This window comes from Spermophilus citellus (assembly GCF_964194105.1).
Source record: "Spermophilus citellus genome assembly, chromosome: 6".
In the NCBI taxonomy this organism is placed as follows: domain Eukaryota; kingdom Metazoa; phylum Chordata; class Mammalia; order Rodentia; family Sciuridae; genus Spermophilus; species Spermophilus citellus.
In genome coordinates, this window is record NC_138187.1 from 61455294 (window position 1) to 61527382 (window position 72089).

The 72089-nt window shown below is 41.3% G+C and overlaps 2 protein-coding genes and 1 pseudogene across 6 annotated transcripts in view; 1 reads left to right on the plus strand and 2 right to left on the minus strand.

Moving 5' to 3' along the window:
• Window positions 1–11242, minus strand: part of LOC308651241 (phytanoyl-CoA dioxygenase, peroxisomal-like) — a gene marked incomplete at its 3' end in the record, with an annotated part of 22835 nt that extends 11593 nt beyond the window's left edge. Inside the window, exons 1-5 of the mRNA XM_081298183.1 lie at window positions 11014–11242; window positions 8081–8139; window positions 5834–5944; window positions 3853–4021; window positions 995–1076 (exon numbers count right to left, since the gene is read on the minus strand). Of these exons, the coding sequence (XP_081154309.1) occupies window positions 995–1076; window positions 3853–4021; window positions 5834–5944; window positions 8081–8139; window positions 11014–11088 (496 nt within the window). The 5' untranslated portion in view covers window positions 11089–11242. The remainder of the gene's footprint in view (window positions 1–994; window positions 1077–3852; window positions 4022–5833; window positions 5945–8080; window positions 8140–11013) is intronic.
• A 26364-nt stretch (window positions 11243–37606) lies between these two features.
• LOC308651242 (small ribosomal subunit protein eS27-like) lies at window positions 37607–38577 on the plus strand (annotated as a pseudogene). Its single transcript has 2 exons — window positions 37607–37778; window positions 38508–38577. The product of its transcript is annotated as a small ribosomal subunit protein eS27-like (transcript).
• Window positions 38578–42941: 4364 nt separating this feature from the next.
• Window positions 42942–52070, minus strand: LOC308652483 (putative cartilage matrix-associated protein; the record flags this gene model as incomplete). 4 transcript variants are annotated; one of them, XM_081300326.1, is made up of 5 exons in its annotated part: window positions 42942–43039; window positions 46784–46882; window positions 51266–51361; window positions 51463–51528; window positions 51940–52070. In XM_081300326.1, 5 exons carry the CDS (start codon window positions 51995–51997, stop codon window positions 42942–42944), a joined length of 417 nt encoding a protein of 138 aa, XP_081156452.1. The 4 variants fall into 4 exon arrangements, with proteins under 4 accessions (XP_081156452.1, XP_081156454.1, XP_081156453.1 ...); XM_081300328.1 differs by lacking the exon at window positions 46784–46882; XM_081300327.1 differs by lacking the exon at window positions 51463–51528 and having other exon boundaries at window positions 51940–51997.
• Window positions 52071–72089: the final 20019 nt, after the last annotated feature.

Genomic DNA, 72089 nt, shown 5'->3' on the forward strand with positions numbered 1-72089 from the left:
AATGAGTATGGGGGATTGAACCCAGGGGTGCTTAACTACTGAGCCACATCCCCAGCCATTTTTATTTTTTATTTAGAAACAGGATCTTGCTAAGTTAGTTAGAGCCCTGCTAAGTTGCTGAAGCTGGCTTTGGAGCTGAGCTTCTCCTGCTTCAGCCTCCCAGGTGCTAGGATTACAAAGTGCAATACAGAGCCCAGCTGAGGTCCCCTTCTATGTGGCTGATGCCATAAACAGTTCCCTTAGAGGTCTTACTTGACAGAGCAATAGTCATCCTGTGTCCAGTCAAGGTCCAGTCAGAAACAATAACCACATAGCAGACCACCTCCCCTCAAAGGGAAGGACATCATGGAGGAAGACATCCTATCACTTAAACCTCTCCCAGCTGTCAGAAGGAAGAAAAAGTACACAGGGATAAAATCTTCTCATGGCTGATTTCTGCTGTGTTGTAAAAGGATCTCTTGGTGTGGTCCAAGAGCCACCTGCAGTAGAATCTCTGGAGGTGGGTATTAAAAGGCAGACACCTTGGATCTACTTGCAGAATCCGTGTCACTGTGAGAATTTAGAATCTAGGATTTGGCGAGCATAAGGCACCACCAGGACTTGAATGAGACTTATAGTCAAAGCTTTTGTCCTGTTACTAATATGATGTCTTCAGATCAGGAATGCAGAATCCAACAGGCTAAAAATGGCTGGTGAAGATTAGGGATGTTGAATAGAAGGAGTCTATGATATAAGAACAGTCACATTTCTTAAACTGTCATTTCAGAGAACCATTCATTGGAAGAGTTACAATAACCCTAAAAGCAACATCTGAAATCACTTTTACTTTAACGTTGATATAACATGAGCTATAATAAGACTTAGCAGCACTCACATTCACTCAATCCAAAGTTTGACAGTTACACATATGAATGATTCTAGAACATCACGTTTACCTGTGTTAATTAAACTATCTTTTTGTCTTCCCTCTGTTTAACAAATAAGAGCCCTTTACCCGTATCTGGAGGTTTGTTAATCAGCATTGTGTGCATAGCCATAATATTGGGTCCAGTGAAGCACTCCACATACTTCAGAATCTGGGAAAAGGAGAAGGAAAAACAAACCCATTGGAAATCAGAAATGCAGACAAGAGGCATAAAATGTCCACACAAGAAACAAAATGGCAACAATTTAAACATTAATTGGTATTTCACAACACTGTTGACAAAAAATGGAAATCTTGGAGTTAGAAATCATTCCAGGTCTCCAATACACAGCATTCAATGGGAACTTTTTGAGAAAGCTTGAAGTGTAACCTTTCTCTTTTGCCCTAAAAAAAGATAAGGGTTTCTAGGAGGTATCAACTAGGAAGCCCAGGATCAGCTCTTCTGCTAACCAAAGCGACAGAGGATGGCCCCAATAGAAGGCAGTGTCTCCCTCCTCCTGGGAGACTCTGCATAAGAAGGGTCCATCATGACTTGGGGCTGTCAGAGGACCACTTTCAAAATATGTGGCCACTCCCTCAACAATTCTTCCCTAAGGTTCATGAACCAGGCAGAGTATTGGCCAGTAGGGGGCTCAAAAGTGAACTAGAAAAGGAGGTCTCTGTCCCCATGGAGTTTGAGTCTCCGCTGAAAGAAAAATAGAACATCTGAAAGTCAAGGATGGTAGTACTTCATCCACCAAGAATTGCCTTGGCTTCAAGTTCTGTGAGCACTTGCCGACTTCATTCCCATCACAGCACTGGAGGTTGACTCACTGATGGTTGGGGATCATTTCCCCTGGGCCTTCTCTCCATGGGCTGAACAGTCCATCACAGGTGATTTACCTGTGCAGTCTGAAAGAACGATCAAGGCTTGCCTTTGGAGAAAATGCCCGGTTATTGAGGAACAGCTATGTATATTTATAGAGCCGGGGGTGATTTGACAGTTATGACAGTTTAATGGTTGAAGGGTTTGACAGTTGGCATGGGTGCTTTTTGATTGGTGGGTAAGGATCATGTGAGCCAGCAGGGCTAATCTGATTGGTGGGTAAGGATCAAGTGAGCCAGCAGGGCTCACCATTGGATGGCAGGATCATGTGAGCCACCAGGGCTCACCATTGGACAGCAGGATCTTGGGGAATGGGGAAATTAGTCTTTGGAGGCTGTGCAACTCCCAACAAAGTCTGTCTTCAGGAGTCAAACACTCTGACGGCATTTGGTGATGGTTTTTCATAAGTGCTATATAGAATGTCTCTTTCAAATCATTTTAAACAAATGGTTAGGAAACCATGGTGCTCAAAGGTGGGAGTGTATGAACAAACTTGAGGATGCAGGAGCTAATTCCTGAAGAATGTACAAAGAGCTCACAGCAAGTGAGGCTGGGTAGAGAGACTTCTTCTCATGTTGTACTCTCCTGATCTACTTGAAATACGAATTACTTAAATTCTCTTGAAATACGAATTACTCTTTTTTGTTTATGTATTTATTCTAATTAGGTACATATGACAGCAGAATGCATTTTGATTCATCATACACAAATAGAGAACAACTTTTCATTTCTCTTGTTGTACCCGATGTAGAGTTGTACCATATGTATGGTTATACATGTACCTAGGGTAATGATGTCCCTCTTATTCCACCAACTTTCCTGCCCCCATACTCCCTCCCATTTGCCCAAAGTTCCTATGTTCTTCCCATGCCTCCCCCCCCATCCATTATGGATCAGCATCCACTTATCAGAGAGAGCATACGGCCCTTGGTTTTTTGGGATTGGCTTACTTTGCTTAGCATGATATTCTCCAACTCCATCCATGAAATATGAATTACTCTCAAAGAAAAATAATTTTTAAAAATGAATTTAAGCCAGCCATAGTGATGTATGCCTGTTATCCCAGTTGCTCAAGAGGCTGAGGCAAGAAAATCATAAGTTCAAAGTCAGCCTCAACCACAGCATGACTGATATCTCAAATCAAACAATAAATAGACTGAGGGCGTAGTTCAGTAATAAAGTGCCACAGAGTTTACTCCTTAGCACTATATATAAACAAGGTAACATAAAACATAATTTAAATTTAAAAGCAAATTCATGTTCTTTATGATATGCTGATGCTGACTCACAATAGGCGGGGAGAGAAAGAGTGTAGCTTCCCTGAATTGGGACAAAGAGGAATGTGGGAAAAGAAGGTGATGGGAATAGGAAAACAATAGAATGAACTGGACAGAACTTTCCTATGTTCATATATGTATACACAACCAGTGTAACTCTACATCATATATAAACATGAGAATGGGAAATTAAACTCCATATATGTATGATATGTCAAAGTACATTCTATTGTCATATATAACTAAAAAGATTAAATAAAATAAATAAATAAAAGCAAATTCATAACTCAAATGACAAGCTTCATAAACCAATAGAAGAATGAATGAATGAATAGATTTACACTAGTTTCACACCTGTTGATATTTACTTTTAATAGAGCCCTTGCTGTTTATTTCCTGTTTTTCTTAACAAAAGATAATTAACACAATCCATAGTGGTGTTTCTCAGTCTTGGTGGTATTGGTATCTTGGTTGGGATCATTCTTGGGGAGAGAGTTCTTTTGTGCATCATAGGATCTTGGGCCCTATTGCCAGCATCTGTGGCCACTACCCACTAGAAGCCACTATTGCATACTCCCCCACTGTTGTAACTACCAGAAAATCCTGGAAATAAGGAAAGTCTTAAGACATTGACAGTATCCACTGGAAGACAAAACTCCCTCCAGCTGAGAACACCACTCTAGCACCATGTGTGGAAAAGGGTTAAATTCAGTACAATCACCAGGTCTGGGGAAGACATGCAGGCTGGCTATGAAGGAGAAACCAAAACAAGATCAGTCTCTAACCTCTGGGAGAGTGCAGTATCTGAAGAGCTCCTTATCATCATGCAAATTCTGAACCTTCACGATTGTTTTCTCACTTGAAATGCATCCTGATTTTGCAAGGGACATATCTCTCATGACCACTAGTCCTGCTGGTTTCGACTCCTTTTTGCAGATTTTTTCAAATTCAACCCTAGAAAATTAAATTACAAACAATGTCATGACCTCTGCTCCAAGCCCCTGGTTGGCCTGGACCTGTGCAAAGATTGGCAGGTACAGGAGTAGTTTCTCTCTATTTCGTCAGCCCTCAGGCCTAGTAGAATAATTTTCATGGGAGTGAAGAGAAAATGGCCAACTCAGAAATCGAGGCCTCCTAGCTGGAATCCACTACCAGGATGAAAATATTGCTTGGCTCAACACACCAGGGGGGAAATTGTTTCATAATTACATTGTAATAATATAGGCTAAGTATCCCTTATCTGAAATACTTTGAAGTATTTCAGATTTTTTCTTTTTGGATTTTGTTATATTGGCTTATACATAATGAGCTGATTGTGGTGGCTCAGGCCTCTAATCATAGAGACTCAGGACAGGAGGCTGCAGGATATAAGTGTGAAGCCAGCCTAATCAATTAAGCAAGTCTCTCTTTCAAAATATATATATATGAAAAGGTCTGGGATGGACTTCTGTGGTAAAGCTCCCCTGGGTTCAATCCCCAGGACTGAAAATAATGGTAATGAAGATGATGATGATGATGATGATGATGATAAAATAATAATGAGATACCCTAAAGATGGGACCCACGGCTCATTACAGAATTTATGTTTTCTATATGCCATATATACATAGCTTGAAGGTAACTTTATACAATAGTTTTAGTGTGAGTGTGTTGTGACCATGACCATCACATGGGGTCAAGTGCAGAATTTTCCTCTTGTGACATCATCTTGGTGCTCAATGATTTGGATATGGAATTTTCATGTTAAGGATGCTTGGCGTGTAGTAGCAAATACTCCTGTAACAACTACCTGATGCAAGGCCCTTTTCATGGTACTCTGCACATATTTTACCCTTTTTGTCCTATCAATAATGCTAGGAGATCAGTACTATTATTATGGACATTTTACAGAGGAGTACACACAGGTATGGAAAATTAAGGTGACTGTGTGGGACATGCCACCTGTGTGGAACACACCATATTAAGAGGTAGAACTGACATTAAGGACAGAAAGTCATAAGAGGTTGTAAGGGGAATGGGAAAATAAACAATTAGAGAAATGAATTACAGTAGATGGGGTAGAGAGAGAAGATGGGAGGGGAGGGGAGGGTGGATAGTAGAGGATAGGAAAGGTAGCAGAATACAACAATTACTAATAGGGCATTATGTAAAATTGTGGATGTGTAACCGATGTGATTCTGCAATCTGCATTTGGGGTAAAATTGGGAGTTCATAACCCACTTCAATCTAATGTATGAAATATGATATGTCAAGAGCCTTGTAATGTTGTGAACAACCAATAAAAAAAATAAACAAAAAAAAAAGAAGGATAGAAAGTCTGGCATGTTCCTAAACACATCCCAACAAAACACATCACTCAAAAATACATGAACTTGCAGAGGCTAATCTAACTTGTATTCCCATTACATACATATAATGCATAGTATATCAATTTTTATTCATGCATTATAATTACACCTAATAATTATATCATTGTGGTATATTCATATCTGCACATAGTATTCTTGGGTCATCTCCCCTTTCTCTCTCCTCTTCTACCTCCCACAGAACCTGTTGATGTACTCTATTGATCTCCCTTCTATTTTCATGAGACCTCTTTTTACCCCTTTCTTCTCTCTAGTTTCCACGTGAGTGAACACAATGACCCTTGACTCTGAGTCGGCCTATTGATCTTAACATGATGTTGTCCAGTTTCATCCATTTTCCTGCCAATGACATAATTGCCATAATACACATTTTGTAAAATAACCAAGAGTTTTACTTTACCTAAAGCGGTCAATATCAGCATCAGATACTAGATTTTTAATAACAAGAAATCCATTTTCTTCATAAAATTTTCTCTGTTCCAGGCTTAGCACATTATTATCCAAAGTATACCTACAGGACAAAAGGGCACTAAATAAGTCCAAACTTAATTACAACCTACCTTTATGTACCAAGAATCCAAGAAATGAGATATCCTATATCCAATACTTCTAATTGTAGGTCTTTAAGAACATGATCTTAAAATGTTTGAAAAACTTCAGGTCCAAAACATTCACAGTGGTCACCAAATGTACAGTCATGGGAAAAATATTAATTCATCACATTATATCCACTCAGTGGAAAATGACTCAGGCATTAAAACTGAAGGAAATGAATGTGTGGAAAATGGTCATTATAATAAAATATGATTACAATGATGTAAATATGACACTACTTCTGCAAAGGAGACTGCTGAGAAATACACCAAAAAGATTTTTAACAGTGATTGCCTTTCAATAATGCAATTATGGGTGATTTTTTGAATTCCCTCCTTTTCTGATTTTTAAATTTGTTCTGGGTGCATGTACATAGTTTTCAGTTGGAAAATTAATTCAAGAAATTTCATGGTTTCAATTCAATCAATACGTTCTCAGAAATAATCAAAATAACAAAATCCAAATAAATATACAACATATCAGCAAATGAGGTGGAACTGTAAATAGGTGCAACTACTATGGAAAACAGTATGGAGATTCCTCAGAAAACGTGGAATGAAACCATCATTTGACCTAGTCAACCCAATCCTAGGTTTATACCCAAAGCACTTAAAATCAGCATACTACAGTGATGCAGCCACATCAATGTTTACAGCAGCCGGATTCACAATACCTAAACTATGGAACCAACCTTCCCTTCAACAGATGAATAGATAAAGAAACTGTGGTATATACACACAACGGAATATTACGCAACCTAAAAGAAGAACGAAATTATGGAATTTTCCAGTAAAAGGATGGAACTGAAGATTACTATGCTAAGCAAAATAATCCAATCCCAAAGAACCAAAGAATAAATGTTTTCTCTGATATGTGGATGCTAATTCACAATAAGGGAGAGGGGGAAGATAGAGGTATTTTAGGCTAGACAGAGGGGGGTGCAGGGAGGGGAAGAGGCATGAGGGTAGGAATGATGGAAAAATGAATCAGACATTATTACCCTATGTGTAATATGATTACATGACCTGTGTAACTCTACAACACGTGCAACCACATGAATGAGAAGTTATACTCCATTTATGTATGATCTGTCAAAATGCATTTTACTGTCATGTATAACTAATTAGAACAACAACAACAAAGAGAAATCACAATATTAAAAAAGATATCAGCAAATAAAATCACCCAACACCTCTCATAAGACTGAAATTGTGGCTGTAACAATATTTATGTAGGTCAAGGTTTTCCCCTAAGGTGACATCAGAATAAAACTTGCCTGACACAGTAGTAAACACTTATAATCCCAGGGACGCAGGAGGCTGAGGCAGAGTTGCGTGTTCCAGGTTAACCTCAGCAACTTAGTGAGGCCCTAAGGAACTTAGCCAGATCCTGTCTCAAGATTAAAAAAAAAAAAAAAAGTACTGGGAATGCAATGTTGAACGGGTTTGGGTTCAATCCCCATCAGTAAAAAAAAAAAAAAAAAAAAAAACTAATAAACCTATGTTTGTAATTTCAGCAACTCAAGAAGCTGAAACAGAAACATTGCTAAAGCCAAGGAGTTCAATACCAATTTAGTGAAATCCAAAAAAAAAAAAAAAGACAAAGAGAAAAAAATATAATGAAAACAAAAAATTCTAGCTAATATATTAATTTAACCAAAGGATAAGCTAATTTAGTTGTAATAAAACATACTTTTGTGTGTGTGTGTGTGTGTGTGTGTGCTGGGGATTGAACCCGGGGCCTTGTGCATGCGAGGCAAGCACTCTACCAACTGGGCTATATACCCAGCCCCCATGCTAGTACTTTCAAAACTCAGATTATATATTTTCTGGTATTTTTCCTTTTTTCTGAAGTTTAGAAAAAATATAGAAAAATTAAAGACAAGATCTTCAAAAGCATCCACAGTTCTAATTAATTAGAACAAATCCTACAAACAAAGCATTTGTATAATGAATTCAAACAGGCAATACATATTTTATATCAGATCTAAATTACCACTAGAAAAGCATTTATATACATAGTAGAGTTACCACTTAAAATGACATCTACTTACTGGAATTGCCGAGGATGGAAACTGGCAGGGGCAATAGGCCCTGAAGTATGAGTAGCTACCTAGCGTGTGAATTAAGGCAAATAAAGTAAAATTTGGGAGTCAACCTTGTCTAGAAACTGCCTGCTCTGAGGTGGTTCTCTCAGGAAAGGAGTTCCCTAAACAGACACCAGATGCTCAGGTTTCCCACATCACCCTGACAAGTACACACTGCTCCTTTAAGTCCTTTCATTTATATCCCACAGTCTAGTCTAATTTTAAATATGTGGAAGAACTAAAAATTCTTTTTCTAAAAATCTCTTTTCCAAACTGTAACTAGAGATTATTGACACAGTATCTCATTATTTCTATTATTTTCTCATTGTTTCTTTAGTTAAGAGTTCTTTCAGAGTGTCACTTCTCATGAACAGGTTGTCATTTCTTAAGTGACACCTCTATCAAATGTGATGTCAGTGTCATAATCCAGGAATAATGCAAGCCAAGAGTCAGAATTATGAGCTCCTGTCTGCTCTCTCAGAGGCAGAGGGGTTAACACCCTGCCTCAGTAAATGACTCTCAGCAAATTGTCATTGCCAAGACACTCAGATCTCAGACTCTAGACCAATGGTCTTGTTGCCTCTCCTGAATTCCTGTAGCATGTTTTCTTTGTAATTTGGTTCTTGGGGAAATTTTAATGATATGGAAATGTTTATAAGCTAAGGTTAGGTGAAAACAATGCATGCACAAATATCCCTGGGTCTTAATACTATGCATAGGAAAGGAAAACACCAGCAAGTTTAAGATTTGTCAATGGTGGAATAATGACTTACATGGGTTTAATTTCCCATCTTTACTTGACTTCATGTTAAAAAAGAAAACTTGACATTTTACACTTCAAAAATGATCAGTCCTTATTCCAAAATCTACCATTCTAAGAAACAATGAAAGCTGGTGAAAAACTGTCATGAATCTTTAAGAAGTCTAAGACTAAAGGAAATATTCACTATACATCTTTTCCAGTGTTGTCCAAGATCAAAGCCACCAGGCACTTCTGGCTATTTAAGCTGAAATTAATTGAATGCCAAAACGCAGTCCCTCACCTGCACTCATCCTAATTTGACCTATTTCAACAGCTCAATAGCCAGCCACATGTGGCTGGGGCTACTATATTATACAATCCAGGTATGAAATATTTCATCACAGAAAGCCAAACTCAACAGTGCTGATATGGAAAAACCCATCAAAAAAAACTAATCTCTAAGCTCAGAAATAGCAGGGTCAGAAAATCCAATTAAAAAATATTAAGAGGGATGGGATTTAGCTTAGTGGTAGAACACTTGCCTAACATGCACCACACCTTGGATTCCATCCCCAGAATGACAGAAATGAAAAACAAAGCAATGAGAGGCTGAACCAAGAAATACCAATCATACACCTAAATATATCCAGTCCCAGTGTATCACAGCTCTCAGCATTTAGTGCCAGGTTTCTGTTCTCGTGACTCAGTCACATGTGAGGTTGGTCTCCCACAATTTAGTTCAGGGCCACACCTGTAGATTCTGATTCTGCAGTCTGAGTTGAATTGAGCCTTAGAATTTGCATTCCCCACCACTTCTGGGGTGAAAATCAGGGCCCTGCAGTATTAGGCAAGCCCTCTACCACTGAATTAAACCCACTGAGCTACACCTGTACAGCGAAGTCCTCTTCTAACAAGTTCTTCTGACAAATTCCCAGGGGACCCAGATGCCACTGGTCTATGGACCACACTATGACAAACACTGGTATAGTTAAATAGTTCCAATTTTTAATCTCTTCTATTCTCTGTTTCTCACTGTAAAATGAGCTGACATCCTCTCCTGGAGTCTCTTTACCACTTTACAGTCCTATGGACAAAGTTTAAACTGGCAATGTTCTTCCATGTTGCTGCTTGGAAACCCACTGGGAAGAGCAACACTGAAAGTCCAAGACACAGCTATTAGACTCAACCTTAGGAGAGATGTCAGGATGTTAACAAAAAGCAGAAGAGAGGCTACTGGCCTAAAGAAAAACTCCAGGCAGTTCCTACAGAGCTTCCCAAAGCACTTTCTGAATGAGAAGGCTTAAACTGAGCAGGCAAAAGCAGTTCAAGAAACCGATTTGATTTGTGGGTCCTATTCACACTACCACATTTCTGGGTTGTTCCTCCTCTACAAGCCTGGCACACACACCTTGGCTGGCATTCACTTCTGAAGACTCAAGGACAACCCAGGCACTGGATTCTAAGTCCTTTTCCAGACACCAGTGCAGACTCTGTCAGGGTCCCCAGGTCCCCAGAGGCTGCCACAGAGCACAGAGCTCCACTAGCAAGGGGAGCAACCAGAAGCACAGGCTGAGAGAGGATTTCACCTCCAGATGGTGGTCCAGAGCAGCACCAGTGTGTCCAGCTCCCACCCCCTCAGAGGACTTGTGTCCTCTCTAGAGGGGATTCTAGTGACCTGTCCTCTAAGCCCCTTCCAGTCAGCTCTATGCTTCTGTTTACAGTGTGATTGTCCTGGGGCATTTCTTGGTCTCCAGACATTTCTGCACTGTGGTGCACACACAGTGCAGAAATTGACAAGGCAGCTGACTATGGCAAGGCCTCTTTTGGGACCCACCTCCAGCCCTAGGAAGGACAAGAAAGGTGGATGGAACCAATAGCTGCCAGGGAAACCAGGATGGTCCTGTACCCAATCGCCAGGAAAGAAGCCTTTGAGGGGGTGGGAGCCACCAGAACATGGAGATCCAGCCTCCACCTCGCTCCCCGGGCGCCTGTTTGAGATATAACCTTTGCAGGGATAGCAGCGCGGAGGACCCAAAAGTGCAAGCGAAGTGTCCCTCCTGCGCCCTGGAGGCCACCACCTAGGCCCGGGCCACCCCCAAAGACTAGGCTGCTGTGCTCCATCTGGACCGAGCCCAGCCCAGCCCAGCCCAAAGGATACCACGGCACCGGCCGAAGGACAGCCGAGGTGCCCCAGAACAATCCACAGGCGAGCTGAGGCGCGCTGCTGCTCCATGACGGTGGCGAGGACACCCACCTGCGGGGCCCGCGCTCCACTTCATTTCAGGGCTGCCCCGCCTCCTGGCGAGAGGGGGATGTCGCAGCGGCCCCAGGGGACTTCCGAGGCTCCGCCTCCCGGGCTCGGGGGAGAGATTCCCAGGGCCCCCGGGTCAGCTGGGTCCGTTGGCACCTGGGCTCCTTTTTCTCCTGCGCGCTGTTTCTAATCCACAGGGACCCTCCCTGGATGACCAGAGCAACGCTCTTAACTTCATAGCTTCAGTCCATCAACAACCAACCATACTTGCGACTCTTTTCTCCACTGCTAAACCAGTAAAATCCAAAGGTTTATCCCTAAAAATCGATCCTGCAGTCCCGAAGAGATTTAATTTAGTGCGAATGAAGCCCCAAATAGTAGTTTGGCTGGTTCCCACTCTCCCACCCCCTTTTTAAAATGTATTAAATAAATGACTCCCAGGAAATTGTGATACAGTCTAGCAAAATTTGATTTTTTTTCTTTTTTTTTTTACACAACTTTTTTTTTTAAAGTTCTTTTGTAAGATCTCTTTGTAACATCTTGATGTAAGACCTGCAGATGATTGGCATTGCATCTGCTCTCTCCTTCCCCTCATTTTCTCATTGGTTCTTTAGCATGGAGTTACTTCCAGAATGTTGTTCCTTGTAAACTTGCTATCATGTCTTTAATGGAGTCTTTATGTAATTTGGTGACAGTGCCATAGTACATGGTGACCATCAGCCCATAAGGTATTATCTGTTTGTTTAGAGGGAACATAAGCCACTGGAAAATGGCCTACCCTTTGTCCTTCATCTTTGGGTTCTTTATGCCTTTCCCATGACATTCTTCAACTGTGTCCCAGAGTCTAAAGTCCTGCTCACAGAAGAAACCAGTGTTACAGGAGAGTGGTGAGCTGAAGCTCCAAACCTCAGGTCTGGAATACACATAGAAAATAATCTAAAGTCAGACAAAAAAAGGTTCACACAAAAGAAGGGAGGGAGCTGGGAATGTAGCTCAATGGGTAGGCAGCTGCCTAGCATGCTCCTGGCCCTGAGTGGAATCCCTTGCACCGGAAAATATAAAAAAAATTAAAAGTGTGTTGTGATCCCAAGCGTAAAATATATATCCCTGAGTCCTTACAAATACAAAAACAGGATTAAATGAATGAATTAAGTCAATAAATTATGTAAATAGATGAATAAATACATGGAGGAGAGGAGAAAACCACCTTTGCAGAAAAATTCTAAATATTTCCTGTAGATATTTCATCCTTAAGAAAAGGGAAAGCAAGCCGAGTACAGTGGCGCTCATCTGTAATCCCAGAGGCTCAGAGGTTGAGACAGGAGAATCGTGAGTTCAAAGCCAGCCTCAGCAATGGTGATGCACTAAGCAACTCAGTGAGACCCTGTCTCTAAATAAAACACAAAATAGGGCTGGAGATGTGGCTTAGTGGCTTAGGGCCCCCGAGTTCAGTCCCAAGCACCAAAAAAAGAAAGATGGTATTAACTTGTAGATGAAGCCCACCTAAATAGGATGGCCATCAACAACCAAAACTGGAGGTCAAAACTTGTACCGCACCATACGAAGCAAGATTTGAGCACCTGATTGGCAAAGAGTACAGAAGGTCCCCAGTTCTCCTGGTAAACATCAAATAGGAGTAAATGTGGATACAGCATTATCTTCTTTGACATTCTCTGCTCTTGAGAGTGCTCTCTGCTTAAGCCTCTCTTTCTTTTACATAGTAAAAGCCTCACTTTCACATAGTAAAGTTCCCTTGTTTCATTTTGCTGCCTGAATTTTAAGTTTTTGTTTGTTTGTTTGTTTGTTTTGTTGTTGTTGTTGGAACACAAGGACGGAGGTTTAGAGTTTTAGCTCCTGCTTTCTTGTGCAAAGGTCATCAAATACAATGATATTTGCAGAAACTATGACACTCATAGCCAGAAGGGCAGCTTGGAAGCCAAGGCCACACCTGAAGGCTATCTACCAACAGCATCTCCAGCCACTGAGAATATATACTTTTTTCCGGAAAGGAACATGGACCATGCAAATATTCTTCTGTAAATGAGGTTTTCTCCTCTCTATTCATCTATTTACCGTATGTATTCATCTATGTTACATGATTCCCTACAATCATCGTAGCATCTAGCCGATTGTTGCTGTTTCCTAGAGGAGGAAACAGGCTCAGAGAAGTTAATTGGCTAAGTGGCAGAGACAGAATGCAACATCCTTTCACTTCTCCATGGAAACACTCCCATCCAGAGCAACCACATGGAGGATCATCTGCCCTTTGGGGAGGTAAGGTGATTGTCCAAAGCTTTGTTTACAAGGCATTCCCCTTAGAGAAACAAAACCTTGTCTGCTTTGTTCCACCTGTGGCCCTTATGGCCATGGAAGGCAGATTTATAATGGATTGCCTCCCACTCATACCACCTGGTCAGTCCTAGGCCTATCCAAACCTCCAGGCTTAAATCTAACTGTGCCCCAAACAGATTCCATCACCAAGTCATTGTGAAGTCAAGGTCACCTTTCCATTGTCTGTGGAAGTCAGGGATTAGGATGTTATTTTGGTCAAATGTATCAAACCCACACCATCTCACCCAGCAAGAAGGCTAATGCTGGGCATGGCACTCCCCTGTAATCCAAGCTCCCTGGGAGGCTGAGGCAGGGGCATCACAAGTTCAAGGCTAACCTGGGCAATTTAGTAAGACCTTGTCCCAAAATTTAGAAGAATTAAAGGCGGGGAGGGTCTGCAAATGTCCCTCATAGTTAGAGATTTTATCTAGGAAGGGCTACAACTTTGGTTGAGGCCCCAATGTGGTGGGGGATGGGTAAAAGGCTACTATAAACAAATAGAGAGTCATCAGTGGCTGCAAAGATATGGAGACTCTGGAAGCCTGCTTCACCAATAGGTGGGAATATGAAATGTTGGAGACACTAGATAAAACAGGATGGGGATCATCACAAATTAAAAATAGAAATCCCATATGAAAAGGATGCCTTGACCCATGCCTGTAATCCCAGTAGCTCGTGAGATATAAGCCAGCCTCAGCAACTTAGTGAGGCTCTCAGCAACTCAGTGAGACCCTGTCTCTAAATGAAATACAGAGAAAGGACCAGTGATTAAGTGTCCCTGAGTTCAATTCTGCCACCCTACTGCCCCTGGGGGGGAGGGGGAAGAACTTCCATTAGATCCAGTAATTTGGCCTCTGAAATTAACAGCCAAAAGATACTACAAGAATGGAAAGCAGGTTCTCAAAGAGATATGTGTACATCCATGTTCACAGCAGCACTGTTCACCATCACTGAAAGGAGAAAAGCAACCCACAATGGAGAAGTCAATGAGCAGAGGGCCATATAGACATACCATGGAATATTATTCAGTTTTTAGAAGGATGGACATTCTGACACACGCCACAGCATGGAAGAACCTAGGACACTGTGCTAAGTGAAATAACCTGTCAGAAAAAGACAAATACTTTGTATCTGAGTGTCCCTAAAGTAACCAAATTCATACAGTCAGGAGGTAGAATGTGGTGACCTGACTAGGGGAAATTTGAAAGGAGAATTAGCATTGACTGGGGATGATGTGTCAGTTTAGTAAGTTCAAAAGAGTTCTGTCAATGGATGTTGACGATGGCTGCACAGCAGTGTGAATGTACTTAATGTCACTGCTCTACTCACTTAAAAATGGCCAAGATGGTCAGGCGTGGGAGCACATGCTTTTACACCCAGTGACTGGAGAGACAGAGGCAGAGGCGGGAGGACAGCAAGTTCCAGGTCAGCCCGTGCAATTTAGTGAGAACATGTCTCAAAACAAAGATTGCAAAAGGTGGGAGATGTTTGTAAGTGATAAGTATTGGTTCAGTCTCCAATGACGAAAAACACACAAACAAAACTGTAAGATGGGTAATTTTATTGCAACAATATTTTTATCTCAATTTTATGTATTAAAAAGAATATAAGAGTAAAGAGGGGGAGCTCCAAGAACAATTATGTAAGCAAAGGTCTCTGTCTTTCCTCAACTCTGAGTCCCAAAATTCTTAGAAGAAAGTTATTGTTTCATTTTGTGCTTTGAACATAAACTTTCAGATGACTGGTGAAATTAACCCCTTCTCAAACAGATCCCCTTCCACTGCGTAGCCAGCCTTCTCCTCCTGTGCCATCTCTTCATGTTCCAGCATAGGTTTGCTCCCACCCTTCACAAGGAGAGTGCCCATGGGTGAAAAGCAGCCCTAGTCATCCTGCTGTCATTCCCCTCCCACTACAGACTGGGTGCCTGCAAATTGCTATGTGAACTAATGGAGAGAAGGAACACAGATGAGATGAGAAATGCATGTTCCTGACAGAAGAGTTGGCTTTCATTCACAGATGCACATGGAGACTCAAAATTGTGCCGTTTTCCTTGGTGAAGTTTCGTTTTTCTTTCTTTTTTTAAATTGTCTATGGACCTTTATTTTATTGATTTATATGTGGTGCTGAGGCTTGAACTGAGTGTTGCACACATGCTAGGCAAGCGCTCTGCCACTGAGTCACAACCCCAGCCTGAAGTTTGGTTTTTCCAATCAGGAAGAGGGGGTCACAGGGGTGTACACCTTTAATCACAGCAACTTGGGAGGCCCAAGCAGGGAAAGCAAATCCAGGTTGGAAGTAGTTTGAAATGTGTTCTAGATGAAAGCAGTGCTCTCTGCATGCTGTCTGCCCTGGCTTTCCTTATTTACATTTAGTTCATATCATTCTAGCACCAGTTTTCCTAGGCCCTCTTAATGATTCTCTTGCCTTTGCTCCTTTCCAGCTGGGGCTAAGATTAAATGGGTGCCCCCCTCAATAAACTAACACCCATGGAAACACATGGGTGTGCTGAGGAGAATGACAAGAAAGGAACTGGCTGATTCTTTCTTAATGAAGCCACAAAATAAGGACCAGGGCTCTTTGCTGCCCTCCACTGGAATAGAAATGCAGTGCTATGTTGAAATAAATCCCAGTCCAGGCTCACTCCTCATTTAGGCTAAAGTATCTTAAAATGTTTCTGTTCCTCAAAACAGCTTAGGTTTCATTCATAAATGCTGAAGGTTTTCAGTTGCCCTGCTTAAAAGGAATATAAGTGAATATGTCCTTTGTACATTCCTTAGAAACAAAGGAAAAGATTGGAGAAGATATTTTGTTTTTGAAGGAGGATAGCCAGAAGGAGGACCCATTTTTATTTTGATCACGGAATGTCCTTTGTAAGCCCTTCAGCAAATGTGAATGCACTATGCCTGCATGGTACTAGATTGGAACTCTCTAATGACAAGATATCAGGAAATAGAGGATAGCCTAGGAGAGGGATGCTCATCTCAGTGCACACTCAATTTCAAATAATTCGTTTCTGCCAAGATAAAGAGCCAATTTAATGAAAGGAACTGACTGAACATACTTAAATAATATGCCATGTTTATTAGTTGTAAACCCAAACCAGTATTCCAAAAAAGAGTAATATTTCATTTTTACTGTTTTTACATTGTTTAAAATACTGCAAAATTAACTTTATATGATGAAGTTCCCAATGTTCCTCGATTTTGAAAACAATAGGAAAAATTATGTCACTCCAGTCAGAAAACTTTTTTCCTAGGATTCCTTGTTTCTTCTGATTTCCTTTAAAATAGCTATAATTAAGGGCTGTTTCAAAGATTAATTCTTTCTCTTTTCACAAGCTGAGCTTGAAAAATATAAATATCCTAGAAACAATACCAAACAGAATGAGTGTATGGAACACATATTGGCCTTTTCCCAACAAAGACAAGAGAATTCTAGCCTATACAAATGGTTAAATATGGGGGAAAATGCTATGATAATTATATTTATTACTAAATAAAACAAGTTTTGGAATCCAAATAATTCTCTTGCCAACATTTGAAAAACAGAGCTAACTGCACGGAGCCAATGGATTCCCAACTATCAGCCTCTCTGATCACACTTGGGGGGGTGGGTGATGCAAAGTCACAACACTTCACTGTCCTTCTCTCTGTTTATCTTTACTTGTTTGAACCACTTTGAGGGTGCAACTCTGATAAGACTATAGTAGTGAAAGTGGTGCCCTTTGCTACTGGTTTACATGGGTTTTATCTTTTTTCTTTTCCTTCTGGTAGAGATGGAACCCAGAGGCACTCTCCACTAGTCTACATCCTAGCCCTTTTTATTTTGTATTTTTGGTTTCTTGCTAAGTTGCTGAGGCTGGCCTCACTTGCAATCCTCCTGCCTCAACCAAGCTATGATTACAGATGTGCCACAACACACCCTGAACCATTATTAATAAAACAATTTAGATTAACTTAAGTGTTGTTTCTTTTTGAGCAAACAGCAGGGTATGGTGGAAAGAATGATTTCTGAATAGGCTTGACTGAAATCTAGCTCTGTAACTTAGACCAATCTCTGGGACTCTAATTCCTCCTTTACAGCAGGCGCTATACAGACTATTCTACTGGGGTCTGGTGAAAAAAAATGAGAAAGGGGAAATGGAATTGTTTTATACCTTAGAATTATAAAGTTTGGCATTGTTGTTTAATTATTCTATTGTTTATTGATTATTCTATTGTTATTCTAAATGTGCCCATAAACTCTAACTTATAGAGTAATTAAATAAATATGGGATGTGTTTATTCAGCACAACCTCACAAACTAATGTACAGTTGAAGATCCCCCATTAGATACCAAAATCCATGAATGCTCAAGTCTCTTTAATAAATAACTCCTGTACCTCCTCCCAAATACTTCAAAATAACCTCTAAATTTTGTATAGTACCTGGTACATAATAAATGCTATGTAATTGTTAGGCTGTATTATTTAGGAAATAATGATAAGGAAAAAATGCCTGTCCATGTTCTGTACAGATATGATTTTTTTGAAGCATTGTTTAATATTTAAATATTTTCCAAAATTTCAGTTGGTTGAATCCACCAACATGGAGCATTTTCAGACAGGGGACGCAGTTGTAGGTTCTAATCGGAGAAGCAAGATTCTCCACCCTGGAAAGCTATTCTGAACGTTCCCAGTGGCAATGTGACATCCCTCTGGTGTGAGGAGCCTTACAACATCCTAGATGACCCAGAGTCATCACTCTCAGTCTCTTGGGGGAAGGGGCATGCCTGCATTATCATTATCTCATACCAATAAAATAACTAGGAATAGATTCTTGATTCAGGGGCCTAAAATGTGTGCTTTATTAAAAGTAAAGATGTTTATTAAATTGTCCTGTTTGATAATTTGTCTATTACTCATCAGCGTCATTGATCCGCTACCAAAATAAAAATACTTTCCAAGTGATGTGTATCAATTAGAAAAGCACATGAAACACTGTGTAATGCTCCTCATCAATAAGTACTAGTGATCCTTCATCAAAGTCCCAAATCTTTATGTTTGCTCCTATGTATTCAGAATTCCCCCAGTCTTCCATTTCAAATTAAATTAAAGATTAATTAAACATGTGAAGACAAGAAACCTCAGTCATATTTACTTGGTTATTTCATGCAAGTGTACCTACTAGTATATGCTAATTTCCATGATGTAGAAATTATCAATTTGTTCTATAATTTCTTTATCAATGTTTTCTGGACTAGTGCCTTCATATCGATGTAGTGGCAAAATGGCACAAAATTTCTTGTGCAGAGTTAACAATTGATAATGGAAAAAAGCGTCTCATAATGCCAACAACTAAGCAAGATGTTCCCTTTTCAGAGCTTCAAGTCTTACAACCAAGATTTAACTTCTTTTTGGGGGGAATACCAGGGATTGAATTCAGGGACACTTGGCCACAGAGCCACATCCCCTGCTTTATTTTGTATTTTATTTAGAGACATGGTCTCACTGAGTTGCTTAGTGTCTCACCATTGCTGAGGCTGGCTTTGAACTTGTGATCCTCCTGCCTCAGCCTCCTGAGCCACTGGGATTACAAATCCTGGTTGGGCGATACTGTGCCCAACCAGGATTTGATTTATAAACTGCCAGGCTGCTGCATGGCATCCCAAATCTGTCCCTTTGTAGGTCATCCTCTCCCTCCAGCCCCCCAAATAAATGTTAATTAAGAAATTACAAAAAAAAATTAGCTGTGATATTTATTTTTTTAAGGTATATATAGGACAGGGAACATAATCACTTAAGTAACAGACCTTCACAGGTTTAAGCATTTAAGTTTTTCCAATGAGTGTATATTTTCAAGTCCAAAAGAAACATACAATCCTGTGGTTTGTCATCTTCTTAGTCATAAAGGTTGGTTACCCTGATAAATTTGGGAAAGGTTATTATTGCAATGGCAATAGATATTATTACAATGGCAATAGATATGAAAGCAGAAATTACCTTCAAAAGAAAAATAGCACACCTGTCAATAAAGAGGGATTTTTAGAAGTCAATAAGTTGACATTATTACCCAGGTTGTTTCCTGCTGAGGATAAGGCAGAGGTGACTTAGTTCTCCCTGTTCCAGAAAAAGGTCTAAACAAATGTAAGCTGAAAAACAATAGCTAAAACCCACCATCTTTGTCACAAGTTAGTTATCTTAAGTTGATCACACCTGTCGGAAGGATTTTCTATGTGCCCCATATTTAAACTCCATTTCCTGCACAGGCTCCAGTGCCAGGCAGAGCCATATCAAGGTTCAAATTTAAAAAAAATGTGCACTTATGATCCATGTTGTTATGAATAATTATAAATAATCTTCCATAATATTATAGTCATTGAAAATGTGGAAAAAATAGCAAAGTTAACATGCTATTTTATTATTTCAGCAACTGTTTTTGCCTCAGAAAGCAGAAGCTGTGCACTACAAGGCTACCTGCTGCTCTGAAGCAATTCCACAAATGACCAAGATTCATGATTAACAGGTTTAGGATCCTGAGGGCACCTGGCTTCTCACTGTGTAGAGCAAAAAAAAAAAAAAAAAAAAAAAAAAAAAAAAAAACCAGGAAGGCCAATATACTTTCTGGCAAGTAAACTGGAAAAAAAGAGTTCAGTTTAGTGAAAAGTCATAAATCTTTACATGTTACTATATCTATGATTTTCTATTTTGAACCCACTCATCTTTAAAAACTAGATGCATACTTTCTGGAATCCTTGAGTTTGGTTCCGACCATATCCATGGATGAGCAAAAGGTGAAAGAAAACAGTGTCTCCCTTCTCCATCATAAGGTGCTCTCAGGCATGGTCTTGGACATAGTCCTAGATACCATGGTACATGATGTTAACTCCACCCTGGAAAACATAAGACAGGCACAGTCAGTCTACACTGGAGGAAGCACCAAAATGAACACTTTAAGACTTGGCAGAGAAAGCAAGGTTTCTCTGACTTCTTCTAAGAAAGAGACTCACTTAAATTAAAAAAAAAATACATAAGTCTGTCATATATATATTTTTTTAAATATCCTGTGCAATGGCTGTACTAGTGCACACCTGTGATCCCAGCTGCTTGGGAGGCTGAGGCTGGGACTTCATGAGTTCTGGAAAACCTAAGCAAATACAGCCAGACCCTGTCTCAAAGGAAGATTTTTACAAAGTGCTAAGGATATAGCTTAGTGGTGGAGGGCTTGGCTTGCAAGTATAGAGCCCTGGGTTTGAACCCAGCATCACAAAAAAATAAAATCTCATGTTCATATTATAATCATTGATATTTTTGACCAAATGAAAAATTTTGAATTTTGCCTACCCTTCATCATTGAAATATAAACAATCTAGATCAGCTTTGCCTCTTGTGCTAAAGGTATGCAAACTCCTTTCTCTTGGTCATTTCCAGCCTGAATCTATAACATCCTTGACCCAGCCTGACATTATCCTCACCTAGAATTTTGTTCATATCATTCTTATATTACTCAGGGTGTCCTAGAGAGGTTTATTATTCTCCCAAAGTAGAGTGGAGAACATGCTCATTTTTTTCTGAGTTCAAAGGACTATGTCATATTCGGAATAAAAGAGAATAGTAAGTTCAACATTTGTTTGAACTTACTATTTCCAAAGGTAGTCATAACTCTAAAAAATGGGTTATGTCCTTATTAAAGAAACTCAAGTGAGAAGTGACTACAGTTGATGAGCCTTTATGTATCTGGGCAGAAGTGTCCCATTCTTCATCCTAAGAGTATCTTTAGGGGGAATGATCATTGTCCTACTGCACAACGTTGTGCCTTTGACCCAGTGCCCTTCCTTCCTGGACCAGGTGCCTACTTGACCCCAGCTAAGCTAAGCAGATCTTCCACTGCCACTGCTGTGAATCTCAGCAGCATCTCAGAGACCTGTCTGCTCCCAAACCCTGGAACTACACTCTCCCATGCATCCTGCCCCTCACTGTGAGGAGAAAACTTCCCAGATGGGAAAAGACAAGGCCAAATTCCTCCACACAGTCCTGACAGAGCCCTAAGCCAATTCTGATGACTTCTGTAACTCCAATCACCACCTGTGAGTCCCAGGTATGCTTTTCCTGCTTCTATGTGGGGAGCCAAGAAGTCAATTTCCTCTTGGACACTAGTGCCAGCTTTTCTGTTCTCACCTCTTACCCAAGACCTCTTTGGGACATCTGAACAACATGTTACCAAAAAGTTTACTCCCCTCTGAGTTATAAGCAGGCTTTCAAAGCCTTTAAGACATTAAAATATGGCCTTAGTTTGAGCCCCTGTCCTCAGCTTACCTATGGAGAAAGATTTAACCTGTGTGTCACAGAGAGAGGAGGAATAGCCCTAGGAATGGTCACACAAAAGAACAGACTTGCTCAACAGTCAGCAGCTTATCTCAGTGAGGAGCTTAACATAGTACCTTTGTTCTCAAAAAGTAATAGAAAATAAGAAATCATAATTTTCGACATCCAAACCTGTCCAATTACCAACTAGGAAAAAAAATGGTTAAAACCCTTCAGCATGAGATTTCTGCTCAGAAGGGCAGTTTTTCCCCAGTTCCTTCCAGATCTCAGCCAGGGCAGACTCAGTAGGAGACCAGACTAATATCCTAGGAAAAAGTGTCTTTTACCAGAACTCACACTAGCCTGAACCAAAAAATAAATTGTATGATACTTTACTAGTTACTGGCCAGTCATTTTTTTTTCCTAGGATTCTTGTCGGGTTTTTTTCCCTTAAATTCTGTATTTTTCAGTTCATGATTTTGATCCTACACACCTAGGTTAGTGTTTTTCTGCTCAGTCCTATTTTTTATTCAACTACGGAGTTTTAAAATATCTGTAACATTGCAATGGAGATTCACCTGTGAAAGCTACAAAGCCTTTACTTTTGTGTGTGCACGCTGTGTATTGTGTTGTCTTTCTATGTGTGCACGCATCCATATATCATGTACATGATAGCAAAATTGGCATATAATGAGTGCTCACAAATATACAAAAAATGATCCAAATACCTTTAATTCACATGATTTAAGAAGGCTCAATTTAAAGTAAAGATGTCTTTAAAATTACTTAACTCACAAGTCTCTCTAAGTGGTCAAAAAATACTAATAAAATATTGATGTCTACAAAAAGTCTAATATTCATAATTTCTACTTTTCTTCAAAAAGGGAGAGATGGCTAATATTGTTCAATACACTGATACCTTGTTTTTCACAGTAAAAATAAATAAATTAGATGTGACATGGGATTACTCATAAATGGGCATGTTCGACATATGGTTAACTTTTTTTTTATTGCTTGTTCAAAACATTACAAAGCTCATGACTTATCATCTTCCATACATTTGATTCAAGTGGGTTATGAACTCCCACTTTTTACCCCAAATACAAGTTGCAGAATCACATCGGTTACACATCCATATTTTTACATAATAACATATTAATGACTCTTGTATTTTGCTACCTTTCCTATCCCCTACTATCCCCCCTCCCCTTCCCTCTCATCTTCCCTCTCTACCCCATCTGCTGTTGTTTAATTCTCTCCCTTGTTTTTTTCCCCTTTCCCCTCACAAACTCTTATATGTAATTTTGTGTAACAATGAGGGTCTCCTTCCATTTCCATACAGTTACCCTTCTCTCTCCCTTTCTCTCCCCCCACTCGTCTCTGTTTAATGTTAATCTTTTCCTCATGCTCTTCTTCCCTGTTCTGATCTTAGTTGCTCTCTTTATATCAAAGAAGACATTTGGCATTTGTTTTTTAAGGATTGGCTAGCTTCACTTAGCATAATCGGCTCTAATGCCATCCATTTCCCTGCAAAATCCATGATTTTGTCATTTTTTAGTGCTGCGTAATACTCCATTGTGTATAAATGCCACAGTTTTTTAATCCATTCATCTATTGAAGGGCATCTAGGTTGATTCCAAAGTCTAGCTATTGTGAATTGTGCTGCTATGATCATTGATGTGACAGTATCCCTATAGTATGCTCTTTTAAGGTCCTCAGGGAATAGACCGAGAAGGGCGATAGCTGGGTCAAATGGTGGTTCCATTCCCAGCTTTCCTAGGAATCTCCATACTGCTTTCCATATTGGCCGCACCAATTTGCAGTCCCACCAGCAATGAACAAGTGTACCCTTTTCGCCACATCCTCGCCAGCACTTATTGTTGCTTGACTTCATAATGGCTGCCAATCTTACTGGAGTGAGATGGTATCTTAGGGTGGTTTTGATTTGCATTTCTCTGACTGCTAGAGATGGTGAGCATTTTTTCATGTACTTATTGATTGATTGTATGTCCTCCTCTGAGAAGTGTCTGTTCATGTCCTTGGCCCATTTGTTGATAGGGTTGTTTGTTATCTTATTAATTTTTTGAGTTCTTTGTATATTCTGGATATTAGGGCTCTATCTGATGTGTGAGGAGTAAAAATTTGTTCCCAGGATGTAGGTTCCCTATTTACCTCTCTTATTGTTTCTCTTGCTGAGAAAAAACTTTTTAGTTTAAGTAAGTCCCATTTGTTTATTCTTGTATTTAACTCTTGGGCTATGGGCGTCCTATTAAGGAATTTGGAGCCCGACCCCACAATATGTAGATCGGAGCCAACTTTTTCTTCTATCAGATGCAGAGTCTCTGATTTGATATCTAGCTCCTTGATCCATTTTGAATTAACTTTTGTGCATGGCAAGAGAAAGGAGTTCAGCTTCATTTTGTTGCATATGGATTTCCAGTTTTCCCAGCACCATTTGTTGAAGATGCTATCCTTTCTCCATTGCATGCTTTTAGCACCTTTATCAAATATAAGAAAGTTGTAATTTTGTGGATTGGTCTCTGTGTCCTCTATTCTGTACCATTGGTCCACCTGCCTGTTTTGGTACCAGTACCACGCTGTTTTTGTTACTATTGCTCTGTAGTACAGTTTGAAATCTGGTATAGCTATACCTCCTGATTCACACTTCCTGCTTAGAATTACTTTTGCTATTCTGGGTCTTTTCTTTTTCCATATGAATTTCACGATTGCTTTATCTATTTCTACAAGAAATGCTGTTGGGATTTTGATTGGCATTGCATTGAACCTGTAGAGAACTTTTGGTAATATCACCATTTTGATGATGTTGGTTCTGCCTATCCATGAACAGGGTACATTTTTCCATCTCCTAAGATCTTCTTCTATCTCTCTCTTTAGGGTTCTGTAGTTTTCATTGTATAAATCTTTCACCTCTTTTGTTAGGTTGATTCCCAAGTACTACCTTTGCTCCAAGCACCTGGATGACCTTGACCTGCAGATTCAGGGACAGTTTATCATAAGTCAGCCTTCAGGTTTAGTAGAATAATTTTGAAAGGAGGGAGGAAACAATGGCCAACTCAGAAGTCCTGGCCTCCTATCTGCAATCCACCATCAAAATGAAAATGCTGCTTGGCTTAACACACCAGTGAGGAAATATTTTCATGATTATATTGTAATAATACAGACTGAGTATCTTTTATCTGAAATACTTAGAACTATAAATGTTTCAGATTTCAGGTATCTTGGAATATTGATTTTGGAATTTTGATATAAGAAGCTGGTTATGGTGGTGCATGCCTGTAATCCCAGAGACTCAGAAGGTAAGGCTGCAGGATGTAAGTTTGAGGCCAGGTTATGCAATTTAGCAAGACCCTGTCTCATATAAATAAATATAGAAAGATCTGAGAATGGAGCTCCATGGTAAATCTCACCTAGGTTCAGTCCCCAGTACTGAAAAAAAAGAATAATAACAAAAATAATAATGAGATATCTTGGAGGTGGGAACCTAAGTTCATTATAGAATTCATTTATTTATTTTCCTGCATACCTTATATATATAGTTGAAGGTGATTTTATACAATAGTTTAAGTGTGTCTGTGATGTGACCATAATCATTACATGAGACCAGGTGTGGAATTTTCGTCTTGTGACATCATCTGGGTGCTCAATTGTTTGGATATGGAATTTTCAGGTTAGGGATGCGTGGCCAGTAATATGCAAATACTCCTGTACCTTATACCAGGCATTGTCCATATATTTTACCTTATTTTGTTCCAACAACAATGCTAGGAGTTCCGTACTAGTACTATGGACATTTTACAGAGCACACATATGTATGGAAGGTGACTGTGTGGGACACACCATGTTAAATGGTAGAGCTAAGGCCAGAATGTCTGGCTCCAGAGCCCATGCTCCTAAACATATCCCAACAAACCACATCACTCAAAAATACCTGCACATGCAGAGGCTAATCTAGCTTGTATTACCATTACATACATATAATGCAGAGTTTATAAATTTTTATTTATGCATTACAATTATACATAATAGTAGGATTCATTGTGATATATTCATACCTTCACAGAGCATCATTTGGTCACCTCCCCTTATCTCCTCTTCTCCCTTCCACAGAACCCACTCCTGTATTCTGTTGATCTCTCTTCCCACCCACCTCCCCTTGTTTCTCTCTAGTTCCACATAGGAGAGAAAATACACAATATTGACTCTGAGTTGGCTTATTGCACTTAACCTGATGTCCTCCAGTTCCACCCATTTTCCTCCAAGTGACATAATGCCATAACACATATTTTTTATATAAAATAACCAAAAGTATTGCTGCACCTAAAGCATTGAAGATACAAGATTTTTAATAATAAGAAATCTATATTCTTCATAACAATGTCTCTATTCCAGTTTTAGCACATTATTATCCGAAGTATATAACAGGGGGGAAAGTCACCAAATTAGCCCAAATTTTATATTACAACCTAACATTATGTACCAAAAACCCCAGAAATGTTTATATTCTTTGATTCAATACCTCTATATCCAGAACTTTAAGAAAATGATCTTAAAACATTTTAAAAGTATTAGGTCCAAAACGCTAACAATAGTCAGAAAACATACATTAATGGAAGAAAAATTAACTAATGACTTATATCCATTCTATGGAATATGACTCAGTCATTAAAACTAAAGTACACAGAATGCAGACAATGCTTTTTTAAAATAAAATACAATTACCAGGATAAAAAAACAAGACAGTATTTGTGAAAAGGAGACTGTGGAGAAATATAGCAAAAAATTCATTCATGTATGATGTGTCAAAGTGCTTTCTACTATCATGTGTAACTAAGTAGAACAAGTAAAAATATATACTTTTTAAATAGTGATTGCCTTTTAATAATGGAATTATGGATGATTTTTGAAAATACCCTCTATTCTCTAATTTTTAAATATTTTTTAGAGTGTATATGATTTTTCAGATGGAAAACAATTCAATAAATTTTACATTTTCAATTTAATCAATACATTCTCAGAAGTAATCAGTGTAACAAAAAACAAATAAAAGTACATTGTATCAGCCAATGCAAATCACCCAATCCATTTCTTATGATTGACTGTGGCTATACAAATACTTATGAAGGTCAAAGTCTTCCCCTTTAAGGTGATTTAAGATAATAAACCTTGCCAGGCACAGTGGTGCAGGATTATAATCTTAGAGACTCAGGAGACCAAGGCAGGAGGGTGACGAGTTCCAGGCCAGTCTCAGTAAATTAGTGAATCTCTGTATCAACATCAAAAAAGAAAAAGAACTGGAGGTGAAGGTCAATGGTGAACCACACCTGGACTCAATGCTCTGTGCCATTAAAAAGAAAGAGAGAGGACTGGGTTGTGGCTCAGTGGTAGAGTGCTTGCCTAGCATGTGTAAGGCACTGGGTTCTATTCTCACCACCACATATAAATAAATAAAGAACCATCAATACTAATAAAAGTATTTTTAAAATAAAAAAAGAGAGAAAAATGTTATATATATATATATATATATATATATATATATATATATATATATGAAGCTAAACCCAAAGGACTAGCTAATATGTTGATTTAGACAAACAACAAGCTAATTTAAATGTGATAAATCATGATTGGTGCTGCAGTCTGGCTGGGCACAATTCAGGAGCCACTTGTCAAAAGAAACGAACTTTATTTTTAGAACCACACAGGCCAAACAAAATAGCTCCTCAGGAAAAACCCTCAGAGCCCAACTGCCACCACCGGCTTCCCACAAACCTCTCCCACAACCACAAGCCTCTCCACCTCCCACAATCCTCCTGCTCTTGAGGCCAATTGGCTGGGTCGTGTGGGCGGAGCCAAAAAAGTCCCCCAATGAGCAGCTCCGTGGTCTGGAAGGGCAGGGAAACAGCCCAATGAGCATCACCGCAGAGGAGCCAATCAGCTAGATGTTGCTGGGGCCGCTGTGAGCCAATCATCAGCTGGCAGTCTGAAAGGGTGGGGAAACAGCTCAATGAGCATCACCACAGAGGAGCCAATCAGCTAGATGTTGCTGGGGCCGCTGTGAGCCAATCATCAGCCAGCAGCTGGAAGTTTGCTGGCAGCTGGAAGTTTGCTGGGGCCCCTTCGGGTGTGGCTCTCAACATCTCCCCCTCTCTGTTTAAACAACAAGCATGTGGCTTAGGGACCGTGCCTGCCTTAGTTTGTCCAATAGTACATATGGTCCTTACCCGTTATTAGATGAGCTGACCTCAAGGCGTCAGCCTCCTGTCTTAGGTTGGTACCATTGCAATTGGATCTTACCTGTCACTGACTACCGGTCCAGTATACATCCACACCTATGGTGAGGTCTTTGTACCAGCAGGGGGGTGAGGTTCTTTGCCTCACCTCTGTTGGCCCCCAAATTTTAGCTGAACGATCATGACAAGCAGAAGGGAGGAAGATACACCAAGCCAATTGACGGCTCCTTTTGGAAAAATTGTACCACCGATGACATCATCAGCAAAAATACCCCAACACTACCACAAGTCGCTGCACCAACAGATAGTTCACAATGCATACAGGTGATACATAGTCCAGGCAAGTTCTGCAAGCAGTTCAGTGATGTCTATTGCAGAAGCTGTAGATTGGTTTTATCTTTGTCTTCACTGGCACTGGGATGAAGATAGGAATTCTGGCAATAATGGCTAAAGAAAAAATATGTAACATTCCAGAAGGCACTAAAAGAAAACAAATTTCTTAACAATTTACATTATCTTGAAGAGAATTGTTAAACATAATGAAAAGGAAAGGTGAAAGTAAACAAACAGATCTGTTAAACTCCTTTTTTGTTCACATATTAAAACAATCCTCAACAGTTGTTTACCCAATTTAAATTAAACCATTCAAATCACGTGAATTAAAAAAAAATATTTGGATCCATTTTTTCATGAGTGCTCATCATATATGATATATGGACATACGTACATTCAAACATATAACACAAAACACAAGTGAGCACACATAATATAATACATACAACACATAACATAATAGTAAAGGCCTTATAACTTTTTACAGATGAAATCTCCATTGCAATGTTTAAAAACTCTATAGTCAAAAAAATAGAACTGATCAGCAAACCATTAACCTAGGTCTGTATGAGCTCAAAAAACAAAATAAAACTTCATGATATGGCAAAGGGCAATAATAAAGTAGACATTGAAAAAAGCATCCTGGTTCAGCCAGATGTAAGAATAGCCAAACTGGAGTTTTGGATATCAGTTGTTATGGATTTGAGCCAAATCATCTTCTTTTTGGTCTGTAGAAACCGCTTTAGTTAATCTTTCTGGAATCCAAATCGGCTGCTGTTCTCCCTGTGGAAACACATAAAGAGACCCCCGACTCCAGACAATCACTGGGTCAGGACCTTAGTTAATCTTTCTGGAATCCAAATCGGCTATTGTTCTCCCTGTGGAAACACACAAACAGACCCCCGACTCCAGACAATTACTGGGTCAGGACCTTTCCATTGTCCTGTTAGAATATCCTTCCAAAGTACCTTGGGCTTATGTACATTTTTTGGACACATATGCCTTTCTGCAGCACTAAGCCCTGATGAATCCAAATTTTAAAAGTTTAGAGTAAAAAGGGTTATCTTAAGTTTATCTTTGGGGAATATATACCCCTTCCCAATTCCTTCTTTTTGCTTTAATAATTACATTTTAATAGTTTGATGAGCTCTTTCAACTATGCCTTGTCCCTGTGGATTGTATGGGATTCCTGTTATATGAGTAATGCCAAATGTTGAGCAAAATTGTTTAAAAGAGGTAGAAGTATATCCAGGGGCATTATCTGTTTTTAACTGTTTTGGAACGCCCACAGTGGCAAAATTTTGTAAGCAATGAGCTATAACATCTTCAGTTTTTTTCTCCAGCATGAAGGGAGCCCATCAAAAATCCGGAAGAAGTATCAACTGTAACATGCAAATATTTTAATTTTCCAAATTCTGGCAAGTGTGTGATGTCCATCTGCCAAATATGGTTAGGTATCAATCCTCTAGGATTGACTCCAAGATTAACTTGTGGTAAAAAAGTCACACAATTTTGACATTGTTTTATTATTTGTCTAGCTTGTTCCTTAGTTATTTTAAAATGCTTTTGTAAAGTATTAGCATTGACATGGAACTTTTTATGAAAATTTGTAGCTTCTTCTAGTGTAGAGAAAATATGTATGTCATGTGTAGTTTTATCTGCTAAATCATTGCCCAAACTAAGGGCTCCAGGCAATCCTGTATGTGCCCTGATATGTCCTATAAAGAATGGATCTTTTCTGTCCTAGATTAGACTTTGTATAGTGGAAAGCAAAGAGAAAACAGTAGAGGAAGGGGAAATCCTACCAGCATCTTCAAGGGATACTATAGCATTAACTATATACTGACTATCAGAAAATAAATTAAATACCGAATCTTTAAACATCACAAAAGCTTGTAATACTGCATTAAGCTCTACCTTTTGAGCTGATTGTTTGGGTACTAAAAATGTAAAAGTTTGATCAGGTGTAACTATTGCTGCTGTACCATTATTTGATCCATCAGTGAATATATTTGGAGCATTCATGATAGGTGTTTTTCTTGTCATTTTTGGAAAAATTACAGGATACGATGACCAAAAAGAAAATAAAGGATTAGATGGTAAGTGGTTATCAAATGAAACATTAGATTTGCATATGATTATTGCCCAAGTATTTAACTCATTAGCTAATTCATCAATTTGATTCATAGTATATGGAGTAATAATTTTATTGGGAGAAATTCCAAACACTCCCTTTGCTGCTTTTATTCCTTTGAGTATTAATTGTCCTACAGCCTCAGGATACCTAGTAAGAATAGTGTTAGGAGAATAAGATAAATGTATCCATAATAATGGACCTTCTTGCCAAAATACTCCTGTAGGAATATTTTTTGTTGGTAGTACAATAAATAATAAAGGCAAACTTATATCAATTCTATCCAAATGCATATTTTCCATATATGTTTCAATGATTTTTAATGCCTTTCTTGCTTCAGGCGTTAACATTCGGGGTAAATTTGGATCTGATGGACCTTTTAGGATATCAAATAAAGGTCCCAAGTCTGCTGTTGGTATACCTAGATAAGGCCTTATCCAATTTATGTCTCCTAATAACTTTTGAAAGTCCTTAAGTGATTTGAGTTGATCTACTCATATTTGAATTTTTGGTGGACAGACCATGGTTGAGGATAATAGAACTCCTAAATAATTAATTGGAAAATTTAATTGTACTTTATCTATTGCTATCTCTAGATTATAATTTTTAATAAGTTTGTAAGTGTGGCATAACATTCTAGCAATGTGTTTTTAGCTTTGTGTGCTAATAATACATCATCCATATAGTGAAATATTTGTAGTTCAGGATTTTGATTTCTAAGTGGCTGGATTACTTTGTTAACATAAATTTGACACATAGTTGGGCTGTTAGCCATCCCTTGAGGGAGTACTTTCCATTCATATCTCTGATCAGGACCTTCATGATTCAGTGCAGGGATAGTAAATGCAAAACGTGGACTATCCTCAGGATGAATTGGAATTGAAAAAAAAAACAATCTTTAATATCTATAACTAAAACATACCAAGTTTTTGGCAAAGCAGACAATTGAGGAATCCCTGATTGAGCAGGTCCCATAATAACCATCTCATTATTAATGGCTCTTAAATCTTGCAATAATCTCCATTTACCAGATTTCTTTTTGATGACAAAAATTGGAGTATTATGGGGAGATACAGAAGGTTGTATATGTCCTTCCGCTAATTGTTGTTTGACCAGGTCATGGGCTGCTTGTATCTTTTCTTTAGTCAGGGGCCACCGAGGAACCCATACTGGTCTTTCTGATTTCCAAGTAATTTTTATTGTCTCAGTGACCCCTTCTGAAAACCAAATCCATGTCTATTTATTCCTTGATCTATTTGAATTGGTGCTGCTATATCTTGTTCTTGTTTTTCTAATCTTTTTCCTTTCCTAAAACCTTGTCTAGTCATAATAATGGGTGCATTTTGGTTGATGTTATTTGCTAATGTCAAACCTAATTGATCTAGGACATCTTGTCCCCATAAATTTATGGGAAGATGATCCAATACATATGGCTGTATAGTTCCTTCACATCCTTCAGGATCCTTCCAATCTAATACCACTGCACTTCTATGGGGATTAGTCGCCACTCCTAGGCCTCGAAGCGTTTGAGTGGCTTGTTGTAATGGCCAATGTTTTGGCCATTCTTGACGAGAGATGATGCTAAGGTCTGCACCTGTATCCAGTAGCCCATTAAATTCATGTCCTTGAATATTTAGTTTTAGCATGGGGCAAGAATCTAAATTTAAAGAAAGCATAGCCCAATCTACACCTGTGGAGCCTAATCCCTTGGAACCTCTTTCTACAGCATGACTGGAAAATTTATCATGTAGGCTTGGTATTATTAGTAACTGTGCTATTCTATCTCCTGGTGAAATTACTGATATACCCTTTGGAGAACTGGCTATAATTTTTATTTCACCCTCATAATCAGGATCAATTACCCCATGACTTATCATAAGTCCTTTTAGAGTAGAAGAGCTGCATCCCAATAATAAGCCTACTGTTCCTTTGGGAAGAGGTCTTTTTACCCCTGTGGGAATGATTTGAACTCCCATCTCTGGAGTTAGTACTGCTCTGGCAGAGGCACAGATGTCCAACCCTGTGCTCCCTCTGGTTTGTCTGATGAGGGATCTAATGACAATGTGTCCTGGGCACTACCCTGATGGGGTTGCTGGGTTCCTCCAGTGCTCCATATATTTGTGGTTTTGGGCCCCGGAGCATTGGGCCCCCCTGTCCATTTTTTGGCAATGGAGCCTGATGCCTTTCTCCACAATATCGTGGATAAACACCTGGTCCTTGTTCGTTTTTTGATAATGGAGTACCCTCTATGGTGGTTTGAGAATGGCATTCATTAGCCCAATGTCTCCCTCTACGGCATCGTGGGCAAATACCCGGTATTCTACTCCTTTGATACCTAGTTTTGTTAAACCCTCTTCCTATGGGGCAATTCCTTTTAAAATGTCCTGTTTGTTCACAATTGTAGCATGTTCTTGGCCTGGCATCTAAAGCCTGTTTTACTGCAGCTGCCACAATTTGCCCTTGTTTATTAATGTCTCTGGCATCTAAAGGCTGTTTTACTGCAGCTGCCACGACTTGCTCTTGTTCATTAATGTCTCTACATAATTTAATATATGTGTTTAAATCTTCATGTTTTCATGGTCTAATGATATCTCTGCACCAACGATTCGCTTGCTCATAAGCCAGTTGTTTTAGTAATGGCATTGCTTGTTCTGTATTCCCCAAAACTCTGGTAGCTGTTTGAATAAGCCTATATACAAATTCAGCATAAGGTTCATTAGCTCCTTGTATTACCTTAGATAATTGACCTTGTAAACCTCCATGTCCCTGTAAAGTCTTCCATGCCTTAATTGCATCTACAGCAATTTGTGCGTATACACCAGGATCATATGCAATTTGTTGCTGCTGATCCTCATAAGGTCCCTTTCCTAACAACATATCTAGATTTCTCTGAGGATAACCAGCTGCTGCATTTCGCCTAGCCGTCTCCTTGCAAAATTCCTCATTGGCAATCTTCCATAACAGGTAGTGTCCTCCATTTAGCACAGCTTTACACATATTAGCCCAATCTGCTGGTGTCATGTTCAAGTTGTTAATGGATTCGACTAAGCTTACAGTAAAGGGTGCTTGAGGACCATAGGTTGTTACAGCCTCTTTTAGCTCCTTCACTGTTTTGAAATTTAAAGCATGGTGAACTGGCTGCCCTCCTGCCTCAAATACAGGGCATGTTAATATTTGAGATCTTGTCTCAGGATCCCAACTATCAACTGCGGGGGTTGGGGGCCTCCAAGCATATGGAGGTGGCCTTGTTAGTTGGACACTTACATCCTCTGGTGATAGAAAGGTGTTAGTAGCAGTCTCCTGTAGAGGTGGTGCTGTTGGATGGACACTTACACCCTCTGGTGATAGAAAGGTGTTAGTAGCAGTCTCCTGTTGTAACTTTCCCCCTGATGGCTTTTTCTGCTTTACACTTTCTTTCTCTGTCTGACTAGCTTGAGAGGCCTTCTCCTTTACTTGAATTTTTTCCTCTGTCTGACTAGTTCGAGAGACCTTCTCTTTTAATTGATTTTTTTCCTCTGTCTGACTAGCTTGAGAGGCCTTCTCTTTTACTTGAATTTTTTCCTCTGTCTGACTAGCTCGAGAGACCTTCTTTTTTACTTGAATTTTTTTCTCTGTCTGACTAGCTCGAGAGACCTTCTCTTTTACTTGAATATTTCTACTATAACTATAATACAACCCAAGAAGATAACACCAAACAAAACTGAAACAGAGTGAAACAAAATTGGAACAACAGAAAATCATTATAGCTTTTCTATCCTCCTGAAATGTCCATCCATCCTTTCTCTCTTTCTGTTCCTCAGATGTGAGCGGTTTTTCTTCCATCTTACACATCTCCAGGGACAGGCAACTTAAAACAAAAGTGAAGCAAAACAAAAGAGGAATCTTAAAATGGCTACCCATCCTCTCGACCTGCCCTCAGGGGCGAGCAGTTTACCTTATCACTTACTCTCAGTCGCTCCCTGTGTGAGCCACCAAATGCCGCACTCTGGCTGGGCACAATTCAGGAGCCACTTGTCAAAAGAAATGAACTTTATTTTTAGAACCACACAGGCCAAACAAAACAGCTCCTCAGGAAAAAACCTCAGAGCCCAACTGCCACCACCAGCTTCCCACAAGCCTCTCCCACAACCACAAGCCTCTCCACCTCCCACAATCCTCCTGCTCTTGAGGCCAATTGGCTGGGTCGTGTGGGTGGAGCCAAAAAAGTCCCCCAATGAGCAGCTCTGTGGTCTGAAAGGGCAGGGAAACAGCCCAATGAGCATCACCGCAGAGGAGCCAATCAGCTAGATGTTGCTGGGGCCACTGTGAGCCAATCATCAGCCAGCAGCTGGAAGTTTGCTGGCAGCTGGAGGTTTGCTGGGGCCCCTTCGGCTGTGGCTCTCAACATTTGGCTTTTCAAAACTCAGATTATTAATTTTCTGGTATTTTTTCTTCTTTCTTTCTTTTATTTTTTTTTTTTTGGTGGGTGGTGGGGTATTGAGGATTGAACTCAGGGTACTAAAGCCTCTGAGCCATGTCTCTAGACCTATTTTGTATTTTATTTAAAGACAGGGTCTCCATGAGTTGCTTAATGCTTTGATTTTGCTAAGGTTGGCCTTGAACTTGTGATCCTCCTACCTCAGGTCCCAAGCTGATGGGATTAAAGGCATGCACCATGGCACCAGTCCCCTTCTTACTTAAGATAAGATTAAATATAATTTCTCATTTTTCCAAGTGTACAGATTGCAGAATCACATTGGTTATAATGAGAAATTATACCCCATTTGATTCAAATGCATATGTCAAGATCATTGTAATGTCATGAGCAAGTAATAAAAAAAGAACAGATAAGAAAAAAACAATAAATATAGAAAAATAAAATTAAGGTCTTCAAAAGTTTCCACAGTTCTACTAATTAGAACAATCCCATGAATTACAGGATTTATATAATGAATTCTAACCAGGCAACATATTATATTGTATATAATATGCAAGACACCAGTGGAAAAGCAATTGTGTACATAGTAGTTACCATTTAAATTAGATCTACTAAGAGCTGGATACAATCCTATTTTTGCAGAGAGAATAAGAACCATTAGCTCATGGCCCGTCCTTTAGCCTTTTTCAACTTTGGGTTCTTTATGCCTTTCCTATGACATTCTTCATCTATGTCCCAGAGTCCAGAGTCCTAGAAGTACCCAGGGTCATAGGAGGGGGGGGAGCTGAAGGTTTGGGGTACACATAGAAGAAAATATAAAGTCAGACAGAAGCATGTCACAAAACATAGGGGAGGGAGCTGGGAATGTAACTCAATGGCCAAGCACCTGCCTAGCATGCTCCAGGCCTTGAGTGGAGTCCCCTGTACCAGAAAATATTTAAAGACTCAAAAGTGTGTAATAATCCCAATTTTTAAATATATATATATATATATATATATATATATATATATATATCTCCTTGGATCCTTATAAATAATTAAATGAATGAATTAAGTCAATAAAATAAATGAATAAAAAATGGAGGAGAGGAGACAAACCTCCTTTACAGAAGAATTCCAAATATTTCCTGTTCATATTTCATCTTTAAGGAAGGGGAACATAAACCCTCACTGCTTAGTGATTCCTGCCAAGGGATATAGTATGGAGACTGGGCAGTACATTTACAGGAAGAGACTGAAACTCTACCTAAGTCAAGTGATCAATGTCAAAATCAATAGTGATAAGCCAAGTTAAACAAATAATATTTGTGATATTACCACTTTGCCCCTGTGTCTCCTTCCCAAAACTTACTACCCTGGTTTTATATGCATGTTGGAGCAAAACCAACTCATGGCTGAGAAGCAAAAAAAGAGGAAGAGGAGACCAGAGTCCTACAGTCCTCTTCAGTGGCACAACCCCAGTGACCTAAGACCTCCCACTCTTTCCACCTCTGAAAATTTATCCCAATCACACCAGGCTAGAACCCAAGTCTTTAACACAGGGACCTTTAGGGGACACTGAAGATCCAAACTATGACAGGTACTTGTTCATATGTTAAAGGCATAAGAAAGGTTGTCCTTTCTGTACTGTTTTATTTATTTTTTCAATAATGACTTCAGAAGAGCAATCTAATGGTGTAATTAGATTGTTTCTCATGTAAATCAATTTTCAGAATATTAAATATCTTGCCTCTTGGTGCCATAATTCTGCTGAGTGCATGAATGATCAACCATGAACTGATAACATCACAAGCTTGCTGGACACCATGGTGCACACCTCTAATCCCAGCTTCCGGGGAGGCTGATGTAGGAGGATTACAAGTTCAAAGCCTATCAACAATTTAGCAAGCCCCTGCCTGAGAATAACTAGATGTGATCGGGAAGGTAGCTCGGTGATAGAACACTTGCCTGGCATGTGTGAGACCCTGGGTTCAATCACAAGCATTACCCCCCCCCCAAAAAAAAGAAAGAAATTGTTTTTGCAAGGCCAGTGCTTTATAATAATGACATTGTTGTTATTGTTTTTACTTGGGGAAAGATTTAAGGACAGGAGTCTACACACTGAAAGATTTCAGAATAACTAGTGTCATATTTAAGACCCCAAAGTATTATGGTGTCTAAATCAATGAGGAGTTGTCTAGAAAATATATTCACTTTAGTTTTCGTATCAGTTATTTTCCAGCCATATCCCAAACCTCAAAAATTGCTGTTCCTGTAGGAAACTTTTTGAAAACTGCTTAACTATAAATTAACTATACCATCTTTTTATATGATAAAAAAAGAAATGGTTCAATAGGTAAAGTAGGCATTACTGGACAAAAATGAATTTTAATGTTTAAAAAATAAAAAGTTTCTGTAGATTCTTAGGTGTACACAGATTACCTTCAGGATCCTCAAGATGTGGGAATGATGGTTTCCTTTGGAGACAAGAGGGATGTACTTTCTACTGTGTTCCTTTCTGTCCTTTGTAAGTTTGAAAGCATGTATGTAGATTACCTGTTCACATTGTGTGTCTGTGTGTGGTGCTAGGGATCGAACCCAAGGGCCTCACACGTGCTAGGTATTCAAACTTTAATTTTTTAAAAAAGGTAATATGGAAAGGGGCAAAGCTTTCCAGCAGTGACAAACCTCCCAAGATATCATGCCTCTCACGAAAGATCTCCTTCAGCCCTTTCTAGAGGAAAGCACCTGGCACAGAGCCCCATTCCCCCTCCATGGATGCAACAGGCCCAGGATGCTGTAAGATCACCAGTCTTCAGCCACACAAAGGGTAGTTTTGTGTGTTTCCCATTTCACTGTCCTTTGTCAACCCACAGGAAGAAAAGCCAGGCTTACTGGAGGGTGGTCCTTCAAGAGGAAGCAGCACCCAAAGCACCCTGAGTTGAGGTGAGCGGGAAATCATCTCAATAGGCATCTTTTAAGTCTTGATATGTTATAGGATCACAGAGTATGCCAAAGTTATCAACTGTGAACTAGAACATTAATATTCAACCCATTTGCTTTTAGACAAATCTTTTACAAGCTTGAAACAGAACTTCTAAATTATAGAAAACTTGTGGAGCATTAGAATATCATTGAAAATAAATTAGAAATGAAACTTTCTCCTAACAAGACTTCAAAAACTAAAAATCATTCTGGAACTCACAAAAATAATCATCTCTTTTCAAAAAATCTTAAGTAAATAAAGGCAGATGATAAGAAGTTGCAAAATTTCCCCTGGAATGCATGCAGACACACACACGCAAACACACACACACAATTTGTTTGTTTTTAGTTCTGGAAATCAAACCCAAGGCCTCCAGAATGCTAAGCACGCACTTTACTGAGCTACAGAGTATTATTCGGTTGGTCGGGGGGGGGGGGCACTCTGTAAAACTGGTGATAAAAAATTAACAAATTTAATCTTTAACAAATTTGTTTGCAACCACTTACCTGGAAGCTCTTAAGAACAACGGGATAGTAGTAAAAGAACAGAAGAGTAAGCAAAAGAATGTCCAAAGGCCACACTTTGGACAAGGTCAGTGTCCCAAAATACAAATTTTTCTGTCATTAATTTCCTATTAAATGTGGCTGCTCAAATTCCTAGTCATGTTACCTTTGGCATCCTTCTCCCAGCCAAGGAAATGACTTTGCTTGGATTTTAGCTAAGGAATTCTGGGCCAAATTTGAAAACCCTGAAGTATAATGGAGGCCTTGTTAGGTAGGGATGGGAGCAAGCGAGTAATAAAATTCTTATTTAGCCCCTTTCTGCTAGAATTCTTTATTTAGAGCCAACCTGCCAAGCTTGGTCATTGAAGAGGCAAGGATAAACTTACTTTGTTCTGTTTTTAAACAATCTCTCCTCCAAACCATTCTGGTTTTGACATCTGTATGGCCCCAACATTCCTTCCTACAGACACAACAGGCAGGTGGCTGTGTGGTGTGGCCCTGAGTCAGAATCTATTTGCTGCCATCCACCTGCTTACTAGCACAAGGGAGAGGCAGGTGGCTCACCAGAAGGCATAGGCTGTTTTATCCTGACTGATATGAACCAGATTGTGGCTCCTTTTGATTTGCAGCTGAAGTAAGAACAGTCCTTTGCTTTTTTTCTATTGCACACAGTAATAAAAATACTGTTGGCCTACTGTATGCACAGATTCTGTAATCACAGATTGAGCCAACTTCAGACCAAAAAATTGTGTCTATATAGTAATTATTCCCCAAACAATACAGTAGAGGTTTTGACTTGGTATTTACATTGTGTTTGATATTTTAATAAACCTAGAGATGATTCAAAGTATACCAGAGGATATGTGCAAGTTACATGTAAATTCATGCCATATACCTAAGGGACTTGAATACATCTGTAGATTTTGGTATCCAGGAGGGTCCTAGAACTGATCCCTCAGATTTCAAGGAACGACTATAATTTATTTAAAAAGCACCTTGTTGTCCTAGAATACCAGCCTTACAGGTGTAGGATCCTCAAGGCCCATCACACTCCTGAACAGCCACGAGGGCAATTGCATGTGGCCAGAGTTCATCCTTGCTTGTACCACTGGCCAGAAAATCTGCAGTTCAGACTCAGAATCTGAGATCACCTGAGCTAAACCCACACCAGTGCTCACATGCCAACCCCAGCTGAGGACTCACCCTCGCCAACTTCACTTGATAGCCAATCTAGAATAGGCACATGCTGCTTTAGAATTTATAATCTAGATATGGATTAAGTGCTGAGGAGCTCCAGCCCCAAAAGAACAGACCTAGAATATCCTTGAGCTGGGAGTGTATCTCACTAACTTGCTAATGCTCCAGTTCTATCTCATTTTAGGGGCTGGGATACGAAGCAAATGAGATTCATGTGTGGCTCTTGACCAGTAGTTCAGGAAGGAACATCTCTCATCTTGGTTGTACTCAAACTGATTGCTCTCTCTAGTTTGGATCAGAGACTAGGGCAATGGAAGGCAAGCAGCAGAGCTCCTTCCTGTTGAGATTGATGCTTGGAAACATTGAAATCCTTGTCCCTCCCAAGTAATATCAGTCTCAACAGGTAACAGAACAAAAATAGCAATGAAAAGCTGAGGCATTTCCAAGTTTTTATTTTATATCAGTTTCTTCCAGAATGACACTCTCCGGGAAGGTGGAGAGAAATGAGGTGTCAGTCAGTTTCCCATCTCTATAACAAATACCTGAGATAAGCAACTTATAAGGAGAAAAAGGTTATGTGGGCTCACGGTCATGTTTCAATCCATGACTGATTGGCCCCATTGTTTTGGGCAAGGAGCACACCATGGCAGACATGCAATAGAGCAAAACTGCCTACATTGTAGCTGGAAAGTGAAAGGAAGAGGAAGGGACCAGGATCCCACAATCCCCTTCAAGGACACATTCACAACTGAAGATCTCCCACTAGGCCTCACCTCTTAGAGTTTCCACCATCTTCCAATAGCACCAAGCTGAGGACATGTCCTTTACCACATGGGCTTTTCGAGGACTTTCCAACTCCAAACTATAGCAACTATAGTTCCTAAACAAACTTTCTGTTGCACCAGGTCCAAAGGTGTTAGGGTAAAAATACACAGATCATGCAGAGGAGTGAGCACTAGTCACCTGTTTAGGTCTGACTTGATTAAATCTAACAGCAGTGGTCCAAGGGGATCCATAAATAGTTAATAATTCAAGGGCCCCCAACCATGAATTTTTCTGCAAACATTCTCAATTTGCTTGCTTTATAAAAAGACTAGCAAAGATGTCCCAGTGATAGTAAGCACCTAACCTCTTCACAGGGAAGTTTGATGCAGCCAGTTTGAAATGCATAAAAGTTGTAACTCACATTTCATCTATCTTACCAATGAAGAAATGGGTGAACAAAGTCTAGCCTGTTCAATGACATGTGGAGGGAGCAAAGATTCACCCCCCAGTACCGCCACTAATGGTATAAATATAAAATAGACCTTAGAGGGAAAACAGGAGCACAGATAATTCCTGAGCACCTGTTATCCAACAGAGAAGTATCTGGAAGGTACACCTGGGCCACAGGTAAAGAAGACTAACTCAAAATATTCTCCTTAGTTATGCCACTAAAAACAGTGCCATTTGCCCTTTCTTATGCTGAGACTTGACTTGTCCTCAAGCTCTAGTTTCCAAATTGTGAACCCTAGAGTTCCTTCTATCTTCCTGCACAACAAACAGCATTTAATGATAGGACTGGGGGTAGAGCTCAGTGATGGAGCATGTGTTTAGCATGACCAAGGCCCAAGATTCAGTCCCCAGCACTGAAAAAAGATAAAACTATATTTAGTATGAGAGTTTGTCCACTGCCCACCTCATCTTCCCAAGGTCATGTTAGCTCTAGCTTGAAGTTTGTGGGTAGAAAATAATAGCACTGATTGTTAAATATGAGGTATTCTGGCACATAATCACTTAATAATTGGAGCTTTTTAAAAGACTTTATAGGCTTTTTTAAAAACTAACTTAAAAATACATGCGTTTTTTACAAAGTCTCCTAACCTGATAGATCACCCTAGCTCTGGTGGAATATTTTGCCACCATGAAGGTAAAATTTCCTCACAGCAACCCCTATATAAAATCACCCTATATTGCCCTGGAAGCCCAACCTCAAAAGCAGGTGGGGGCTAGCTGACCACGTACCCCAGGCATGAGGGAAGCAAGGGCCCACAGGTGAGATGGGAATCTGGGGAAGAGTGGGTGCTTATTCTTCACCTAGAGTCCTCTTTATCTTCCAGAGCCCACTTAAGTTGTTTTGACTCCTTGCCATTCTTAGTGTGCGATTTCTGGAGGTCAGTGGGGAGAAACAATGGGAGTAGGAGTGATGAGCCTGGGACCAGAAAGCAAAGTGGTTGAGAGGAAAGGAAGGGATAGAATTGTGTGCCCCTCAAAAGATACATTGAAGTCCTAACCTCCAGTCCCTGTGAATGGGATCTTATTTGGAAATAGGGTTTTTAGGTCCTAATCAAGTTAGGACAAAGTTAGTAGAGTGACACCTTGATTCAATATGACTGGTGTCCTTAGAAGAAGAGACATGAGACATACATGAGAGGGATGGTGATGTGAAAGCACACAGGGAGGCAGCCATATGATGCTGAGGGGGGGTGGCATCATGCCACCATATGCCAAGGAATGCCTGGTGCCCTCAGATGCAGGAAGAGCAAGGAAGGATACCCCTAGAGCTCTGGAGGGAACGTGGCCCTGCCAACACCAAGGTTCCAGACTTTTCAGCTCCAGAACTGTGAGAGAATAAATTTCCATTGATTCAAGTCACCTAGTTTGTGGTACTCTGTTAATGGCAGCAGAGGGAAACAAATATAAGACACTATGAAGAAAAGTGAGATGATGCCAACCAAGGGTTTCTCATTTTTGTTTATATAACTGGCCTTACTGTAACTGTGGCTTCTGAAGGGTGCAATTAGGAAATCAGGAATGAACCTTATCCCTCTTTGGTGGGATGAAGAAGGAAGTCCCTGGACTCAGCAATCCTTTGAAGGCTTTTACCAAAACAAAGGTATTAGTATTTTTTTCACTTACATGACTAACTACTGTGACATAATAGAGGAGTGATTGATACTCCCAAGGACAAGCTTTCTAACAACCAAATCAGCAACATTAACCTTGTCACTGGGGAGAGCGGGGATCAAGTCTATACCTTGCTCAACTGGAGACTTGAGATGATAATACATATGGTTAAGTCATCGTTTTTATTTGTAAGCTATAAGCAAACACAAAATTTCTCTCTTTACTGTGATTCTCCTGTCCAATCAGACAGGAGATCTGCTTTGTAGACAATGACTAAGTGAGGGGAAACCAAAGAAGATTAAGGATTAGGATGAGCCACAGGTGGTTGCTCACCTTGGAAAATCATCCACAAAAAAGCAAAAGCCAGGATATTTAATGCATCAGAATGGAAGGCATGTGTATTTACCAGGGTTGTGGACCACAGCGCACCCTAAGCTGAGGTCCCTATTAGGGCATTTGTGTGGAAAGTGTTGCTGGTACACCCGGGTGAGCAGCTATGTTTCATGCTCTGTCTTCCTGGGTTGCTTCAGGATGGGGTCAGATGCGGTGGCGGTTGTAGAGATAGGAAGGGTACAGCCCATCATAATGCCACTGCCGCCACTGCTCCACGGCCTCCCGGCTCCTCTCTTCCTGCTCTGGAGAGGAAAAATGAAGTCACATGAGGATGAAGGGGACTCTGACCTGAAAACAAGCAGCCATCAGCCCACATGGCCCACCCTGAGGTGACATGAGTCAAGTGTGCCTATGAGCCCTGGAGACATCCGAGATCAGAGCTGGAAGGGACCTGAGAATGTGAGTCCAGCGGCCTCCATTTGTGGATCAGAGCCACACAGCTGGCTGCTGGTAGAACTGAGACCAGTGTCTGGCATCTGAACTCTGCCTATGTGGGGAAGAGCCTATGCAGCCACTGGCTCAAAGAGATGACAACTGAAGCACTAAAAGTAACAATGTGGTAACACAGAGACCAAGCACTGTGCCTTGAAAAGCTCCTGGATGGAAATTATTGTGGATCTGGAATGACAGATTTATTACAGCTTTTCTCCTCTATACCATTCTGTATTTTCTAAGCTTCAAAGATAAATTTCCATTTTTAAAACTAACTGGAAAAAGGATGGATGAACTAAAAGTGGGAAAACTTAGATAACTGGCTCTATGGGGCTCATTAACCTGATCCTTTTCCATATGTTTGAAGTATTTAATAGTAAAAGGCTGAAAAGGGACGAAGAAAGTTTTTAATGAGTTAAGAAAGCTGTAATTTTACTTGTGTTTGCTCAGATATGTTTCCAGACAACACCTTTGTGTAATTGTAGAATTAGGCTCCTGGTGCCAATTCAAGATGCCTGCTACCATTAATTGCAATTAAGGCACTGGCAGATATCATAAGACCTCCAATATTTGAAAAGGGTGAGTGAGACTCCTCCAAAAGTTAATAAAATTACCACGTTATCCAGCAATTCTATTCCTAGACTTATACTCAAGAGAATTGAAAACAGAGTCTCAGATAAGTGTACATATAGGAATGCTCACAGCAACAACATTTACAGTCACTCAAAAGTGGAAACGACCCAAATGTCCACCCACAGATGAATGGATACACAAAATGTGTTATTTATGGGGATATATAAACAAATACGTATGTAAACATGCATAAGAGAAATTATTCAGCTATAAAAAGAAATGAATGGATACATGTCACAACATCGATAAACTTTGAAAACATTGTGCTAAATGAAATAGACCATGCATAATGAGACAAAATACTGTGTCCTCCATTTATATGAAATATCTAGAACAGGAAATTTCATGAATACAAAAAATATAATGGAGGTTACCAAGATTAGGGGGAAGGAAGAATGGACAGTTATTATTTAATGGGTACAGAGTTCCTGTTTGGAATAATGAAACCATTTGGAACTAGTGGTAATAGTTGCACAATAGTATGAATGTACTAAATGTCATGAACCTGTATACTTAGCAATGGTTTACATGGAAAATTTTCCCTTATCTCTATTTTACCACAAGGTTGTTTTGGGTTTTTTGTTTGTTTGTTTTCGGTACTGGGGATTGAACCCAGGGTGTTTAACCACTGAGCCACATCCCCATCCTTTTTTACATTTCCTTTGAGACAGGGCCTTGCTAAATTGCTGAGGCTAGCTTTGAACATGTGATCCTCCTGCCTCAGCCTCTGGAGCCACTGGGATTATAGACATGTGCCACCATGCTAGTTGTTTATTTTGTTTTTGTTTTTGTTTTTAAGAAAAGAATTTGTGAAAAATATTGGGAGGATGGAAATACTGGCAGAAGATGATGTCGAGGTTTAAAAATTTAAAATGTCTTCCTTGCCTCTATTGTCTCAAATGTGAACTTCTCCAAAAAGTTTATGAACTTGATTCTGGTGCTAATGAAAGTGGCATTCTCTATGGCCTTGGACTAATAGGACAAACTGGTGGTATGGACAAAATGGATGTCCCTCTGCCCCTTAGCACCTGTGAGAGCCATATGCCTGGACCAAGGAGGAAGGGCCCTGTTACCACTGCACATTGAGGCACCATGGTCCTTTCATGGCACCCTGGAGATGGTGCTCTCCTTGAAAAATATCCTTAGGTACTTGGTACCCCAAAGATAGACTGGAACTCCTGGACTAGAACTCATTCATTAGCCTTCAGCCCTTTCAGACATTGCTCAAGCTCAGTGGACCAACTCCTCTTTGAGAGTGTGATTTTGCCATAGAAATTGATTGGCTATCCCCTTCATGAAGTAAATACCTTGAAAAAGGTTGAACAATCAACTGCTATTAATTATTCTTAGAACACGTGGCTTTGTCGGATAAGACAGCTAACTAAAGCCAGGGTTATGAAAGGGGAATGTCACGGGCCTCATAAAAAGTCCCAGAAGATGGAGATTTTGAACATGGCCCCAGGCAACCAGGCCATAGCAACAGTTGTTCTGGAAAAGAAAGAAATTTTGAGAAGAGTTCCACCTTTTTCAGAACTTTATCCTCAAACAGGCTAGACCTGCTCCTGTTATGTTAGTTAGCCTGTTAGTATGTCACCTTGTGTATTCATGTGTCCTTTCTAAGACTGTTTTCCAAATTCTAAAATGAAACTCACAAGTCCTGTCTCAGATGAAGCTTGTAGTGGTTAGATGGTTCAGCACAGTACCTGGCAGAACAAGTGTTCTGCACCAACAGCTTCTATAACTTCAGTTCCCAAAGACCTGTGGCCTATTCTAAAAATGGCCTCTCCATCTCTGTGGATGAAGCCTGAGGACCCTGATCTTAGCATCCTCCAAAAAGACACATCATCCTATAGGTACCTAACCTCCTTCATAATTCATCATGAAAAAGAAAACAGCAAATTATTTCTACCCATGTGCTAGAGATTTGGACCTGAAACTTTTTAAAAAATCACACACACAAATACACACAAAAAAATTATGATGAGTAGTATGACTAAAAATCATATTTCCATTTCTTAAAACTAAGACAGCTCTTCCCAAGCTGTCCACCAAGGTAATAAGCATTGGCCTCTAAGCTAGGACAGCCTGAGTTTTTCACAGTATCTTCCCAAAAATGTTTGATTTGGGGGCTGGGGCTGGAGCTCAGTGGTAGTGCACTTGCCTGGCATGTGTGAGGCACTGGGTTCAGCACTGCATATAAATAATTTTTAAAAAAATAAAAGTCTATCAACAACTAAAAAAAATGTAACGTTTGATTTGCTAGGATCTGAGCCCAACACCTGCTTGTGGGGCTCAACCAGATGCCACCTGAAGGGCTATAGGCACAGCCTGTAGCCCTTGGGTCCTGGTGGCAGTAGTCTTTCCACTGGAGGATGCCCTTAAAGGATCATACTTCCTCTGTCCATCAAAGTCAAGGAGTCAGGATAAAACAAAAGAGCTGGCTCTAACAAAAGTACCCCAAACCGGGGTCCTGTTTCCAAGCTCATATGCACCAGGAGGTACCAAGTGAGCTTGCTCAGGACCATTTCTATCTTGAAGTTTGAGAAATCCCAAAAAAGAAAGAAACCAGCACATAATGAGAATCAGGCCTACTGGTTTGATCCTCATTAAATGTTGCTACAGATGTCTGCTGTGGATGACACTAGACAGCAAGGTCAAATCCCACTGGTGGAAGGCATTGGCTTAGAGATATAGCCTCCCTCTATCTCATCCCCATCCATACCCACTCGCTACTGAAGCCCTGGTGCAGCCAGCAAGGCTGGAGGGAAGAAAGGAGCCCTGAGGGCAGGGGCATGGTACATTAATTGCTTGGTCAGAGACACTTGCTCTCTTGCCTTTTCTACTAGTTATCTATTGACAAGAGATGAAAGGTCAAGACTCGGCAAACAGGGCATAAATGGCAGATGAGCAAGAACTCTTACCATCCTTCTGTTCCTCCACAAAGTTCTCAAATTCGTTCCTTTGTTCCTCGTAATATTCTCTCCGTAGCTCATCGGCCTGCAACTTCTGCCTGTTTTCCGCTGTGGAAGGAAAAGAGGTAGTTGCCCCCAAGAGAGGGGCATTGAGGGCTCACATTAAGGGGAACACCAACACTTTACCTGAGAAGCTAAAAATGGTTTGGGAGGTATTTAGGTTGGGAGACTCCACTGAAATGGTTTTTTCCTGGCAGAGGCTTTAAACTGGAAGGACCTGGGAGATGATCCTACCCAGTTACCCCTCACCCCCTGCCACATCCCCTCTCTTTGAACAGTACTAGAGATTGAACCCAGGAGCACTCTACTACTGAGCTCCATCCCCAGCCCCGCCTTTTTTGGTTTTGTTTTGTTTTCTGGTTTTTGGTTTTTGAGACATGGTCTCACTAAGTTGCCCACGCTGTCCTCAAATTTGCCATCTTCCAGCCTCAGCCTCCCAAGTCACTGAGATTACAGATGTGCACACCATGCCAGGCCAAATCACCTCATCTTGCAGGTGAAGAGATTGAAGCCCCAAGAGGAAAAAGTGAGTTAGCTCCAGTCATCAAGTTAGTGGTATAATCCAAGTACACCAGGCCACTTAGACACTTGAAATCAGAGGTAAACTCCACAAGCAGGGTACGGTGACCCACATCTGTCATCCCAGAGATCCAGAGGCCCAGGCAGTAAGATCGCAAGTTCTACACCAACCTGGATGACTTAGTGAGACCCTGTCTCTGAAAGGAAAGTGACCACAACACTCGAAGAGACCAAGAGATCTTTATTGCAGTAGTGCAAAGGAAGAGAAAAAGAGAAAGAAAGAATACGGAAAGAGAGAAGAAAGAGGGGGAAGAGCAAAGAGAGAAGAGGAAAGGGGAGAGTGAGAGGGAGAGAGAAAGCAAGAAAAGAGAGATCAAGAGCAAGAGAGAGAGACAGAGAGAGCAAGAGAGAGGGGCCCGGCAGGAGGGAGTTTTTTATAGCCCAAATCTAATGGGGTCTCTGGATCTGCAAGCTGCCTTGTTGGCATACGGTGATTGGATCATACGGTAGTGTCATCTGCCTTCAGGCAGACGGGGTGGTGCAGGGGTTGAGTGCATGGGTTATCCTGCAGCTAACATTTGTTCAGCCTGTCCTTCGGACAACTTAGTTCAACCTGCCCTGCACCTAACAGTCTCAAAATAAAAACTAAAAAGGACTGGTGATACAGCTCAGTGGTAGAGGACTCCTCAGTACAAAAACAAAAAAACAAAAAAAGAAAGAAAAAGAAAAAGAAATGAAAGAAAAAAGAAAAGAAAAAGGAAAAAAGGAAAGAGAAGAAAAGAAAATGAAAAATAAATAGATAAATAAACAAACTTCACGAAGGACTTATCCAATTTAATGTTGATTAATACCTTCAAGTCTAGTCAACATTTTTGAGCACCTGTCACACCAGGATATAGACTGAATGCTGGAATTGCAAAGGTAAGTAAGAAAGATGCTGTCCCTCCACTTAAGATGCCTGTCATCCAGGTGAGGAGAGAGCCCTCAAAGCAAGTTTCAGGGGCTGGGAGTGTTGCTCAGTGCAGAGTGCTTTCCAGTGTGCATAAAGCCCTGACTTTAATTCCCAGAACCAAGAAAAAAAAAAAAAAACAAGTTTCACTGAGCTTTTGACTGTGAAATTAAACTCTGTGAGAGCCATGGTCCTCTGGAGAACATGACTTATTGGGAGGACAGTATCTAGAACTCTACTTTCAAGGACTTCTGGCACATTCTTCAACTAGAAGAATCAACAAAGATTTGCGGCTCATGTCTGCTGGAGGAAGAACAGGCCCCTCAGAAACCTCACATTCTTCTGGGGGACTGAGGTGCTCTTGTCCCCACAACTCTGATGTGCAAGAGCAGGTGGGGAGGTGAGGGAAGCAGAGGAACCAAGGGAGGCCATGGCCACCCCATATTCAGGAAATGACAAGTTCTCCTATGCACAATGGTAACATCAGAAACCACCTCAAATCCCTCTTGGAACCAAGGAGCCTACATTGATCAGTAAATTCTATAAATATGAGTTATTTATGTTGAAATTATAATATTTAACTCAGATTAAAAATCACTATATCTGTAAATCGGTCTTAGAATCCCTGAGGTAAGTCCTCTGTTTCTCCCAGATTCCTGCCTTTTTGCCTATACAGTTGAAGGAAACCTTAGTCTGGCATAAGGGGTTTGTGATCCAATCCATCTTCATACCGCACATATTTCTCAAGAGGGGATCCAGGCTCAGAGAAGTGCATTGACATCATTGAAGTCACACAGCTACACAGCCTGTTGGGGTGGAGCTGAGGCTAGAGCTAGAACACCAGATTCCTAGTACTTGCCCAGAGTACCCCCTAGTTCCTTGGTTCCTCAATTTGCATTTTCAGAGGTGCCAAAAACTGGACATTTACTTCTGTTCTCCTCCTCCTCCTCCTCCTCCTCCTCCTCCTCCTCCTCCTCCTCCACCTCCTCCTCCTGCTCCTCCTCCTCCTCTTCCTCCCTCTATCTCTTTTCTGAGACAGAGTCTCACTGTATTGTCCATGATGATTCCGAACTCCTGGACTCAATTGAGTCTTCCGCCTCAGTGTCACGAGCACTAGGATTATAGTCCTGCACTTTCATTGGGGTGTTAGATGTAGCAACAAAGAAGAACAATTTAACTCTTGATTGTTTGTTTGTTTTTAGGTACTAGAGATTGGCACAATGCTAGGCAAGGGCTCTACCACTGAGCTACATCCCTACAATTTTTATTTTATTTTGAAACAGGATCTCCCTAAGTGGCCCAGGCTGGCCTGGAACTTGTAATCCTCCTGCTTCAGCTTCCAGAGTGGCAGGGATTGCAGGCTATGTCACCAGGCCCAGTTAAGACGGTGTTTCTATGCTAGGTATCACCTTCTGCATTACATGCATTTCTGCCTAGAACATGCATCCCTCAGATTCTCTTTCACCCTAAAGTAAATTGAGCCTGGATCTCAGAAACTTAAAGAAGTCACTTATCCATCTCCTTAGCTTCCAATACAAATTGCTTCAAAATACCACCTTCCTTGTTCCCAACTTAAGGACCACTGGAAAGATTCTCCAGAAGTTTGTTTATTTATCTATTTATTTTTCATTTTATTTTCTTTCCTTTTTTTTTTTTTGTACTGAGGAATCCTCTACCACTGAGCTGTATCACCAGTCCTTTTTAGTCTTTATTTTGAGAAAGGGTCTCACTAATTCATCCAGGCTGGTGTAGAACTTGCGATCTTACTGCCTGGGCCTCTGGATCTCTGTCAGCTCTGCCCATTCATCTATAGGAATCGATGAGGTATCCTCAGATTCATTTACGTGCAGTCCTGGGGTTCACCTGGCTATCCTGGGCCTCCCACAACTGCCTGAGGCACTGAGCTTCTGCCTAAGGTCAGGGAACTCAGCCTAATCACGGATCTTATGGTTCTGAGTCAGCTTCAGAGGACAGATATATTTGTCTGTCTTAAAGTTGCCTGTTTTCCCCTGGAAATTTGCAGAAAGCTGCTTCTCTGATTTCAGACAAGAAAGGCCCAACATCCATCATAGCCTTTCAGTGTTTTTTGATTTTGCAAATTTAAATCCCAAATTGTGTGAGGTCTAGAGATTTCACTAATCTGACTACACTTATCCAATTAAAAAAAAAAAATTCTCATCTCTAAGCATTTCCGCCTCTGATCTTTCCCATCATTTGAAAATAATCCTGTTATTTTCACTGAGAAAGTCACCTCACTGTGTATGCTCAGGGATACAAAGAGTTCATTCATCTACACACACAAGGAAAGAATCAAGCAGTCAACTTGGCCAGGACAGCCTGAGCTCAGAGTCTAAGAAGAATCAAGTTTAGAGGTAGGAAACTCAAATGCGTTCAAGGGCCGTAGGTTAAGAACATGAGGGCCCTGCAGTGTGGACCCCAGGCCCCAGGCTGTTAGGGAGACGTGCTCACCAACTGCACTGCAAATAAAGCTTCAAGAAAGCACAGCTGGCTAAACACAGTTTGTTCAGAGGCTTATAAGTAAGGGAATTAGGACCACAGACAGGAAGTGGCTGAGGCCACTTAGCAACAGAGCTGTCACTAAGCCCACATTTCTCAGCACTCCTGTCCCCTGGGATCTTTTCCTACATGTGATTCTGTTGCTCTACTGTGCACCTTGCCAATACTCCAAAACACCCACTAAAGGGCTAGGTGCTTTCTAGACCAGAGATCATTTCTTCCTTTACATTTTTCACTTTCTGAAGCAGGGATGCATCTCATAATTGTTAGATACATTTGATGCATCACTGTTCCTTTTTGGTCCTCACCCATTTGCCCCAACATGTGACCCACCATCAAGGACACAGTATAATTTCCACTTCAGAGCTACAGTCATCCTGATGTTCAAGGGCTTTGCTGCAACCCTTAATCCCCTGTGGTGGTAAGAGACCACTCAGCATCCTTACCATTGACCTCATCTCGGGATTTGGGGGACCGCTTGCTGCGCCTCTTGAGGAAATTTGAGGCATCTGATTCCTGCATGAAAATCTTCGGTTTCACACCTGAAACCCAAGAGTGGCCTGTCACAACCAGCTCTGGGGGCAGGGATGTTGGGGGAGTGGACTCCACCTGCCCTGCACCCAAGGGTTGTCCCCAGACTCACCTTCCTGGGCTTCTTCTCCCGCTTCCTGAGGGCTGCCCACTGATGCGCTGGTCCCCTCCCGCAGCACTGGAGGACAAGATCACAGAGGGAAGGCTCCAGCATTGGAGGGGAGTCCAGGCCCGGAGCAAGGCCTCAATAGTCCTTCTAGGCTTAGTGGCTTGCCAGGCCTCATGTGGGGTCCTCTGTACATCACATGCCAGGTATGGAGCCAATCTCCCTAGGAACCCATGAGGCAAACTACAGTGTTTCCTGGTTTTTTCTTTCTTTGCTATATTTCTATCTCTCTCTCTCTCTCTCTCTCTCTCTCTCTCTCTCTCTCTCTCTCTCTCACACACACACACACACACACACACACACACACACACACACCCCCCAAGAATGGCCTCTCTGTGCCAGCTGAGAGCACTTACCTGTGGAAGGTAAGTCTTACCCATTATTTAGATAACACAGTCCCCCTTAACCCTCCCATATACTCACTAGACAGGAGCACCACGGCCGAGAGGCAGGACAGGAGAAGGACCTGTCGCCAAGTCATCTTTGTAGAAGCTGAGTCTCTCTGCAGCTCCTAATGCTGCTGATGCTGTCTCCCACCTGGTCCTCACTCTGAGTCAGGCAGGACAGGCAAGAGGGAAGGAAGAGAGAGGCAGGAGGCCAGGATGCCACTGGGGGAGGGTGGGAGGGGTCCTGGCTGCCGTTTCCATTGGCTGTTCCTGACTGGAGCACCGGAGATGTTTTTGGCGCCTGGCAAACCTCTACAGAAGCAAAGTTTGTAGTCAGGGGCTCTGGATGGGACAGTTTTGAAGTGGCCTGTCCAACATCCCAAAGAGTTGCTATTGAGAAGGCTCAGCCTAAGAGTCAGGACTCCAGAGACCAAGGGCATGTTTCAAAGAACTCCTGGCATCTGCTTCAGGAAGGTTGGGACCCTAGATCCAAGTCCTGAGCATACGAGAGCAGGGAGGAAGAGGGTAGCACTGGGAAATCCTTATTCAAATGCCAGGCAAGGGGGACCATGGTGTCCAGAACAGCCATCCAGTTAACACACAGACACATGGGTCATTCTGGTGACAACAAGACAACTCCCTCCCTTGACACATTGTCCCCAGCTGGTGATTGCTGCCAAGCAAAGCATGGAACCCTAGCCTTGGGAGTCCTAGAGCCCCTTGGAGACATAGAGGAAGAGAGTGGGTCAAGCTTCCCCTGCAGAGAAGGAGGCGTTCAGCATTTGAAAAGAACCACTTTTAGGCACACTTCTTCAGAACCACACAAACCACACTCACCACGCCCATGTGGGAAGGAACTGGTCCCTAGAAATGGGATCAATGAGGAAATCAGAGCTCTGTGGGGCATCAGAGCCCAGCCCCTATGGTGGCTTGTTCCTGCCATTGCCATTTAGTATGACCTTCATCAGTACTTTGTTACCTGCTGAAGAATTATCCCCTGGGCATTGTGGAGAAACTTTTCAATGGCGACCATCACTAGACGCAAACCCCAGCCCATGCCCATCGGAGGCTCCCCTTCCATAGACTGTATCTTACCATCCTGCATGAACTTGATCATTGGTCAGGAAATACGTGTTAGTGCCAGAGAAATAATGGAGGCAGAGTAAATAAAATAAACAGGTTGACTTCCAGTGGAGAAAAATATGGCCAGTGGCAGTGCTGGCTCTATGTGGGCTCCCCTTGGACACTGACTGGACTATACTTAGTCAGTGGGGAAAGGCTGTGGGTGAAACCTGTGCGAGGTCACATCAGCAAGGACTCATCTAACAGATGAATAGATGTCCCTGGGAGGGGGAAGGGCCATAGACAGAATGCTTTTGATGGGATTCCTAGGTGAGAAAATGGGTGTGGGAAACACCTGTGACATTCTTGACATCCTAAATCCACCTGTGCCTTATTTCAGTTACATGCACTTTAACCACATTTATTGAGCACCTCCTTTGCCCAAGATCCCCTAGTCACTGGCCAATCAGCTTTAAGTAAACCTGTCTAGTTTCCCCGAAAGTGTTTCTGCTCCCCATTGAACACTGTACTTACCCTGTTCACCACGCACAAAGGCTTCAGAGAATAATCTCAAACCCTGTGCAGTGTTCTCAAAGTCAGTCAGGAGAAGGTGGCACGAGATCCAGAATTCACAGATTCAAGGAATGGAGACTGGAAATTTATAGGTAATTAAGCTCAGTTCTGGAAAAATAACTAATATAACTAAGCTGGTGACCTGAGATTCTCCAGGCTACACTGATCTGTTCCAAGTAATGGTCTGACCAGATCTTGTCTCAATAATCTCTCAGTTCCTTCAGAACTTTCTAGATCATTGGTACTTGACTTTCCATTATCAGGTGTGCTGCAGAGCCGGCCTCCTCGTGACATGATGCCCCCAAGTATAACAAACCATATCACCTGAAAGCAGGGTACCATTCTGATGGCTGGGGGAAGACAAGAAGGATACTGAATCTGACATCAGAAGACAGGTGCCACATAGTGGATTTGTCCAATGACACATCCTTTGAGCTTTCTCTTCATTCTGTTTCATCCATCTCAGTGAATGATCTCACCATCTGTCCACCCAGTTACCCAATTAGAAACTCAGGGACCATCACAATACACACCTCCCAACCCCTCACTGTTCCGAGCTTATTAGTCATCACATCCTATTGATTCTCTTTCTTAACTCTTTTTGAATATTCTCTGTCCTTCTCATTCCTGCTGTTTCTGCACTCTACAGACATCATGTCTCTCTTGGACAATTGCAACAGTCTTCTCTAAGACCCAGTCACTTTTCACCTAATTCACACTGAACCCCTCCTGCCTTTCATGTCACTGGGAGGGTATTGTTCCTGGAAAACCCTCCTGTGGCTGCTGCTTTAAATCATCCAGTGGTTTTGTGATTGTGTCACATGATAAGCATGCATACAGTGCTCAGAGCCTCTCTGCACCATTCCAAGGACTTTGGGTGCATCAACCTATGTGACAGAGGAGGGTATTCATGCACAGAGAAGTAAAGTGACTTGCCCAAGGCCCTGCAGCTTCTGTAAGTCCAGAACTGGAATTGAGCCCATGGAGCCTGGCCTCAGGGTCTTGCTTATCACTGTCACCCTGTACTGCTTCACAGGCAGGAAGGATGAACCCCTCACAGTGCCCACGCCCTACCTGTCTCCATCCCCTCCACATGCTCCTGTGTTCTGGGGATCTCTGAACTGTCTGTGGGTCCTCAGAAGGGCCTTGCTGCTCTGGGCTTCCATTCTGATAGGGCTTTGGGAACCCTTATCCTTCAAGTTTCAGAAAGAGGAGCTTTCACCTCCTCTTTGAAGTCTTCCTGATTTCACCTCCTTCCTCTTGACTCCCACAGATGAGTATCCTCACGTTTTTTTCACATCATGTAACATATAGATATGTATATGTTTATATACACATCTTTTTTACACAGCATTTTTAAGATTAATTCACACACCATACAATTCACGCATTGAAAGTATGTAATTCAATGGTTTTTAGTATATTCACAAAGTTGTGACTCCACCACAAAAATTATCTTAGGACACTTTCGTTGGCCACCAAGAGAAGCCTTAGACCCATTAAGAGTCACTCATCATTTTCCCTACCCCAGGGCCTTATGTAGCCTCTCATTTCTGATCTGTCTCTGGATTTATCTGTTCTAGACCTTTCACCTAAATGGAATTGGTCAATATGTGACATTTTGTGTCTGGCTTCTTTCAACTGGCAGATTGTTTTCAGGGTTTATCCTTGATGCACCATGCATCAGTCCCGCATTCCTTCTTATTGCTGAATATTAATGAATAATATGGATATGCAGGATTTTGTTTATCCATCATCAGTCAATGGACATTGGTTTGCTTCCATCTTTTGGCTATCATTAATTATGATGCTGTAGACATTTGTGTACAAGAGTTTGCGGAGGCACATGCTTTCATTTCTGTTGACCAGACACCTGGGTCTTATATTTAATATTTTGAAAAACTCATATCTCAAATGTTTATTTATTTAGCTGTCTCCTTCAGTGTTGTGAGATCTCTTTGGAGGCACGTTTTCTCCTTGTCATGATTAATATGGTGTGTGACATTGACTAGATGCTTCCTGCATATTTATTGATCCATCAAAATGGCCTTTCATGAGAGTATTAAAAGGAAACACTTATATGCTCATTTCAATGGGCTATTCATGAAAAGGTACCTGTACTAAGACATGAAATTTCCAAATTTATGTACCACTGGGTTTAAGATCCTTCTCAAGTGGCAGGAATGAATTTTGCAGTGAATTTTTGAAGAATTGCCTTAGAGAGTAGCCAAGATGGCCTCAACATTCACCACAGTTTAGTTAAATGTTAGACAAGTTTCTTCGTGACTAGGTCCCTGACCTCCTTTTCTTAGAGGGTTTGCTCTAATACTTGGGATTGTAAATTCTTTCTCTGCCCCTTGAAATAGATGCAGCTACTTCCAGTTGCACAACCCAGGAAATGTCTTTCTTTCTTTTTCTTTTTTTTTTTTTTTTCAGGAGGAGGGATGCTGAACATTTTGCATGCTAAGTACACACTGTGCCACTGAGTTACACCCCCAGTCCCTCCGGAAATTCTGAAGGACCTGACAATCATTTTTCTGAAACATGAACATGGAGGGAGTGAGCACCCCTGCCTCCCTGTCTCTGAGGAAGGGTATGTGCTTACTTTTAGAGTCATGAAGACCAATTAGCACCCACAGGTGGACTGAAATTCCTCTTCCTGATCTGTCAACCTCTCCAGTCCTTTGGGTCAATGGAGTTGGTTCAGGCCTCTCCCCATTGCAATAATCTTGAACAAAGTCTTCCCTGACTGTTTTATTAGTCAGGTGCAATTTTAACTTTGACAATGACATTGACTCAGTATACCACCTGATCCTCCAGGGACATGGGCATCAATCACATTGAGTGGAAATGACCTTTGGGAAGAGGGTGTCCATGCAAATGAGGTCCTTAGATGCCAAGGCCTATCTATAAGTGTTATCCCCAAATAAACATATGAAAAGCTAGTGTCTGTACTTCCTATTAAGAATATATTGTCTACTGGGTTGGGGATGTAGCCTGATGGTAGAGTGCTTACCTACTATGCATGAGGCTCTAGTTTCAATTCCAGGCACCATGGGGGGTGGGGAGATATACTGTGTTCTTCCATTTCACTTCATTCTCAATGCACCAATTGTGTTCCTGAGAGCCCCCTACTGGGAAGGAGTGAGAAACAAAGGTTGTACTCAAAGGGGAACTCATGACTCTTGGAACCAAGTGTCCCCAGAACTCAACCCCCAGGTACTCCCCCTGCAAGGCAATATAAATGAACACCTTTTCCCTCCTCACATCTCAAAAGAAAAACAAAACAAAACAAAACAAACAAACAAAAAAACAAAAGAACACTACCTTAGATTGAATGGGAAAGCTTGTTTGTTGTTTAAGGGAGTGACAGTTGGAAATTTTTTAAAAAGTCAACTTCTTTGAGGTCTTTCTGAAGCTACTATGTTGACACAGGTGGGTGTGGAAAATGAGAGCTTGTGAGTCAGGACAATATTTCTAAGTCCTTCCCGGCTTCTTTTTTTCTTGGGAAAACCATCCATTTCTCTAAGTGTTAAGTGCTGAGCCAGAGTGTCATGGAGCATCTATATAGCATTTTCCCCCTTGCACCACAGAAAAATGAGAGGTCTCTAATGAAATGGTGTCTAGAAGCCCCTGGTGGAACTAACTCTGCCAGAAGAGGCTCATTCAGAAGAGAGCAGCACTAACCTCATGTCCTACTCCCAGTGACCAATGCCTTCCTTGAATCTATATGCAAAGTCATAAACCCTTCCCTTCTTTCAGTGTCCCCGCTTGCCATAGAAGGAATTCAAGAAACACTTGTCCTCACTATTAGAACCAGGATGTGTAAGGTGGTAGCTAGAAAAGTTTTGATAAAGACATAGGCCACTCTATAAGTACATGGACTACTGTTCTCAGCTCGCCCCTAGCTAGTATTTAGCTCTGTTACGACCATACAAGTTATTACAACATTGGATATATCAGTCTGTAAATAGACACTTGCCTGAGCCCTCTCCCAATCTCCTCTGCTGCTTTCGGCCTCCCCTAGCTTCCACAATCCATTATCTAGAGGGTTGATGCTTGGCCCAGCAGAAACCTTCCAGAATTCTGCCCTTGCCCAAGGTCAGCCTTGATTCTGATTGCTAAATGTCTGTCTTATGCCAGTTCAGTACTTTTACATTTCTCTCTGACTTCAGAGATTTCTTATTATTTATTGATCCCCAGACTTGCCTTATATATTTTTTCTATTTCTTCTCTTTGTCACTTCTGTTCTTATTTCCCATATTGTTTACTTACCATATCCTTTGGTCCCATCAAAATCCCTCATTTATCACAAAAAATCTTATCAAGGATATTTAAAACATCCTTATTTACAAAAGTGCAAAATTGGAAACAATCTAAATGAATCAGCAGGAGACTCGCATTATGATCTACCCATGTAAGAGAAGAGTTCAGTCTCTACTTCTGAGGTCTGCTTTGCCAACATGGTAGGCTGTGTCCCATCTCAGCTCTATAGCCTAAGTGAGCAAGACCTATTTGCATCCACGATCCTCAACAAGCTCTTTCCTTTTGATCAAATAATCTAGTGAAGTGCTGATTTTCTGAGTTGCCCCAGGTCCTTGGAATGGCACTTTAGTGCCCAAGATTAGTAATTGACTGCAACCTTAATCTCCACAGTTTGGACAAAGGACATCCTGTGTCTGGGTGGCCTGAAGCTCCTCTCTTGAGGATAACACTTAAAGGTAAGCAGTCCATGATGGATCCAGGGCAAACTCCATTCCCACTACAACCCATTCCTAAGTACAATCTCTAAAGGAAGGTATCCACTGAACTTATGGACCCTTTGCTGCGATCATTAGATCATTTCACTCTTGGGATAAACAGGGGTACATTATCTTTACTCAAGACAGTACAGGAATATGGTTGTCAACCCTGACAGCACATTCAAATCTCCCTAGTACTTTAAAAGCACCAATACCTGGGCCCCAACCTCTAAGATTCTCATTCAGTTTGTTAGGGACCTGGATACCAGGATTTATTGCAAACATGCAAGGGGAATGTAATGAACAGCTAAGGTTAGTAGCTACTGACATCACTGTATATGCACACACATTTTCACAGGCTCATCTAAAGTTTTATTTAAAATAAATACATATATATATATATATATATATATATATATATATATTATATATATATATATCCAAAATATATGTACACATACACATAAAAAATTGTATATACACATATTGTGTGTGTATGTAATTACCACATATATGCATATTGGAAAACCACTTGCAATAAGGGTGGTCTTTATTTACTTCTGCTATGGTTTGGATGTGAAGTGTCCTCCAAAAACTCCAGTGTTGGTGCAGAAATGTTCAGAGGTGAAGCAATTGGATTGTAAGAGCAGTATCCTCATCAGTCTCTCCTAGTTTGAAGGAAATGACTGGGTGGAGACTGTAGGCAGGTGGGGCATAGCTGGGAGGTGAGTCACTGGGGATGTGCCCTGAAAGGGGACATCTTCCCTGTGGCCTCTTCTCAGCTCCTTCTGTGCTTCCTGACCCCACCATGAGCTGAGCAGCTTTCCTCTGCTGGGCTCTCTGAAACCAGGAACCTTAAACAAATTTTCCTCCTCTAAATTGTTCTTAGTTTTAGTCTTGGTGATGAAAAAGCTAACTAAAACATCTTCCTTCAATATTTTTTAGGGGGTGGGGGAGTTTATTGGAGATTGAACTCAGGAGCACTTGTCTGCTGAGCCACACCCCCAGCCCTATTTTGTATTTTATTTAAAGACATGATCTCACTGAGTTGCTTAGTGCCTTACTTTTGCTGAGCCTGGCTTTGAATTTACAGGCATGTACCACCATGCCCGGTTTCTTTCAGTATTTTTATATTAAGTTTTGTACAGTGATCATAAAATAATTTTTTAGTCAAGAGGCAGGATGTGGTAGTGCACACTTGTGACTCCAGTAGTTTTGGAGCCTGAGGCCAGAGAATCTTCAGTTCAAAGCCAACCTCAGCAACTTAGCTAGACCTTGTCTCAATAACAAACAAAGAAACAAATGGGCTGGGATGTGGCTTAGTGGTTAAGTACCCCTGGGTTCAATCTCCAGTATCCCCCCAAAAAAGGGGGGTGGGAGACCAGAAGTGCTATTGAGAAGAAACAAACAAACAAACAAAAAAACCTACAGTGTCAACTAAAATTTAAAATATATTTAAAACAAATAAATAAAATAAAAATAAAATTGTAGCAATCCTAGATCCGGCTCATCTCTCTCTGTGAGCAGCTCCCTGGCCAATCTTCAACACTCCTACTGTCTCTGGTCTCTAAGTTTCTCCCAGCTTGTGAGCATTCCACTGAATCTAGAGCTTCACGGAGGCTGGCTCCACGTTGGTATCAGCACCCACCCCCGCCCCCAGCTGGACAGTGCCAGGAGCACATGGTCTGGCCCACCTTTCGGGAGCAGGGCCTCTATATGGATTTATTATTGATAACCTGAGCCTGAGGTGGCGCCTGGAGAGCTGAGCACTTCTCTGAACAAAGGCGCTCTCTTTCTCTCTGTGTTTCTGGAGATGAAACAGAGCTCCTTTCTAGTCTCATGCTGGACTTTGCGGGGAATGGAAAGGAAAGGATTCATTGGCAAAACCCACAGAAGAACATTTAAATGAGGGCTGTGGATGAGATTTGTTGGCCCAGCTGGCTGGGGGCCCGGCCTTCCAGGAATGCTTTGAATGTATGGCTTATATTCTGAGTTCCCCATAGTTCTGGGAGGTTGGGGATGTGCCTAGTGCTGCTTGAGGCAGGTCCAGGGGGGACAGGAACTGAGTCACCCCAGGAAGCCTGGCCGGAGCTGAGCCATGCTGAAGGAAAACAGACACACAGGCCCAGTCTTGTCATCCTCAGGGTGATGGCTTTGAAGGCAAGCTTGTGCAGAGGCTCTGCCAGGCCAAATCCTAAACGATGGGCCTGGGGAACCAACAGGACTGGAAAACGGCAGGTATGACTCCTGCCAAATGCATCTTACTTGGACAAAGTGTACCTTCTATGTGACTTTCCAGTTGCACCTTAGCACTGGGGGGATATATTAGTGTCTGCAAAGTTTCAAGATACCAGTACCACAAGATGTTCCCTGATGAACATGGTAAAATATGTTTGGGGAGCACTCATCTCTAGCTCTCTTCCCCACAGTGTCTGGCAAATTCTGCATTTAGAAAACGTTGTCATTTTGTTCTTTCTCAAACTTCATTGAGCGTGCTCTTTATTATGGATCCCCTATGAACATCTCCTAGCCTACTTTGGAAAGACCTGGATAGTTCATTTTATGGCAAGAAATCCTAGCTTCAGGATGATCTTTAATCCAATTCAATTTTCAGAAGATATATAATTTAATAATATTATATAATTGGATGCTTAATCTCAAGCAGTCCAACTGGGGAGAGAATACTCAAAGGGAACAAATTTTTTTAAATGACAATATAATATGCTGACCACATCAGGGTCATTGGTACAAAAAACTGTCCAGGAAAGAGACAGGTGGGAAAATTTCTGAGGAAGCTCAGGTGCAAAGGCTAGATCTGAGTCTCTGAAGGATGAGCATAATGTGCCTCTGAAGGGAGACTGTGGGGTTTACCCTACATTGGGGTATGGGTCTTCTTTTATTTTTTCTTTCCTGGATCAAGAGATGGTTGAACCCAGAGGCACTATACTACTGAGCCACATCCCCAGCCCATTTTATTTGTTCTTTTGAGACAGGGTCTCGGTAAGTTGCTTAAGGCCTCACAAAGTTGCTGAGTTTGGCTTCAAACATGTGATCCTCCTGCCTCGGTCTCCCTAGTTGCTGGGATTATAGACATGCCCCAGGGCTCCCAGCAGGTCTTTATTTCTTTTAAAAAGCAAAGTATTCAAGAAAAAGAGGCTAGCTCTATATATCTATATATGGAGAACCTAAAAAGAAGGAAAACCGGCCCAGTGTGGGGGCATGTACCCATAATCCCCAGCTACTCAGGAGGTTAAGGTAGGAAGATCTCAAGTTGAAGGCCAGCCTGCTCAACTTAGCTAGATCCAGTCTCCAAATAAAATTAAAAGGGCTGGAGAGGTAACACAGTGGCAGAGCACCCCTGGGGTTCAATCCCCAGAACCATAATAATTAATTAATTAAAAGAGAAAAGAGAGGGAGCCTATCTCCCTCATGTGTCTGACTTTGGGCTAAATTGGAAAAATCTGCATTAAGAAAAGCATTTAGCATGCAATAAGTCTGTCCTAGAAGCATTTAAACATTTAAAAGTGTTTTGCTTGATTTCCAAATGGTTGGGGATTTTCCAGTTATCTTTTCCTAACTTTGTGATCAGAGAACACAGTATGGCTTCCTTTGAAGGTTTTTGAGACTTGTTTTATGACCAGTATATGGTGTATATTTGAGGCTCACTTGCCAAAAAAAAAAAAAAAAAAAAAAAAGGAGGGGGAGATGGGTGGTTTTAAGCAATGTTGAGTGTAGTGTTCTAAAAATGTCAATTAGACCAGATTTGCCTCTAAAAGAACTGTGATTATCCTCATATGTTTAAAGTTTGGCCATGAGTTTAATTACAAAGAATTTTAGGCATATAGTAGGCATTAACTAACAGTTTAAGTAAAATTACTACATCACTTTTTTTGAATGTACCTGTTTGGAATTTAAATACAATGGTGGTTTTGGAGCCACTTTTATCCAGTTATTTTTTTTATTTGTTTGTTTGTTTTTCTCTCCAATTTCCCTTTGTTCTTGCCAACATTCTGTTTGTTCTTTTATGGAACTCATCCTAATGAGTGTGAGGTGGTATCTGTGAGTTTGACATTTTACTGATTGTCTTTTGTTAAAAGATGGAAAGGCTTGGAGAACCCACATCTCCAATTGGATGCAATCTCAAACAAATGGCTTCAGGAAAGAGGATACAGAAGTCAAAGAACTAGAACTTGTTCCTCTATGAACTCTGTGTGGCCTACACACTAAGAGAGACTAGGTGATGCCTGAATGAAAGGTTCTGACCTAGAAAATGAGTAGATAGAAGACAGAAAATGTTCAAGAAGCCCAAGCATGCAGACTTGGAGATTAGGAGGATGAAAAAGGAACTGGGGGCTGGGGGCTATAGCCTAGTGGTAGAGTGCTTGTTCAGCATGTGCAAGGCAAGACTCCAGGTCAACACCGCAAAGAAAGAAAAAGAAAGAAAGAAAGAAAGAAAGAAAGAAAGAAAGAAAGAAAGAAAGAAAGAAAGAAAGAAAGAAAGAAAGAAAGAAAGAAAGAAGGAAAGAAGAAAAAGAAAAGATGCCAGGGGTTTTAGAGACTGTTGGGGATACAGCAATGTCATAGAGCCTGTGAGGAAGGTGAGAGGAGGAAGGAATGAGTCAGGGATTGGGTCAAGAGTGGCTGCTTATCTAGATGAGTTGAGCGCGCACATTTGGGGACAAGGGCAATCATTCTCAGAGGGACAGCAAAGGATATGGAAAACTTTGCTTCTGGGAAACCCCCAGAGTGCCTTTGCTGGTGAATTTGGCAGAGGGAAGTTGGAGACCCCTTGGCGACCAGGGTCATCTTGGCCTCCCCCTTTCCTCCTGGCATCATATCAAACTTCTATCACTTCTCCATCTTAACTACAGCCCACCCATGTCCCTGGCCCTGACTGCATTTGCTCTCTTTGCAGTGTCATTGAAAATCCTCCCACTGGTTCTTCTGCCTCAAGTCTCATTCTTCTCACTTTTCATCCTACAAACTGTTGTCAGATTGATCTTCCTAGAATTCAGATTTGATGATATTACACCACCTCCTAAAACTCTCCAGTGGTTCACAGTAATAGTGGCTATCACCCACTTCTTTACCAAAACAGCTGAGGTTTTATCCAGTGCTCTGTCAGTCATGTGGCCTCTGGACCCAGCTCCAGTCCCTGGAATGGGTCTAGATTAGTTAAACCAGCCAGTCCCCTTACTGATCATTGACAGGCAGAGTCATATGAACTTGAGGAGGGGAGGAAGGCTCCTGGATGTCACAAGCTGTCCATGGGTTGTGTGTGGGTCACCAGGCATCGAAGCCTAGTGGATAGAAACATCTGGGGTCTGGGAATAACCAGTGGACATTTTTTCTGGGCAATTGCCCAAGACATTGTAAATTTCTATCTCACTCTGCTGTGGCTCACACTGCACCTGAGATGGGTGTGACCTGCCAAGATGTCAATCAACTTGCTGACTGCAAGACATTAGGAAGCAAGACTCCAACCTTGAAACTTTATCTCTGCCTTTGATGTACTTGCTAAAATAAACCTACAGAGCCATTTTTCCTTTGTCTAGTTCCAGCACCCACATGGACTAGATATATCCAGGTCTCTGCCTTTTAAAAATACAATTCTGACTATTTGTGTTTTGTACTTCACTAATTATTTTAGACTTTAAGTTTCCAGGTGGCTTACCCCTTCCTCTGCAGGAACCCCCCAATGAAACTCTAGCCATCACCCTTGCTCCCTCCCACCCCTGTTACCTGGAGTATAGAATATTCTAGGAAAGGATTCTTAGATTTTAAAGAAAGGATTCTTACAAAGAGGTTAAATAATTATTTTCCTCTTCAGTAGGGTGTTTGGTGAGATGCAGTGCTTGGGACCACTGCAGTCATTTTGTATTCATGAGAAGAAAGATCACTATGAAGATGGGAGAGGGAACAGAAAAAAAATAAATGGGGTCTTTGATGACCACTGAGCATATTATGTCCTCTGGGCTTCCAGTTATGTGAGAAAATACAGTTTCTTTATTGGTTAAGCCTGCAGAATTGACTTTTTCTGTTCCTCGCCATGAAAAGCATCATTTAACATTGAATAAATTCCAAATTATTTGGCATGACATGAAAAGATTTTTATTACCTGTCCCTGTTTACCTCTCTAGCCACAGTTCCACTGCTTAATCCTCTACGTTCTGACATGTCACACTCTTGCCATGCCACGAGGATCCCTCTTTCTTCACATTCTCTCTGATGAACCAGCTTCTCCTTCATGGCCCATCTGGAAAAATCTTTCTAATGTTCCAGGATTATTCTGAAATCCCTTCTCTTCAATGCCTGCTTTACTCACCTCTCCAGGGGTTAGCAATCTTCTTTTCCTAGTGTCCCCCTTCCTCCTTCTCCCTTGGCCCCAACTTTTGCTTGTGCTTTGCCTCCTTTTTATGGTCAGTCTCTCCACGTGCTTAGGATCTTACTAGATTGCTCTAGTCCCCAACCCCTTCTCCAGCAGACCTGGATCCTTGTGCACACAGTGCATGTTTGTTCGGTTCTGCTTCTCCCAGGAGTCCCCACAGTGCCTGGCACATCAAGTCACTCAATAAATAAATGCTGAAGGAGATTGATGTGGAGAAGTTGGATGGAAACTGGGAGAAGTAGGAGCAGCAGGCAGGGAAATTGGAGGGAACAGGGCTGGAGAGCTGGTGTGCAGTGTGGTGTGCAACACACACACACACACACACACACACACACACACACACTGGTGGGCATTTAGACCGCTCAGTCGAGGGAATGCATGAAAGGGTGACTGTCCAGGAGTCCATGTGGTAACAAGTGGGTAAGCCCGGGCTTTCTTGGGAAGTCTCCCGAGAGAAGCTGAGTGAACGGGAGTCTGTTCATGTGGCTGAGGTGTCTGTGAGGCTGCTGGCAGTGAGATCAGGAGGATGGAGGAAGAAGCAATCCAGGAATGTACAGAGAAGTTTCTGGTCACTCACAACTTTGGTCAGTGTAAGATCATCTCCCAAAGCTGTCTTTGCCATCCACCAAACCCCAGTTTCCGACTCTTTAAAAATTATTTTCATTTCTACTCACCTTGCCCAACATTTCCACATCCCTTTTCAGCTAACCTGAATTGAATGATGCAAACTGTCCTGATAATAAGCAGACCATCACCTATGATATATGTTACCCAGAGATTTTTAAACTCTGTTTTGTACACTCACTCTTGGAACAACCTGTGGGCTTGCAGACCTCTGGATGCTGGAAGATTCCTGGATGTTTTGGAGGAAGGGGTTACAGCGGAACAATGCAGATCCTAGGCCCAGGACCCTGGAGCATTCCTCTTTCCTTCCAGGTTCTAGCAGCGTCCTATGTAGAGTTGTTACTGGTTCAGGGTTGCTGTTCTTTGTTTTCATTGGTAATATGGACTCCCATTTTAAGATCTTTACCAAATGACCTGTGAGTGGGCTGCTCAACAAACGACATGACTGGGAAAGAGAAATACCAACACTCCCATTTAATCTTCGAAAAACCAGCCATGAAGCTCCATTTTATAACTAAAGAAACTGAGGTCTAGAGATGTGTGGTGATTGCAAAAGGTATAATAATGGGGCTGAGGCTTAACTTCAGGCATATCTGAGGGGGATTCTTTAAAGGGTCCCTGCTTTTTGTTTTTGGTTTGGTTGTGTTCTGTGTCTGGCCCTATGACTGCTCTGGGAAATGACTGCAGACCAGGAAATTCAGGTTTCAGACCAGGAGAGGATCCTTTAGGCCTCTTACAGGGTGGGGAGATAGCTACTTCTTCAGAGGCTAGCCGTGGCTCCAGTGACCACATACCAGGACCAGGCCACTGGCCCCTAGGATCAGTACTGGACTGAATTTAGGACAAAACAAGAAATGAAGAGGGAAAGAACTACCAAGGGACCTGGATGACATGGGAAGCCTGGCTTCTCAGTGGAACAGGAGACTCATCCTGGGCTGTGGTCACTTCACCAGAGAGAATCTGAAGAGTTTATGAGGCACTCACACAAAGCTCCAAATGAAGTAAAGAGGAAGGACCTGCTTCTATGAACTTGGGGACCATCTGCTTGGGAAAGTGCAGGCCTTGGTTCATTGCATGTGCTTGGAAACCCCTCCTCTCTTTGCCCTATGTTTGTTTTTCTTTTTAAAACTGTGATAAAATTTACCATTTTAACGACCTTGAAAAACAGAGTTTAGTGGCACTGAGTTCATCAACATTGTGCAACCATCACCACCGTCCTTCCACAAGTTCTTTTCATCTTGCAAAACTGACACAATGTCCCCATTACTACCCCATTTCCTCCTCCCTAGGTCCTTGGCCACTATATTCTACTTTCTGCCTCTATGCATTAAACTATTCTAAGGACCTCCCGTAAGTGTAATTAACCATAGTTGTTCTTTGGGACTGGCTTTTTCATTGAGCATAATGTCCTCAAGGTTATCCATGCTATACATGTGCTAGGATTCCCTTTCTTTTTAAAACTGAATAATACCTACTGTATGCATAGATCACATTTTGTTTATCTGTTCTTCCACTGATGGGTACTTGAGCTGCTTTCCTCAAGAGCAAATGCTGCTGCTATAACTGGATGAGCAAATGCCTCCTTGGGATGCTTTTTTTGCATTTGCCCAGAAGCAAAGTTGCTGGCTTAGATCAGTTCTTTTTCTTTTTCTTTTTTATGGTACTAGGGATTGAATGCAGGAGTGCTCTACCACTGAGCTGCTCTCTCAGTTCACTTTTTAATTTTTAATTTTGAAACAGGGTCTTGCTAAGTTCTGAGGCTGGCCTTGAACTTGCCATCCTCCTGCCTCAGCTTCCTGACTAGCAGGGATGATAGGCATGCATCATTATGTCCAGTAGATCAATGTATTTTTAAAGAGATACATGTCTATTCAGACTGTTCTGGCCCAATTACCATTTGATCAGTTCTCTTCCCTGAAATTGCTCCCACTTGATACACACACCCTTTTGTCTTCTCCTAACAACCTGCCTCCCAAAACACACACACACACACACACACACACACACACACACTCTCTCTCTCTCTCTCTCTCTCTCTCACACACACACACACACACACACACACACACACACTAGCATTACTTAAGAAAGAAGCTGATAATATTTTTAAAAATTAGATCAGGGCAGGGCACTTGACGTGAATCAATAAGTCACTTCATAGCAATCTGGAATTTAAACTAATAAAGTTCCACAGTCTGACTGTTCTTTTGGAAGGAAAGATGCAAACCCCAGAACCTTATGATAAAAGCCCTTTGCAGGAGAATAAGGTCATGGGCAAGAGAAGGAAGCAATCACACAGGGAGAGGCTGAAGTAGGGGATAGTAATAGGGACCCCCACATTCCCTGCTGTACTCATAACTCTGTTGGGAAGTTGTGACTCTTGGATGTCACGAAGTACCCAGATCATTATTGCAAAGGTCTCATTTTGCTCAAGCTGGCTCCCGCAAGCAAAGGTCCTAGTCACCACACAGGTCCATGTAGGTGTGCTAATAAAGGGATGTGTTGTCATCAATTTAACATGGATTTTTTACTTAACATCTCATTCTGAGAATAGTATCTGTTATTTTCATGAGCATCAGAATTAGGCTACTGGGGGTCACACTTTTGCTATACCCAACAATAAGAAATTCATTTTGCATCACTTTCCAAAACATGTATGTACATTTTTGTTTAAAATGTGCAGGGCTCACTATGTACCAGGTTCTCTGGTCTTTCATTTTAACAAATTTGTTTTCAAAAACTCAGATTGTGGGACTGGGGTTGTGGGTCAGAGGTAGAGTGCTTACCTATCATGAGTGAGGCATTGGGCTAGGTCCTCAGCACCACATAAAAATAAAATTAATATATTGTCCACCTATAACTAAAAACTAAATATTAAAAAAACTCTGGTTGTGATCCACTAAATTAATATCAGTGACCCCAGAATGTGTCACCATTGGTTTGGTCCCACAGATTAACCTAATGTCAGGTGATGAATCTCTGTCACTGGGGAGCTAAGACAGAGTGTCTGAGAAGGAACTGAGTCAGTAGGCATTTGCTCAGGGACATTAAGAAGTGACCTATATTATAGTCCTTCCCGTTGTCATGCTCAGAATGGGGTTCCATGCAGGTGAACTGTAGAGTTCAGATGTTGGGTCCAAATTCCATGGGTGTTGCAGTGGACTGTGACATTTTTCTCGCTTTGGGGCCATCTCTACTCCACCAAGTGGAGCAGACTACAGGAACAGAAAATCTCATAATAGCTCTCTCTTCACCTCAGCAGCAACCTGTAGGCAGCCTGTAACTTACACTGTGTCCATCAGAGTCCACCCCCAACACTTTTGAAACTGGAATTTGAGATGAAATTTGATTCACTGCTTCTGTTGGTGGACAGAAGTTTGTGTAAGCTGTGGTCCTCTGCAGCTGAGAAAGCCTGAAAATCCATTTTAGTGTTAGCAGCTATCACAGCAGGGAATGCCTTCCTGTGGGGTCTGAGTGTGCAGCAAGCAAAGCACCATTTTTCTTCAGTACCATTGAATGGTGAGTTGCAGCTGTCAATGGGGGATATGCCCTCCAGTGTTGCAATAGACTCCAGCAGCTCAGCTCATTGCCAACTACCTTCAAGTTCTTGCAGATTTGAGGAATGAAATTCACTGGACAATAGAAGTTAAGAATGAAAGAAGTAGGATTTATTCAAATGTGAAGAATAGTAACAGAACTCTTGCAGGGGCCAGAGAGGACCCCCATAGGGATTGCCATCTGATTGCACTTGTCTAGGGGTTTTTATAGCACTTGGATTGATGCTATTGGTCCAAATGTATGCTAATCAGGATTTGGAAAAGTACCAACACTATTGATCCAGATTAATGCTAATCAGAGTTTAGAAAAGCACTAACATGTTTGTCCAAACTTATGTTAATCAGGCTTTGGAAAAACTACCCATGCTCTTGATTATTGGTTAGTCCTTGAGTCTGAACTTTCATTCAAGTCTGTCCCACTTTCATTTTCCTTAGCAGGAGCTTGAGGTCATGCATGGTGGATGTTCTGTGGGTCCCGAGTGGGGTGATATATGTAGTGGGCTTCTGCAGCAGACTGGACGCTGGACTGCCTCCGAGCAACTAGTTGGTGCACCTTGGCTTGCCTTTGTCCGGGTTTGTTATACTTCAGGCCCACACCAGCAGGCAGATTCTGCTGGCAATCTGTGCTGTAGCCTGCCTGGGCCACTGCTCAACAGCTCCAGAATAAGGGTTTGGTTTCATTTTTTACCCCAATGGCGGCTCCCAAGGGCAGGATGGGGTGTGGGGTCAGATGCATTCCCACCCCTATGGACCAGTCTTTAGTCTTCCATTGTCCCTGCTCCTCTGCATGCCTGGCCCCCAGCATTATGCTCTGAGTCCCTAACAGCCTGCTGACACAGTTTTCTGATTCTTATAGTCAAGGTCAGTTTCTGTTGTTGCAACCAAAATTTCTTATTGCTACTGACATGCACATTTAGTTTGAATTTATGATATATCAATGTTTTCCAGCACACTTCAGCTCAATAATTTGTGAGCTACAAGGTACACTTTAGAGGTCTCAGAATAAATCCTAAGAGTTGTCCTGAACATAATCTAGATTAAAAACTGGACTCATCAAGAAAACAAAATTAGCTGCAATGTATCACACACAGGTGAGCAAGCTGCTCTCTGTGCCAAGAAGGTGAAGCTAGCAGAAGCTTCTTGTGCATCTCCAAAGAGCACACAGGTAAGGACCCTGAATCCCCCTGCAACACTGCAGGTACACGGCACAGGACACTTGTTTGCTTTCTGGGTTTGCACGTTCATGTAGAGTTGGGTGTTCATGTAGAGTTGGGGTCATCTGTCACAGTCATCCTCTTTTGTAAGTACAATGTTGTTAGCCCACATAGGTTCATATTGTCTCTGGCGGCCTTCTTTCTTTAAAGGCAGAGCTGAGTCACTGTACAGAGACAGTCCAGGATGCAAAGCTGAAGATAATGACAATTTGGCTCTTACTAAAAGGCTGCCAGCTCCCCCAAATAGCCAGATGGGCTAAAGGTTTTGTTTGTATTTCTGAGTGTTCACATTCCAGCTTCACTCTCAATTTCTTCCTGGCTGGGGATGTAGCTCAGTAGTGGAGCACCCCTGGGTTCAATCCCCAGCAACAACAACAAAAACCTAAGATAGTTATAAGTATTTTATCTCAATTTTATGTATTAAAAAGAACACAGGAAAAAGGAGAGGAGCTCCAAGTAAATACAAGTGAGCAAAGGCCTCTGGCTTTCCTCAACACTAAGGCCCCAAATTCTTAGAAGACCTTAAGAGTTTTATTTTTCACTTATAGCAGAAAATTTTGTATTGCTCTCTGGTGAAATGAAGAGCCCAGGACACATCCCCTCCCACTGAGCAGCCGGGGTTCTCTCATTCTGCCAAGGCATTCCTGTCCCATCTCTTCATTTTCCAGCAGAGGTTTGTTCCCATCCTTCAAAAGGAAGGAACACAGCCCTAGTCATCCTGCCCTAGTCATTCCCCTTCCCACTATAGAGTGGGTGCCTGCAAATTGCTACATAGAAGGGACACAGATGAGATGAGAAGTGCATGTTCCTGACAGAAGAGTTAGCTTTCACTCACACATGCACATGGAGACTCAAAATTGTGCCATTTTCCTTGGTAAAGTTTGGTTTTTCTTTCTTTTTTTAAATTGCCTATGGACCTTTATTTTATGTATTTATATGTGGTGCTGAGGCTCAAACTGAGTGCTTCACACATGCTAGGCAAGCACTCTGCCACTGAGTCACAACCCCAGCCTGAAGTTTGGTTTTTCTAATCAGGACAAGGGGGTCACAGGGGTGTACATCTTTAATCACAGCAACTTTCGAGGCCCAAGCAGGGGAAGCAAATCCAGGTTGGAAGTAGTTTGAAACTGGTTCTAGATGAAAGCAGTGCTCTCTGCATGCTATCTGCCCTGGCTTTCCTTATTTATATTTAGTTCATATCATTCTAGGACCAGTTTCCCTAGGCCCTCTTAATGATTCTCTTGATTTTACTCCTTTCTTGATGGGGCTAAGAATAAATGGGTGCCCCCTCAATTAACTAACACCTATGGAAACACAAGATTAAGGAAATCCTGTGTTCAGCAGAATGACAAGAAAGGAACTGGCAGATTCTTTTTTTTTTTTTTTATTGAAAGAGAGGGTGAGAAAGAGAATTTATTTTTTGGTTTTCAGCAGACATAACATCTTTGTATATGGTGCTGAGGATCGAACCTGGCGGCACTCATGCAAGGTGAGCACGCTACCACTTGACCACATCCCAAGCCCCTGGCTGATTCTTTCTTAATTAAGCCACAAAATAAGGACCAGGGCTCCTTGGGGCCCTCAACTGGAATAGAAATGCAGTGCTATGTTGAAATAAATCCCAGTTCAGGCTCACTCCCCTTTTCAGCTAAAGTATCTTAAAATGTCCCTGTTGATCAAAACAGCTTAGGTTTCATTCATAAATGCTGAAGGTTTTCAGTTGCCCTGCTTAGAAAGAAACATAAGGGAAGATGTCCTTGTCTACATCCCATAGAAACAAAGGAAAAGATTGGAGAAGATATTTTGTTTTTGAAGGAGGGTAGCTGGAATGAGGACCCATTCTTATTTGATCATGTGATGTCCTTTGTAAGCCCTTCACCAAATGAGAATGCACTATGCATGGTCCTAGATTGGAAACCTCTCATGACAGGATATCAGGAATAGAGGATAGACTAAAAGAGGCATGCTCATCTCAGTGCACACTGAATTTCAAAGAATTCATTTCTGCCAAAATAAAGAGCCAATTC